This window comes from Sus scrofa, chromosome 10, assembly GCF_000003025.6.
Source record: "Sus scrofa isolate TJ Tabasco breed Duroc chromosome 10, Sscrofa11.1, whole genome shotgun sequence".
Classification (NCBI taxonomy): Eukaryota; Metazoa; Chordata; class Mammalia; order Artiodactyla; family Suidae; genus Sus; species Sus scrofa.
The window spans coordinates 33,579,648-33,651,736 of NC_010452.4; the positions used below are offsets into that span (position 1 = coordinate 33,579,648).

A 72,089-nucleotide genomic window follows, 5' to 3' on the forward strand; every position below is an offset into this window, starting at 1 on the left:
CTAATAATTAGTGATGTTGAACATTTTTTCGTGTGCCTACTGGACATTTGTATGTCTTCTTTGGAGAAGTGTCTTTTTAGGTCTTCTTCCCATTTTTCACTTGGGTTATTTGTTTTTTTGTTGTTGTTGAGTTGTATGAGTTGTTTGTATGTTTTAAAGATTAAGCCCTTGTTGGTTGTATCATTTGCAGCTATTTTCTCCCATTTAGTGGGTTGTCTTTTCATTTTTCTTAAGGTTTCTTTTGCTGTGTAAAATTTGTATGTTTGATTAGGCCCCATTTGTTTATTTTTGTCTTTATTTCTATTGCCTTGGGAGACTGACCTAAGAAAACATTTGTAACATTTATGTCAGAGAATGTTTTGCCCGTGTTCTTTTCTAGCAGTTTTTGGAGGGATCTTTTATAGAGTCTGGGAGGTTGGAGAGGGCCAAGGGTTTAGAGTCAGAAAATCAGAGTTCAAGTCCATGTGCTAGTCATTACTTATGTGACTTTGAGCAAAAGAAACCTCAAGAAAAACAAAAAAACTTTGAGCGAATCACTTAATCTTTGTATTTGTTTCCTCATCTATGAAATGGAAATGTGTCCTTATTCCACTTATCACATAGGGTTGCTAAAGAGCAAAGTGAGATACTTTCAAAGTCAAGGTGATAAGTTCTACATAAATGTTGGGCCCCAGTCTGTCTAGCTCCAAAGTCCATTTCTTTGAACATCCTGCCACCCAATGCTGCCTCTTAATATGGTGACAGAGCTAGGATTGAATCCTGTTCTCTGGGCTTTGATTCTAGTGCTCTTCCCACTATAATTTAGAGAAGACCCTAATTCTCTTGGGCTGGAGAGGTGTGCAAGACTAGTCCCAGAATTTATAAAGGTCCCCACTGAGGTTGATATCACTGTCTGGCCCCCCTTCGGAGGGATTATTTCTTTGGCTAATGGAGTCAGTCTCTATAGACCTTTCTGATTTTCGAATGGATCCTTTGGTTGCCTCAAGCAAATGGTTTATATCCATGGTTCTCAAACCTCTTATTAAGATGTACTGGGTGAGGCAATGAGTTCTGAGGAGCCATTAATTTATAATAGTTAAATTAATCTGGGGATTTCAGAATTGGCAGTCAGGACCTCTCTTAGAGCTTCAATGATGGGAAGAGGGCATGCAGTATATCCTGCATCAATCCTATTTCTGCATCAAGCAGTAAACTTTAACGAGTATATCCTGCCACACTGTGTATAGAACCCCATACTTTTTATTCTTATTTTACAAAGGCAGGATATGTGATGTCAAAGAGCTTAATGTCTATTACAGAGAGGAGAGATAACTATGTTAAAAGGATAACACACATGCACACAGACAACAATATCAGTGATCACCAACTAATCTGGTGACTTGAATCTAGGTTGACCCTTGATATGATGCAGATTGGGGGATAATCATCTTGTGGTTCCGTTCAGTGTGGAGTCCCATCCACGCTGAACCAGCAATAATTATAAACAAATTAAAGCATTCTTGCTGTCACTCTTGAAAATGCCACTGCAGAACATCTTAAAAATCCTAATTTTCCATCTCAAAGTATCCCCTCAGCACAGTAGCTGCTCCAAAGTCTCTCTTCTTCCCCATACAAGCTACTCCCTAAATCTTTACCCAACTTAACCCACATAAACTCACTTATCTTTTCATTCTAACTTCTTTTCTCAGTTTTCCATTATGTAGTCTTTTTGATGATTTAAATTTTCCTTCTTCCCTCACTGTCTTGGTTCCATACAATACACAAATATCTAGAAGCTGATCTAAAAGTTAACTTCCTACTTATATAGGGGTGGAAAGTGGTTTGGGGAAGACCCTGGGGCTACTTATACATTTTTGGGTCCTCTGTCAAATTAACTTTAAGTGCATCTCCTGTAGTAAATTCTAAACCTCAAATTCAGCTCATGCTCTAAGGTGTGAGTTCTTGCTCTTCCTTGTCACTTGGTGTGTATCTAGAAAATTGACTTAGTACATCTATGCATTATTCTAGAAACCACTATTAGAAAGGTCCAGTCACACTCCAAACCTATACAGTATATTTGAAACTAAAAGTCAGTTGTTTGGCATTGTCTGTTGTTTTGGGTTGTTGATGCTAATGTTTTCCTCCCCAGGATAGATAATAAAGCTTACTGACTGTGGGTTGCGGGGAAATTGTGTGTGTGGTGTGTGTGAGAGAGAGATGGTTCCTTGGAGCCTTTAATAAGAGAATGGAAAGGAGTTTGCAAGATCACCAAAGGATGATTCCAGAGAAACAAGGGCAGAGTGGGAAGAAGAATATTAATAGCTTTTTAATGGCTAGGAAACCGAATATTTTTCTTTATTTTGAAGGTGAAATATGCAGTGTATCAAAATTAAGGATTTTGACAATTCTGAAAGTCAAGTGACATGACTTTTAAATTGTATTGAATTTTTACATCTTTAGCTTTTATGTCTTCTTTTCGTTGTTGTTGTCTTTTTAGGGCTACGAGTGTGGCTTATGGAAGTTCCCAAGCTAAGGGTCAAATCAGAGCTGCAGCTGCTGGCCTGCACCACAACCACAGCAATGTGGGATCCAAGCCGTGTCTACGACCTGCACCACAGCTCACGGTAATGCTGGATTCTTAATCTACCAAGCCAGGCCAAGGATTGAACTCACATCCTCATGGATACTAGTTGGGTTTGTTGCCCCTGAGCCACAAAGGGAACTCCAGCTTTTGTGTCTCTTTAATTGAAATTCTTATTAAACCCACTGTGATCAACTTTGCTAATGAACACCATCATTTTATTGGTAGTCTTACTGTTGCTAATAACGAACAAGTAAGTATTAATTTTGTGTTGATTGCTATTGTTTTGTTTTGTTTTCACTGTAAAATATTTAAATCATATTTAAATCTCTGTTATTCTTTTTTTTTTCTTTCTTTTCTTTTACAGACAGAAAAGGTGTTTGGAGATTAAAAAAAATTGGATAGTAGATTTCAATCAGATCAAACAAGTTTTGTAATTGACCAGAATCAGAGTTTTATTTCCAAGCCCCTTACAACCCACATTTCCAAATATGGACTCGAAATTATTATTATTATTTTTTTTGGGGGGGGTATAACTGAGGCATGTGGAGGTTCCTAGGCTAGGGGTCGAATTGGTGCTGCAGCTCCCGGCCTACACCACAGCCATAGGAACACCAGATCTGAGCTGTGTCTGCGACCTCTACCATAGCCGATGGCAATGCTGGACACTTAACCCACTGAGCAGGGCCAGGGGTTGAACCTGAGTCCTCATAGATACTACTCAGGTTTGTTATCGCTGAGCTACAAGGTGAACTCCTTGAAATTATTTGCAATTGGAGTAATCAGGATCTGACAGCCTAGATTCATGCTATTTGGTCCTGATAGTCTACTGCCTGTGATTCATAGGCCAAACTCACATGAGGCTTCAAGAGAGTAGCACCAAGATTTAGAGAAAGATGGGAGTTGGGCCAGTATATTTAATTCACCTGCTGAGAAATGCTGACTGGTGGTAAAGATGGGTGAAAGATAGCACTTCTGTCACATGTCTTACTTTTGCAAGGACATTGTTGAAGGTTATAGATCTTGTTCTGTCTTTTTTATAGTAACACACTAAAAAAAAAAAATGGGAGAATGGACAAAAGATAAAATCTCCCTTTGGAGGCTGATGAAAATTGTCAGATTAGATGGTTTTTTTGGGAATCATTACATCTTATAATGCTCTGCATATACTCAGAGAACATAGGATATCACATATCAAGGTCACTCTGCTCAGCAGAAAATTTCCTTAATGCCACATAATAATGAGTGAAACGAATGCAAATAAGGCTTTGACCACCAGCCCACCTCATTAGGACTGTGTATGCTCCAGCTCCCCTTTTCCTACTTTTTGTGTCAGCTGTATCTTCAGTTCAAAGGCCCAGAGCTTTTGACAGTGATAGTGATGGTTGATAGTTTTCTGCCAAAATTCTGTCAGCTTAAGCATCCAGCCAGGTTCAGGGATGGGCCTACCCTGCCCTCCATTGTGCCTCCAGAAGGCAGACAGCTTTCCCTTTGGGATCACGGAAAACTGTTGTACTTAGAAAATTAATTGTGATGGCACTGCTGTTTGAGTCAAAAATTCTGTCTTGGTGTTCAGAATGATCATGTCCCCTAGTTATGGTTTGGAAAAATTAATATCAGCTTGCAATTTCACAGTTAATACTTTTAGACAAGTAAATAAAATAAATAAGCTCTTTCACAGAAACACAAGAAGTAGATAAGAGGGATTCACAGATAGTCCAAAAATTGTGATAATAGTATGAGCCTGGTGGTGTTTGGGAATCATCACAATTAGGAACAAAAAATGAACAAAAAATGTCAATGTCCCTCTCAACTTTGAGAGACAGGGAGTCTATGGTCACTTCTCAATAACCTGGAGACTGTGTTCAACAAATTGGAATCCCTAACTAAGCTCTGTCTGCCCCAGCCCATTCTTGGGTTACTAGATTCCACTGTTAGCTTGTATGAAATTAGGAATTCAAATTAATTTGAGCTTCAGCCTATCCAAAATCTAATCATGCACATGGATGTGATACAACAAAAGCAAAAGAAAAGGGTTTTTAGCTGGCCCAACTTTTGAGATTCCAAGGATCAGCTATTGTAAATAACCACATAAACTACATCCCTTTGCCAAGAAACTCTACTTCTGTTTATTTTTTACAATCTGTTTTAGGCAGTGGTGGCAAGTAAGCAAATTATTTGAAACCAGGTTCTAGACCCAGCTCTGTCACCAGTGAGGTTTGTGACCTTGAGGCCTGGTACTCAAGGGCCCTCTCCCTCTCTAGTGCTCTAGTGAACAAAGAGCCATAGGCAACAAGTCCCTCAGCATCTGCGAAGGGGAGTGACTGACAAAGAAGAATAGATGGGTTGTGTTTTTCTGGGGGAACTAGTCTGGCTTTAAGGGTGCAGGGGCTCAGCACAGGTTCCTCTGCTCAGTCAAGCAGGTACAGGTGGCAGCAGGAGCAGGGGAGCCTGAGGATCCAGGGACGATGTGTGTAGGCCTTAGAGGAAGATCCTAGATGGCAGAATCCTAGGCCCAGAGGCCCCCAGAGAGTCCACATCAGTAGGAGGCCTGTCCTGCTTGCTTCTCAGAAGTCTGCAGGGAGGAGCCCACGGTAACTAGAGACCCTAGACTGCTCTGAATGGCTCTACAACCCGGTAGCTATGGAAGGTGGCCCTGTTCTTTCTTTGTTTTTAAACAGAGCTAAGAATCTGAGTCGCATGGGCCTAGAGTAAATTATTTACTAGTTGTATGACTTTAAGCAAATGTGACCTTACTTGCTATCAGCTTCAGTCTCCTCAACTATAAAATCAAAATAATAATAGTACTTCCTGATAGGGTCACTGTGAGGATTAAGTGAAATAATACGGATAAAGCACAGTGACTGGCTCCATAATGTTAATTATTATTGTTATTAAGTGATAATGCTTATGTGGGATTAAGTCCTTTTCATTACTCAGTGATCTAGAATTAGTGTAGCCAGATATTTCATTTTAATCAACAGTGCCATAACATTATTTGAGTTTAATCTCAAGTTAATTTGGGCCCAAGTCCTTCCTCATAGTTTGGAAATATTGAGGGAAATTATGATGATTATAATATGGTCAAATTCCACCCTCGCCCAAGTTCTCCTTCTCTGCTCCATCTCACAACTGAGGAGTGGATGAACCAGGCCTCCCTTGCTCTGGGCCATGCCTCATCTCTTAGAAGATGAAGACCAGCCCCAGCTGATGACTCCCCCTTCCCCCCATATACAAATTGGCTTGCAGGCCCCTTCTTGTTGCCAGCCTGGATCTTCAGGGAGCATGGAGGGTTATTCATAGTGTCGGCTCTGACCATGGCGCCCGAGGACATGGATGTATTTTTAGTGTCTCCTCCCTAGGGTCTAGCTGAAAAGGTCCTGCCTATATTTTATGCCTAATGTCAACTTCTGAGTAAACAGGGTGGAGAATTCATTTCTGTTAATAGGGCCCAAGCAATGTCAGGGTATGGATTTCCCCCCTCCCTTTGGAATGTCATTTTGCTAATGACCTGTAAGGAAAGTGCTTTGTAAACCCCAAGGCAGTTTATAGGAGCTCTTATTAAAGACAGGAGAATGAGGAGCTGTGTCAGACTGCCTTGGAGAAGAGGAGTAGGTGCATTCAGGTAGCTTCAGGGGGCTGAACTAGGACCACTGAGAAGTTGATATGGGGCGGGGGGTTGTATTCCATGTTTTCTACCCATCAGAGTGAGCAGGAATGGAGTGGCACCATGACAAACAGTGAGCTTCACCCTTGTATGTATTTAGACCAAGTTACTGGAGTGCTGTGGGAGCAGGGCACTGGATGAGATAGGCTGGGAGTGCCTCTACTGCTAAGATCCAGTGATTCTAGTGTTTCATAGAAACACATGAAGTGGCGTGGGCTGTTCTGCATGTTGGTACTGGGCACTGAACGAAGTTGATACCAAAACAACAAGGTGCAGGATCCTTGCAATTATACCAATCTATGGCCACATTTTCCTGGGAGTGATTTTGTGTTTCAGGTTCTCCATGTCTTTTTCTTTTTCTTTTTTGGTGATGGTTATTGATTTGTTTAGGTTAAAATTTTTTTTCCTTTAGTCAATTTTGATGTGATATTTTTCTAAAAGTATCATTTTTTAACCTTTTAAAATTTTTTATTTTTTTGTTTATTTTTATTTTTAAAATTTATTTATTTGCTTTTTAGGGCTGCACCTGCGGCATTTGGAGATTCCCTGGCTAGGGGTCGAAATGGAGCTACAACTGCCCGCCTACACCACAGCCACAGCAACGGAGGATCCGAGCCATGTCTTCAACCTACACCACAGCTCACAGCAACACCAGATCCTTAACCCACTGAGCAAGGCCAGGGATCAAACCTGCAACCTCATGGTTCCTAGTTGGATTTGTTTTTGCTGCAACATGATGGGAACTGCTGAAAGTATCATTTTAAAATATGTTGACATAGGACTTCCTGTTGTGGCTTAGCGATTTAGTGTCTGTGAGGATGCAGGTTTGATCCCTGGCCCATCTCAGTAGGTTAAGGATCCAGTGTTGCCACAAGCTTTGGTGTAGGTAGCAGATGCAGCTTGCTCAGATCCAGTGTTGCTGTGGCTGTGGCTATGGTATAGACCAGCAGCTACAGCTCCAGTTGCCTCTAGTCTGGGAACTTCCATATGCCACATATGTGGCCATAAAAAGGAAAACATATTTATATTGGCATAAAGCTGTATATTTCTTATGATTTTTGATATCTAATTCCTCTTTTTCTTTCCTAGTAATTTTTTTTTCTTTTTCTTTTATTGATTCATGTATAATTGGCATGTAACATTATATTAATTTTAGCTGTACAACAGAATGATTTGGTACTTGTACACACTGCAAAATTATCACCGTTGTAAGTCTGGTTAATATCCACCACCTTACAGGAGTTCCTGTCATGGCTTAGTGGTAACAAACCTGACTAGTATCCATGGGGATGTGGGTTTGATCTCTGGCCTCACTCAGTGGATTAAGGATCTGGTGTTACTATGAGCTGTGGTGTAGGTTGCAGACGCGGGATCCCACGTTCTGTGGCTATGGTGTAGACTGGTATCTGCAGCTCTGATTCAACCCCTAGCATGGGAAACTCCATATGCTGCAGGTATGGCCCTAAAAAAGCAAAAAAAAAAAAAAAAAAAAAATCTACCACCTTATATAGTTACAAAAAATTGTTTTCTTGTGGTGAGAACTTTTAATATCTTCTCTTATCATTTTTCAAAAATGCGATATGGTATTATTCACTGTAGTCACCATGTTGTACATCACATTCCCATGACTTATTTTAAAATTTGAAGTTTGTACCTGTTGACCTTTTTCACCCATTCCCTCCCACCTCTCTCCCTAACCTCTGGCAACTACCAATCTGTTCTCTGTATCTATGAAATTATTTTGTGGTTGTTTATGTGCTTTAGATTCTGCCTATGAAAGCACATGGTATTTGCCCTTTTTTTGACTTATTTTACTTAGTACAATGTCCGTGAGGTCTCTCCAAGTTGTTGCATTGGCAAGATTTCAATCTTTTCTATGGCTGAAGAATATTTTCTTTATCCATTCATATCTTGATGGACACTTTGGTTGTTTCCATGTCTTGGCTATTATAAATAATGATGCCATCACCATGGGGAAGCCTCTATCTTTTTGAGTTAGTGTTTTTCATCTTCTTTGGATAAATACAAAGAAGTACAATTGCTGGATCATATGATAGTTCTATTTTTAGTTTTTTAAGGAATCTCCATACTGTTTTGCATAGTGATTGTCCCAATTTATATTGCCATCAATAGTATACAAGGGTTCCCTTTTGTCCACATCCCCACCAACCTTGTTATTTCTTTGCTTTTGTTATAGCTTTTCTAACAGGTGTGAGGTGATATCTCATTGTGGTTTTGATTTGCATTTCCCCACTGGTTAGTGATGTTGAACATCTTTTCATGTACCTGTTAGCCATCTGTGTGTCTTTTTTGGAAGACTGTCTATTCAGATCTCCTGTCCATTTTAAAATAGTTTTTTAAATATTGAATTGAATGAGTTTTTTAAAAGATATTTTGGATATTTACCCCATCAGATATATGAATTGCAAGTATTTTCTTCTATTCAGTAGGTTGCCTTTTCATTTTGATAGTTTCCTTTGCTAAGCAGTCTCCAAGCCTTTTTTTCTTTTTAGGGCTGCATCTGCAGCATATGGAGGTTCCCAGGCTAGGGGTTGAATCGGAGCTGTATCCACCAGCCTATGCCACAGCCACAGCAACGTCAGATCCAAGCCGCATCTGTGACCTACACCACAGCTCACGGCAACACTGGATCCTTAACGTGCTGAGTGAGGCCAGGGATCAAACTCGCAACCTCATGGTTCCTAGTTGGATTCATTTCTGCTGCGCCACGACGGGAACTTCCCCAGGTCTTTCTTAATCAGTGAATTTCATTTGTCTGCAATAATGGTTAAACCAAAAAGGCCTAAAATATATTTTCCATCTTCAACTGAATTTCAATAGGAATCATCTAGATTCATCCTGTTGGATCTTAACAGGTCAGATACCTTCTGGCACATGAGAAAACTGCAGTGGAGTGGTTAAGTGACTTGCTTAAATTGTACAGAGGGTAAATGGCAGAGCCCAGACACAAACTTCTGGCTTCTGATATGGTGCCTTGTCTGGTAAACCAGACGTTTCTGCTGTAGACATTGATAAAGCTGTGAAAACCAGGTGAGTAGCCTGGAGGGGTGTGTGTAGGGACCTTGTAGGCATAGATCCTTCATCTCAGATAAGTCTTCAACATGATAGCTGCTCATCAGATGTTCACTGACTTGAACAAAGCAGTCCTGTCAATGCTGGCACCCAGTTAGTGCTCCATAAATGGGCTTCATGGAACTGACTGCCAAAGATCAGGACACAGGAAAAGACCCATGGCTTTTGGGATGGTAGCGAGGCTGGGATGGTAGCGAGGCTTCCTGCATGCTCTTAGGCCTTCTCTCTGAACCTCCATTCTGGGCTTGAATCTTTCTGAGGGTACTTCCTACAAACAGGGTATTGAGTTCCACAGGAGCTTTGGGTCATCCAGGTTGCATCATTAGTGGACAACCAGCTACCCCCTCCTACCATGGCCAGGCAGCATCCCTGGTGCAGGAGCATCCAGTCTCCCTCTGTGATTAACCGGCTGGAGCCTGGCTATGATAAACAGAGCTCCTGGTCTGGGGGGTGGCCAGGTTCCAAATCCAGCTCCTTGGAAGTTCATAATTGGGCTCCACCTGTCAGGAGGTAATAAAGAGAGACTTGTTGGTATTTTGGAAGCACAACTTTGTACTTTTTGATAACTTGTCAGTAGCATATTGGAGTGTTCTCATTTTGCAACCTGGTCTACAAGAGACTTATGAAAGGTATTTATAAGTGTCCTAACTTTGACCTTACTCCTTACTTATTGCCAACTAGTCTTCCTCTGTTTTTGTCTCTGAATCACCCAGGAATTGGAGTCATTGTGCTTGGCTAGGAGAGGGGCTTCTGTCATCCTGAAAATTCCTGACTGCCTGGGGAGAAGATGGAATGATATTTATATTTTTTAAAATTCAGTGCCAGGAATGCTAAGAAAGGATTACAGGCATTGGGAATGAGCAGTTCTAGGAGGAGAGTAAGCAGTCACAACTAGGAGCTCCTCCAGCCTGTAAAGAGGCAGAGACATGTACATCTCTGCATCTCTCTGCAAGGGGAATCAGGATGCCTAGGACAGAATAGTTGTCAAAAGCCCTGGTTTTGCAGGTTGGGTAGTTCAGCTCAAATTGTACCCTGTTGGTTTGGGATATGCTGTAAAATTTGGTTGTGATGATCATTGTAAAAAAAAAAGGCCAACACTAAGGCATCAATACACACATTATACAACCATTAAAAAGCCATTAAACAACCATGAAAAAAATCGCACCCCTGTTACTTACTAGGTGGATGACATTAGAGAAAGCACATAACTTTTTTTTTGAAGCTTATTTTATTTTTTTATTTTATGATTTTTACTTTTTCCATTATAGTTATGATTTACAGTGTTCTGTCAATTTGTACAGCAAAGTGACCCAGTTTATATATATATATATATAACCCTATATATATATATATATATATTCTTATTTATTTATTTTTTTTTTTAATAGTTATTTCCCCAATACAATTTTTTCTACTGTACAGCATGGTGACCCAGTTACACATACATGTACACATTCTATTTTTACACATTATCATGCTCCATCATAAGTGACTAGACATAGTTTCCAGTGCTACCCAGCAGGATCTCATTGCTAATCCATTCCAAAGGCAATAGTTTGTATCTGTTAACCCCAAGCTCCCCAACCACTCCATTCCCTCCCCCTCCCCCTTGGCAAACACAAGTCCATGATTTTCATTTCTGTGGAAAGGTTCATTTGTGCCTTATATTACATTCCAGATATAAGTGATATCATATGGTATTTGTCTTTCTCTTTCTGACTTATTTCACTTAGTGTGAGAGTCTCTCGTTATATCCATGTTGCTTCAAATGGCATTGTTTTGTTCTTTTTATGGTTGAGTAGTATTCCATTTTGTGTGTGTGTGTGTATATATATACATACATACATACATACATACATACATACATATTCTTAATCCAATCATCTGTCAGTGGACATTTAGGTTGTTTTCATGTCTTGGCTATTGCGAATAGTGCTGCAGTGAACATAGGGGTGCACGTATCTTTTTCAGTGAAAGTTTTGTCTGGGTATATGCCCCAAAGTGGGATTGCTGGGTCATATGGTAGTTCTATATTTAGTTTTCTAAGGTACTTCCATACTGTTTTCCACAATGGTTGTACCAATTTACATTCCCACCAACAGTATAGGAGGGTTCCCCTTTTCTCCACACCCTCTTCAGCATTTGTTATTTGTTGACTTGTTACTGATGGCCATTCTGACAGGTGTGAGGTGGTACCTCATAGTTTTTGATTTTCATTTCTCTAATAATTAGTGATGTTGAGCATTTTTTCATGTGCTTGTTGGCCATCTGTATATCTTATTTGGAGATATGTCTACTCGGGTCTTTTGCCCATTTTTCAAATGGGTTGTTGGTTTTTTTGCTGTTGAGTTATATAGATTGTTTGTGTATTTTAGAGATAAGCCCTTTTCAGTTGCATCATTTGAAACTATTTTCTCCCATTCCATAGGTTGTATTTTGGGTTTGTTTTTTTTTTTAGTGGTTTTCTTTGCTGTGCAAAAGCTTGTCAGTTTGATTAGGTCCCACTGGTTTATTTTTGCTTTTATTTCTGCTGCCTTGGGAGACTGACCTAAGAAAACATTTGTAAGGTTGATGTCAGAGAATGTTTTGCCTATGTTCTCTTCTCGGAGTTTGATAGTATCTTGTCTTATGTTTAAGTCTTTAAGGCATTTTAAGTTTATTTTTGTGCGTGGTGTAAGGGTGTGTTCCAGTTTCATTGACTTACACGTGGCTGTCCAGTTTTCCCAGCACTACTTACAGAAAAGACTGCCTTTTCCCCATTTTATATTCTTGCCTCCTTTGTTGAATATTAATTGACTGTCGGTGTCTGGGTTTATTTATGGGTTCTCTGTTCTGTTCCATTGGTCTGAATGTCTGTTTCAGTACCAGTACCACACTGTCTTGATTACCGTGACTTTGTAATATTGCCTGAAGCCTAGGAGAGTTATTGTTTTTGTTCTTCAGGATTGCTTTGGCAATTCTGGGTCTTTTATGGTTCCATATAAATTTTTGGATTGTTTGTTCTAGTTCTGTGAAAAACGTCATGGGTAATCGGACAGGGATTACATTGAATCTGTAGATTGCTTTGAGTAGTATGGCCATTTTTGCAATATTAATTCTTCCAACCGAGGGGCATGGAATATCTTTCATTTCTTTGAATCCTCTTTAATTTCCTTGATTAATATTTTATTTTTATTTATTTATTTTTGTCTTGTCTCATCTTTTTAGGGCCATACCCATGGCATTTGTAGGTTCCCAGGATAGGGGTTGAATCAGAGCTGTAGCTGCTGGCCTACATCACAGCCACAGCAATGCAAGATAAGAGACTTGTCTGTGACCTACACCACAGCTCATGGCAATACTAGATCCTTAACCCACTGAGCAAGGCCAGGGGTTGAACCTGCATCCTCATGGATACTAGTCAGGTTTGTTAACCACTGAGATACAACAGGAACTCCTGATTAATGTTTTAGAGTTCTTAGCATATAAGCCTTTCACCTCCTTGGTCACGTTATAGCTAGGTATTTAATTTTGGGGGGTGTGATTTTAAAAAATATTGTGTTTTTATATTCCTTTTCTAATATTTCATTGTTAGTATACAGAAATGCAACTGATATCTGAATGTTAATTTTGTATCTTGCTACTTTGCTGAATTTGTTGATCAGTTCGAGTAGTTTTTGTGTGGAGTCCTTAGGGTTTTTTATGTATAGTATCATGTCATTTGCGTACAGTGACCATTTTACCTCTTCTTTTCCGGTTTGGATACCTTTTATTTCTTTTGTTTGTCTGATTGCTGTGGCTAGGACTTCCAATACTATGTTGAATAAAAGTGGTGAGAGTGGGCATTCTTGTCTTGATCCAGATTTTAGTGGGAAGGCTTTCAGCTTTTCTTCCAATGAGTATTATATTTGCTGATGGTTTGTCATAAATGGCTTTTGTTATGTTAAGGTATGTTCCCTTTTACCCACTTTGGTAAGAGTTTTTATCATGAATGGATGTTGGACTTTGTGAAATGCTTTTTCTGTGCCTATTGAGATGGTAATGTGGTTTTTTACTTTTCTCTTGTTAATGTGTGTATGATGTTGATTGCTTTGTGTATGTTGAACCATCCTTGTGAAAACTGGAAGAATCCCACTTGGTCATGGTGTATGATCTTTTTTATATGTTGCTAGATTCAGTTGGCTAAAATATTGTTGAGAATTTTTATGTCTATATTCATCAAAGATATTGACCTATGGTTTTCTTTTCTTGGTGGTTTCTTTGTCTGGTTTTGGAATTATGGTGGTGGTGGTGTCACAGAATGTCTTTGGGAATGTTCCTTCTTCAACCTTTTGAAAAAGTTTAAGGAGGATGGGTATAATTTCTTCTTTGTATGTTCGGTAGAATTTGCCTGTGAAGCCATCTGGTCCTGGACTTTTGTTTGTAGGGAGTATTTTTTATGACATATTCAATTTCATTTCTAGTGATCAGTCTGTTCAATTGATCTATTTCTTCTTGATTCAGTTTTGGTGGGCTGTAAGTATCTAGAAAGTTGTCCATTTCTTCTGGGTTGTCAAATTTGTTGGCATATAGTTGTTCATAGTACTCTTATGGTTTTTTTGTATTTCTGAAGTATCCATTGAGATTTCTCCTTTTTCATTTCTTATTTTGTTTATTTGCATTTTTTCTCTCCTCTTCTTGGTGAGCCTGGCCAGAGGTTTGTCAACTTTGTTTATCTTTTCAAAGAACCAGCTCTTGGTTTCATTGATTTTTTTTCTATTGTTTTTTGAATCTCTATTTTAGATTTCCTCTCTCATCTTTAGGGTTCTTTCTTTCTGCTGACTTTAAGTTTTGTTTGTTCTTCTTTTTCTAATTCATTTAGGTGGTGGGTTAAGTTGTCAATTTGAGGTTTTTCTTCTTTTTTGGTGGAGGCCTGTTTTGCTCTGAATTTTCCTCTAAGCACTGCTTTTGCAGCATCCCATAGATTTTGAATGGATTTTTTTTTTTTGTCTTTTTGACTTTTTAGGGCTGCACCTGCAGCATATGGAGGGAGGTTCTCAGAATAGGGGTCCAATCGGAGCTGTAGCTGCTGGCCTATGCCTCAGCCACAGCAACGCCAGATCTGAGCCACATCTGTGACTTACACTGCAGCTCGTGGCAATGCCAGATCCTTAACCCACTGAGTGAGGCTAGGGATCGAACCTACAACCTCGTGGTTCCTACTCAGATTGTTTCTGCTGCACCACAATGGGAATGCCAGACGTTTCTTCATTATCTTTTGTCTTGAGGTATTTTTTAATTTCCTTTTTGATTTCCTCATTGATCCATTGGTTTTTTTAGTAGCACGTTGTTTAGTCTCCATGTAGTCAGTTTTTTTCTCATGTCTTTTCCTGTGGTTGATTTCTAGTTTCATGCCATTGTTGTCAGAGAAGATACTTGAAATAATTTCTATACTCTTAAATTTGTTGTGGTTAGTTTTGTGCCCCAGTATATGGTCAATCCATGAGAATGTTCCATGTGCACTTGAAAAGAGTGTGTATTCTCATTTTTTGTGGATGTAATGTCCTGAAAATGTCAATGAAGTCTAATTTTTCTATTGTGTCATTTAGGATCTCTGTTGCCTTATTGATTTCCTGTCTAGAAGATCTGTCCATTGATGTGAGTGGGGTGTTAAAGTCTCCTACTATGATTGTATTCCCATCAATGTCTCCTTTTATGTCTGATAGTATTTGTTGTATGTATCTAAGTGCTCCTATATTAGGGGCATATATATTGATGTTTGTAATATCCTCCTCTTGAATGGATCCTTTTATCATTAAATAGTGTCCTTCTTTGTCTTTCTTTATGGCCTTCATTTTAAAGTCTATTTTGTCTAATATGTGTATTGCAACTCCTGGAAAGCATGTGACTTTTTTTTCCTTGCTTTTTAGGGCCACACCCATGGCATATTGAGGTTCCCAGGCTGGGGTCTAATCGTAGCTGTAGCTGCCAGCCTACCCCAGAGTCACAGCAACAAGGGATCCGAGCTGCATCTGTGAACTACACCACAGCTCACAGCAATGATACTTAACTCACTTAACCCAGGGATCAAACCCACATCCTCATGGATCCTAGGCGGGTTCCTTAAGCATTAACACCATTAACCGCTGAGCCATGAAGGGAACTCCCAAAGCAGATTAACTTTTGACCTTCAGTTTCTACATCTCTTTTATGGGAATGATGGTTTAAGTACCTCACTGTGTTGTATCACATTCTAAGTGTGTAAATGGTGGCAACATTACACACTCATGCTGTGCAAACTCAAGCAAGTTGCAACTTCTCTGGGCCTCAGTGTCCCCATTTGAAAGGCATTAGAGTAGGTGATTCTTTATGTCAGGGTCCAGACAGGAGATAGAAACCATGTCAGTTATTTCTACAGAGAAATTAATATAAACAATTCTTAACCAGATGTTAGAGAACTGGAAAGGCAAACAGGAAGCAGCTACTGTCCTTAGAGGGGGAACATTGAAACTGTTAAAACTTAGAAGGGGAAACATACCTCCCAGCAGGATCTGAGGTCTCTGGGGAAGGAAAGAAGAGTGATACTATGTGGCTGGTGCTGAGAAAATTGCAAACAGAATCTCCATGCTGTAGGAACAAGCCTAGCCTGTGAGGTGGCGTTAAAGAGGAAAAGTAGCTAGGGCTTTGTGGACCTAATGGGAAGCAAGCAGGAAGTAGCAGGCCCCCTCTCCCCTCTTTGGTCTCCTTCTAGTGCCCCATTCCCCATTGGGAAAGCCCCACAGGAAGCAGATGACAAAGGAGAAATGGGAGTGTGGAGGGTCCCATCTCTAGTATTACAAAGCTGAGTGTGGAAGAATGGGCTTGGGACTGAGAGGCAACAGCTTAGTAACTAGTATCATCTGTAAGGTTCCTTCCAGGTAAAATTAGGTTTTGAGGCCCATGCAGTGCTCTGTCCATGGCTCTGGAGAGTGAGCACATGTAGTATCATGAGCATGAGCTTTCTAGTCATGCAGAACAGGGTTAGAATCCTATCACTGACTCTTACCAACTATGGGACGTTCGGCAAGTTACTTTGAATTTCTCTGAGCCTTGTTTCCTCCCCTGTAAAATGTTCGTATCAGTACCTGTCTTACAGGGTTATTGTGATAACTAAACAGGAAGAATCTGTAAAATGCCAGGTACATAAATGGTAACTCATTATTGTTAAGGATTCTTGTTCTACAATTGCCTGCTGATTGGCTTGCTCCCTTTGTTGGTTGCACAAACTGATGTTGATTTTTTTTCTTCCATTCACATGCGGCACACTGGACTGTGATAAAGAGCCTGGGCAGAGGGTCAGCAGTATCCAGGGGGTCCCAGGCCACCTGGGGTACAGGGGACAGAAATTGTGAGGCTGCTCTTGGTTCTGCCAGGAAGCAATGGTCCACCCAGATGGGATCTAGTAGGCAGCTCTTGTTGTTTGTTTGTTTGTTTGTTTTTTCTTTTTACAGCCACAGCACTTGCAGCATATGGAAGTTCCTGGGCTAGGGGTTGAATCAGAGCTGCAGCTGCAGGCCTACACAACAGCCATGCCAACACCAGATCCCAGCCACATCTGCAACCTACACAGCAGCTTGCAACAATGCCAGATACTTAACCCACTGGGTGAGGCAGGGATGGAACCTGCATCCTCACAGGGACAAGTTGGGTTCTTAACCCGCTGTGGGAACTCTGCTCAGGTCTTTTAAGTAGCTAAAATGGATTTAGGATTAGAATCCAAGTCTGTTGGATTCTAAGCACATTCCTTTACTATTAAGGCCTATTACTATCAGGCCTTTCTCGGTGCTGATTAAAAGTAGTGCAAATTTAACTTAATGAATATCTGAACTTCTGAGTCACATGGTGATAGATTACTTAGTAGAGTACCTAGTCTGCTTTCTTCCAACTTCCCGTTAAAATAACAATTATAATGGTTTCATGCCATCTGTTTTAACAGCCCCGATGTATCTTTACTCAGCTTCGAGAAAATAGCTAAAAAACAAAGAAAAGGATACACACTCAGAACTCAATTGACAGTTTTTAGAATGATTTAAATCTTCTATGGTGACTATTGTATGTTGTAAACGGAATCTCCGGGCGGTAGGAACAAGCCTAGCTGCCAAGGTTGGGTTAAAGAGGAAAAGTGGCTTGGGCCAATTGTTGGGGATGAATTCTATTTAACTATTTAACTAAAAATATTCTCTTACCCCCAGCACAAGGCAGACAAGTTTTTATGTGAAACCATTCACCTAAATGGTACTTCTCTAACAAATTTTTCCCTTCAGATTTCTAAGCAATTTTGAGATTGTCTGCTCTAAGCATCCCAGGCATTGTGATTAAGTGGTGCTGTTTTTCAGAAATTTTGGCACTTATCATAACCATCCAACCCGTTCTAACAGGCCTGGTATAGGATTAGCTAGGACAGGTTTTGCTAAATCCTGCTTGATGTAAAAGAAGCTTCTGAAAATACAGATTTCCAAAAATTGTAGGAACAGTGAAGTTGGGTTGACAAGAACCATTCGTGGACCACCTTTGCTTCACTTCCTGTAAAAGCACAGGGCTACTTGTCTGAACTAGAAGGGAAGAGGGGAGAAGATCCCTTATTATTTCTTCATTGCCTGCTCTCTGCCTCAGAGCCTCAGGGCCATACTAAGAAAGCAATTCTCAATCTCATTTGGAAAAAAATCAACAAATGAGCATATCCAGGACTTTAAAAAAAAATAATTACAAGGGGAAGTATTTTCACTCTTCAATTAAAATTTTTTCTATTAAAAAGAATAGAAAATTAAAATAATTAAAAGAATGTGTTGCTGGAAAAAGACTTGGCAAGTAGATTTGGAGTAGAATAGCTAAGCTTGAAGTGGACAAAAGGGCATACATGAAATAAAATGCACAGCAAAACTCAAATATCAGTGAAGGAAGTGTAGGGGTCAAAATTTGCCACCCCAGAATGTTTCTTTGGCATGTGGATTATTTTTAGCTGAAAATGATCAAGGCCCAAAAGACCCAGAAAGAAACTTTAACTTTCCTCCTACCTGCCTGAAAGAATGTAGATAGAGGGAGGACCTGTTCCAGGAAGGAAGATATCACCACAGTTAAGTGTAGTGTGAGCCAGCTGTATGGACAGATACTAAGCAAAGCCTGTTTGTTAAAATTCCTTTCTGTGTCCCATTGTCTCTTCCTGGCCAGACAAAAATTTGTTTACCAAATGTTTGCTTTTCCATCTCCACGTAAATTGCCTTCCTTCTCTTTGAAATCATTAATTCTCTCCCCTCCAACATATTTTGTCTTTAAACAGAGATGGTATTTGCCATTTTGGAGAGTTACTCAGTTTTCCTGGGTCTCTGCCATGTATACATGTTATTAAACTTTTTTAAAATTTTCTCCTATTAATCTATCTCATGTCAACTTAGTTACTCAACCAACCAAAAGATTTTAGAAGGGTAGAGGAAAATTTCTTCCTCCCCAACAGAAGAAAAGATTATTCAATAAACTGTGCTGGAACAATAGATTAGTTGTGTGGGGAAAATTAAATTTTATCCCAAGTTAATTCTAGATGGTTTAAATAATCCATTGTGGAGTTCCCATATGGCTCAGTGGAAACAAATCTGACTAGCCTCCATGAGGACGTGGGTTTGATCCCTGGCCTTGATCCGTGGGTTAAGGATCCTGCCTTGCCATGAGTTGTGGTGTAGGTCGCAGACACGGCTCAGATCTGGTGTTCCTGTGGCTGTGGTGTAGGCCAGCGGCTACAGTTCCGATTGACCCCTAGGCTGGGAACCTTCATATGCCACGGGCGTGGCCCTAAAAAGACAAAAAAAAAAAAAAAAAAAAAATCCATTGTAAAAAGTAAAAGCGAAACAAATATTTAGAAAGGAGTTTACAAGTTTTGGATAAACTAAAAGCAATGAATAAACTTGAAAGGAAAATATTGATAGATTTGTCTGCATTTATAAGATGAAACTGTCTTACTCATTTGATCCTTGTAGGAAGATCCAATTAGATTAATAAGTATTAAAATGCTCTGCAGAGAGGTTCTCACTGTGGGAGAGTGGGTTAAGGATCTGTCACTGTCTCTGCTATGGTGCGAGTTTGATCCCTGGCCTGGTGCAGTGGGTTAAGGTCTGGTGTTGCTGCAGCTGTGGTGTAGGTCACAATTGCAGCTTGAATTTGATCCTAGCCTGGGAATTTCCATATGCTGCAGGTGTGGCCCAAAGAACCCCCCAAAAAACAAAAACCAAAAAAACTGAAAAAACCCTTACAGACTGCAAAGTGGAATATATTTGGAGTCACTCACAGGAGGATATAAGCTACTTGGTGATCCCGATTCAAATTCGTTTTCCCAATTTTCATGTGAGCATGCTAGGTTCATGTTTATTAGTGATGTTTTGTTTTAATAAAGCACTACTGGTAATTTATTCCCTACCATATTTTCACAGCAAAAGTATCCATCACCTTGCCAACTTAAAAAATACGCACAACCTCAAAGTTGGGAGTTAGGTTTTATTTGGGGCAAAATGAGGACTATAGCCCCAGAGTGAGCATTTCAGATACCTCTTTAAAAAACCACTCCAAAGAGGTAGGGAGGAAGGTCAGTATATATATGATTTTGGTGGAGAGGGGAGGTACATGCAAGCAAGCACACATTTTTACAGAAGGTTGCTGCTAATCTTGTGAAGGTTACTGCTAGTCAGAAGGAGCAGATGTTACCATGAAGGATTTTCGTGTTTTTTTGTTTTTGTCTTTTTAGGGCCACACCTGTGGCATATGGAACTTTCCAGGATAGGGGGCAAATCAGAGCTTCTTGCAGCTGCAGGCCTATACCAGAGCCACAGCAACATGTGACCTACACCACAGCTCAAGGCAACGCTGGATCCTTAACCCACTGAGCGAGGCCATGGAACCTGTGTCCTCATGGATACTAGTTGGGTTCATTACCCCTGAGCCACAATGGAAATTCCTCATGATTTTCTAGGAGATGCAAGAATTGGGCTCATAAAATCTTCTCCTGAAAATATCTAACTATCTGAAGACCTATTCTACCAATTTTCCCAGAGCAGAGGGATCTCCACCCTGAGCTTATTTCAGGGGGGCTTGAGGGTCAGCAGCTGCAGTTGCTCATGATTCATTCCATGAAGAGGCAGATGCAAGTGCCCGTCTCCAGTTCACAGCCATTTTAGAGAATGAAAGTAGCACCTAGCTAATATATATTCATCCATTGTTTTAAAGAGCTCCTACTTGAGGATCACAGAAATGCTTTGGCATAGATCCTTAGAAGTTGCAGTAAATTTAATGGGTCTCTGGGTTTTGGGAGAGACTTTAAGATTAGGGAGGGAATGGTGCAGAATAGTTATGGAGCAGAGATACAGAACCAGGGAAAGGGGCTGGGCTTAATTGTATTTTCTTAGGTGAAACAGCAGGGCCATTGGAATAGGCAGATACGGATTGAATCTTCATTTCTCAGTCACTAATGGATATCTCTGGGCAAGTTACTTCTTTGTCCTGTTCAAATAAAATAATAATAGTGCCTATCCTGGCTGGGTTCTTACTAGGATTAACCATCACTTGGGAGGCAGTGTGTAAAGCAAGGAGTCAGTGCCCTGCGGTAGTGCCCTTCTCCTTCCCTGCCTCCCTTTCTTGGACTTTGTTCAGCCATTCAGCCCCAGTTCTCTATCCAATTTATTCAACAACTTTATACCAAAAGCTTACTCTGGGAGTTCCCACCCTGGTGCAGTGGGGTAAGAATCCGACTGCAGTGGCTCAGATTGCAACTATGGCTTGGATTCAGTCCCTGGCCTGGGAACTTCCACATGCCGTGAGTGTGGTCATTAAAAAACAAAACAAAACAAAACAAAACAAAAAAACTTGCTCTAGATGGTACAGGGACCACACACAAGAAAAAGACGCAGTAGTTTCTCTCCTCACAGTATCTAGAGAACTGGATATAAAACCCAGATACCAAAATAAGGCATTAAAAGAGTTTATACAATTCTTTGGGACCTCTGAGAAGGCAGGGCATGTGAACCCGTGAAAACCATTTAGAAAATGTATGTACTAAAGTGGTGATCCCTGCCTCTGCCTCTTTACCTCTTACTCCTCTCAGGGGTTTGAAACTAGTAACTAAGACCCATCGGTAAGATTTTCTGTGAGAAGGACAACAGCATGTTAATACAGTTGGTAGTTGTTTCAGATTCCTAACCACCGCACCCCCCCCCCCGCAACTGAGTGTCCCACATTCTTGAGCAAATTGATGTGCCCATCAAACCAGCTTGTCTCAGAGGGACACTGCGTCAGCTTTGAGGAGGGAACACAGTTCCTATCTCACACAAATAAGAGTCTAAGTGGCTTTTCTTATTACAGTGATGGTAAGACTATGGCCACAAGGAGGATCAAGACATTCACTCTCCCCAGGGTGATCCATGGGGAAGTGAAGCAAGTAAGATAAGCAGAAGTATGAGGCTGGTGGCCTTGAGGAATGACCCGTGTTGGGAAGCCTGAGCTGCACACTTGTTTGTCTGCTTTTCTCAGGTGACCCCTTCATCCTATGGAACAGATTAGGAACCTTCATCTTGGAGAATGAACCATTGTTTTTGAATTCCTGCTTCTTGTTTCTCCATTGCCGTGGCTTTCAGGGTTGCGGTTTTGCAGAGCAACAGACTTTCTGTGGAGGTGCTTCTTGAATTGTCACACAGCTCTAAGTTAGCATTATCCTGAATACCAGTGGATCTTCTACACGTTGGTCCTCATGCTGAGTCTAAACTGTCCTTGGCTGCCCTGTCACCCATGGATGCTTTCTAGGCGTCATTTCTACTTCTTACTTCCAGCTACTTACCTCATTTGATGGGTAGGCATTACTGTTCGATTTTGCAGTGGAAGAAACTGGGATTCAGAGAGGTTTTTGTTTGTTTGTTTGTTTGTTTGTCTTTTTGCCTTTTCTAGGGCCGCTCCTCCGAAATATGGAGGTTCCCAGGCTAGGAATCTAATTGGAGCTATAGCTACCAGCCTACACCACAGCCACAGCGACTTGGGATCCGAGCCAAGTCTGCGACCCACATCATAGCTCATGGCAACACCATATCTCCAACCCACTGAGCAAGGCCAGGATCAAACCCGCAACCCCATGGTTCCTCGTCGGATTCGTTAACCACTGAGCCATGACGGGAACTCCCAGAGAAGTTTATCAACTTGCTTGAGGTCACAGAGCCACTAAGTATTTGTGCTCTTCTCTGACTCGACAGCCTATACTTTTATCATTACTCTATGCTATTTAATTTTTTTCTTTTCTTTATTGTGGTTAAAATATACACAGCATAAGATTTACCATTTTAACCTTTTTAAAGTGTGCAGTTCAGTGGCATTAAGTAGATTCACATTGTTGTGCGATCATCATCCATCTAATTTTTAGGCATTTAAAGACAGCAGGGACGTCCAAGTCTATTGGTAGTGGGCCACAAGATCATTAATTAAGATAATTAATTTACATTTGTGTGGGCCAGTGAATTTCTACTTGGTAACAATAGCTTGATGAACAATTATTTGGATGTGACTCAAATGTTCATCTGAATCTGGGAGCTTTATTTATATTTATCTTCTGTCAGGAACATCATAGTCTTCAGGAAATTAAACAAGAATATCTTATTATTATGTTGTTAATTATGTTCAGCTTTAATTGTAATTGCTGATTAATCCTAGCCTACCAGCTTAACAGCTGGGTGCAGCAGGCAGGCCCTGGTAGTGGTAGGCAGGTAAAAACACCAGAGAGCTCATGTGGGTTGCCTAATTAGATAAATTAGTGGTGCTAAAGACCTCGGTTGGTCCACTTTGGGGGAAGCAGCATGCTAGGTTTCTGGGAATGATGGGTATCAGGAGTTCTTTTTCTCTTTACCCGGCTGAATATTCTTGTTTTTTCCTCATAAAACGCAGGTTCCAATTGCTCTCCAGCCTGTTAACTAATATTTCTTTCCAATGTATCACCTGGAGTAGAACCCACCATGATCATGCCAGAACAGACAGAACACACCTCCCTAACTTTAGATAGCATGCTTCCACTCACGACACCCTGGAGAGAATCAGGCTTTGGTCACTGCGTTCATGTTGCTGGCTCACACTGAGATTGCAGTAAGTTCAAACTCCACATTATCTTCATGTATGTTATTGTGGCACCAGCCCTTCCTACCTATGTCCTTGCAAGATGGTCTTTTGAGCTCAAGGGCAAGATTCTGTTTCTGTCAAAGATGGAAAATAGGTACAATGCCCATCTTCTTGGACTTTGTTCACATCCGTTGACCTTGCTATTAGAACCTTTTCCACTGAGCCTGGATAGGCCTCAGAATCCTTCTCAACATAAGGCTTCACTTAATCATTACCAATAATCTTTAGTTGGCAGTACACAAGTACAAGCCTAATTGCCTTTCTTACTTTTCATTGATTCATATTTATGTATTTATTTATTTTTAGGACTGCACATATGGCATTTGGGGGTTCCCAGGCTAGGAGTCTAATTGGAGATGTAGCTCCTGGCCTAGACTAGAGCCACAGCAATGCAGAATCTGAGCTGCATCTGCAACCTACACTGCAGCTTGTGGCAATGCTGTATCCTTAACCCACTGAGCAAGGCCAGGGATGGAACCCGCTTCCTCATGGATACTAGTCAGATTCTTAACCTGCTGAGCCACAACTGGAACTCCTGTTTTATTTTATACTTAACCTCTCATGGCAAAGGATAAATCAGGGTACATTAAGGGCAAAAGACTAGGGCAATGATCAATTTAATAGAGCTTGATAGAATTAATATCACAGCAAAAGTCAAATGTTGCTTGCAGCAAAAGTGCAATAGTTTTATTATATTTAAAAAAGGATTCATTAAAAAACACATTTAAGACCTTATTTTTGTGAACAAGTTATGCTAGAAACTTACCTGTTTGCAGAAACCATGATTGCATTTCCCTTCAGTGATTCTGCTTCTTTCTATTCTCCACCACTCATCTCATCTGTGCCATATGCAGTTGACTTTAGGTTCAGAAGAGGTGGGGGAGGGGAGTGGGGGAGCAGGCACATTGCATTTTTCCTCTTTTTTCTTACTCCCAAGACTAATGGGGAAATATGTCAACCTTCATTTCCCTCTAAAGATTAAAAAAAAAAAAGTTAAGGAATGAACGGGGAGACATTGGGCTGGCAACAGTTTACATTGGTTAGGCGATACTGGGTTGGTTAAAGTTTACAGTTTTGCAAAATAGTCCTTATACTGAAACCAGTCTTTCAGATACAAAGTAGCCTGAAGTACCTGGCAGCCACAGGCTGTTGAATTCCCAATTCTTCACCTTTGCAAAAGGCTCTGTGTCTTGCCAGGATCAGTAAACCAAAGCATTACTGACTTGATGTGTATATAAAAAGCATATCATGGATTATGAAGCAGGGGAATAATGATCGTTCTTTGATTATGTCCTACTTCAGGTATTTTAAGTATTTCTTCTTGCCATCAGGAGGGGTTCCCTTATGTGTCTGTGACTTGGCAGCATCCTGATGTTGACAGTATTTTTCAGAACCTAGTTTCCAAGACTCTTAGTTATTAGATGTTCAGGGTGCTATTCACCTCTCCTTCACTTTCTGATCTGACCAATGGGAAAGACACATAAGGAATAATAGACAGTAAAGTACCGCTTTTTTCATAGCTAGACAAACCTCTGATACCCAAGGTAAACTTTGATAAAAGCTAGATTAATGAACCTGACTCTGGTGTGAAGTTGAAGTGCATGCTTCCACCACCTAGCCCAAATCTAAGGCATTAGAGTCACATACGCAGCCTAAGAGTAAGCATATGAGGAATGGGCCTGCAGAGTCCCATCCATATGACAGGACTACAGGCCTGCCACATCCAGCCAGTCATAGGTTGAACAAGTAGAACAGCAAGCATGTCTGCTCCCGCTTAGGAAGGACAGTCCAGGGGTCCTTACCATGTGGCGCAGAAATGGAAAGGGCAGTCTTTAGTACAGTGATGCTCCACCAGTAATTGCAACGCATTGAGTCTGAACTCTCACCCAAAACATGCCCCGCCCCCTCAGTGGAAAATGAATCATGGGTGGGAGAGGCCAGAACATCCTGTCCATCCTCCTAACAGAGGGGGGAGCGGGGCAAACGGCTTTTCATCCATTGTACAACAAGCATCAGTATTCTTCTCTTCACCAGTGTCAGTTTTGAAAAGTAATGCTCTATGCTGTCCCTTGGAGGATGTCTTGTTTGTGATCTAATCCAAGAAATGATGATTGGGGAAACAAGCTTTAGGCTGCAAAGATGGTAGGATTTTGATTGGAGAAAAATGTTATGCCTAGACAACTCCCCATGGATCATCTGCAAGTCAGTCCTTGGTTTATGCAAAATAGCACCTGTGCCTCTGTGCTGATGGTGCAGATGTAGTAATTAACCATGCGGAAAAGCCAGCTGCATGCCTGGGATTGGGGGTGAGCCTTTTCCCTGTCCAGGAGTGGGGGATTCCAATTTAAAGAGAAACAAACATATGAGAGGCTGGTGTGGAAAGTCTCAGAAAACTGACTACTTGGCTTGTGAAAATTGCTTTTCGTTTCCAAAACAACAATGTTTTTGAGAAAAATGAAACTTTTATCATGTGAGATTTCCTCTAAGGAAAAAATATTCATATATTATATTAGAATACAGTATGGCAATGTTAAAAAACTGTGAATGGATTTTGGAATTAGGGGAATTCAGGCTTAGCATCTGGGTCTCTTACATACGGGGAACCTTGGCCCAGTTACTTTGCCTCTCTGAGCCTCAGTTTCCTCATTCAGAGTGGAGATAATTATAGCTACAGGCAGGGTTTCTGTGTGGATTATAGATGTTGGATGTAAAGTGGCAGGCCCAGAATGAATTGTGATGATAATGTATGCTTTTTTTTTTCTAAATTCTTTATTCTGCATCATGATGGGTGGATTTGTAAGCTTTATTTGTGCCCAGCACTAAATCCTGGATGATTTTTGTCCTTTATATGTCAGAAAAACTAGGTCAGATTTTAAAGTGGGAATTAGGAGATCCTCTTCCAGAAAGATCCTTTCTGGTCTGTATTATTGGTTTTCCCAGAGAATTAGATCATCCAAACATTTGCAGATGCATTGGAGTTTGCAATGAAGTGCCAGATGCGGTTATTGGGACAGAATACTGCCCAAAGGGAAGCTTGATGGATATTCTGCTTAATGGTGACATTCCTCTCAACTGGGGTTTCCAATAAGATCCAGACATTTGAGTGCTAGGAAGCACAAATCCTACAACCAAACCCTCTTTCTATCAGCATTCCTAAGGATCTATTGCCATCTGAATGCATTATTTTGGAAGAAGATTTGTGTAATGTCTTGTGGCATGAATGGAACTGGGTAGGTCATGATACCTAGACAGGGATGCCTAGAGGAACAGGATTTTCAACCAGGCTCACCCACTGGTGCCCAGGGGAGACCTGCCTGGAGGTGCTGATAGAAAGTCCTGCATAGCATTTAGACTGTAGCTATAGGCAAATAGTAGGCACTTGCTAGGTCTAATAAGTTTATATAACACACACTATGCTGGACAATGAAGCTGACAAAAATAAACAAGAACTATTCCTGATGTTCAAGAACATCTTGGTTTGGTGGGACAGACAAATAAGCGAGTTACAGCAGAGTTGATAGAAGTCCTAGGGGAGTGTTAGGTGCATGGGAGTAGCATCTAGTTTAGACTGGGGATGGGAAATGGAAGGTTTCCCACTGGAGATGAGCTGAGGAAGGCAGAAGTTTGCCAGGGGAAGGGAAGAAGAGAGGTCCTTCCAACGAAGGTGTCAGAATGGTCCAATCTGGGATTGTAAATCAATTATGTACAGCCATAGCTTAGAGATGAGGGTGGAGGTGGGAGGTAGGAGTGTGAGAAATGAGACAGAAAGGTAAGTGGATGTTCCTGAAATGGGCCAAAGTAGGATGATAATTTGGTATTTGATAAAAATGGAATTTCAAGTAAGTGGGGATTGTTTGAATAGAAGATTCAGGACAACTGTCTAACCATTTGGCAAAAATAACATTAGATCCCTAGTTCTTACCTTTAACCAAAATTAATTGGGGGGCAGCTTTAAATTTTCAATATGAAAAATGAAACTTTAGAAGTACTAGAAGAAAAGAGATATGGCTATATAATACTACAATGAAAACTTAACAGGGATATGAGTATCCAGGAAAAATATTTCTAACATGCTCTGTAACCAAGTATAACTAACAAAAGAGTTCATGTTGATACTCAGACTAGTAGGTATTAGCAGTGTAAGTAGGAAGACAAATAACTTCTGGTCTGTAATTATAGATAAGTCTATGAACATCTAAATTTATTCATTCATTCGTTTTTCTTTTTGGCCATGCTGGCATCATGTGGAAGTTCCTGGGCCTGAGATTGAATCTGCATAATAGCAGTGACCCGAGCCACACCAGTGACAACACTGGATCCTTAACTCACTGTGCCACCAAGAAACTCCCTAAATTTACTTTTAAATGTGACACGTACAGGTGAATCAGATTTATTTGGAATAAATATTCATTTTTTCCCTCAATAATTATAACCCTGTAGCATTCATGTGGGTATAGCTGAGCTTACCTGAAGTCACACCTCCACTATCCCTACAAAGAGTGGCTCTGCATTTCACAGAGGAAGAGCAATCTGCGTGGATTTTTAATTTGCTGTGTAGGAAGGATTTCACATCAAAGTGACCTGCATGTCTTTTTGCAGTTATGCTATCATTTTGTTGATCACTAAAACGGAGTGACCCAGTCTTAGACTCTGTTGAACATATTTTCAAACGAACCACTGGGGAGTTGTATGCTTCTCCATTGCTTGGCAGTGCAGTGTGCCCTACTCTACTCTAGCAGAGAATGATATTGGGTCTGATTTTTTTATATATTTCTGAGAGAGACTAAGACATATATTACATTGTTTGTTTATCTGTCTATGTTTGAATAGCGTATATTTTTGTTTGAAGAAGTCCCCTATGTAAAGTCTTCCTGATTAGGGTGAGTTCCCCCGTCCAAATCTAGGCAGATTATAGGACAGCAGGACTAAAAATACTCTCACTGCATCTGGAACACTGGGATCCTTTGGGATTTGTTTCATTTGACCATATTCCAATCATAATGATGTTGAGTGTGGATTTTGTTCCCCAGGATGTGAATCCTTAAATAAATTCTTCTTACCCTTAGGTTTTTGTTTATTTTAAGTAGTTCCCTCCAGTTTATACATTCTAACAGATGACAAAAATTATGCATAGTTTCAATGGAGAGCAAAACCATCATTAAAAACATTTTCTATTAGAGAAATAGGAGGAGAGCGAAGATGGGGCATGGTTCTTTGAAATTATTTTTCACTTAATTATTTTGAAGGTAAAACCCTTGGGAGCTGTGTATGCTGACCAGTAGTTTCTTGTGCTCCTAAATGCAGTTCAACAGATAAGTCAGGGGAGGTGGGGGTTTCAGCCAGAACAATCAAACATTATCAACTGATCTTTGTACTTTTATTTTTTTAATTTTTTGTCTTTTTAGAGCTGTACCCATGGCATATGGAGGTTCTCAGCCTAGGGGTTGAATCAGAGCTATAGCTGCCAAGTTACGCCACAGCCACAGCAACACAGGATCCAAGCCTTGCCTGCGACCCACACCACAGGTCATGGCAACGCCGGATCCTTAACTCACTGAGTGAGGCCGGGGATTGAACCTGCAACCTCATGGTTATTAATCGGATTCATTTCCACTGAGCCACAATGGGAACTCCTGATCTTTGTACTTAAATAAATGCAAAGAGGAATAGAAGGAGAGATGCTAGCATACAATGAGAAAATCTGCCTCATCTCTCAGATCAGAGGAATCATGAAATGTTGATGGTAGTGGAGAATTTACTTTATACCAATAACTACACTATTTGGGTCCATACAATATTGCCATTTCCCCCACTCATCTGGCTATTACCCAATTTAACTAGTTACAGCTTTAATATATGATTAAGCAAATTAATTTTCAACAACAAATCACGCAGTTTAAGTGTAATCCCACATTAACTAAAACGAAGCAAAACAACAATGTGGCGGGGGACAGAGGCTGTGGGTTGAGGGGCACAGTAGGCAGTAAAGGGCCTGAGCAGCACCATTGGAGTCTGGGAGTGCTGGTATGACTGGATGTCTAGGAAGGGCCCTCTGGTGGAGAATCTTAAGTGTCAGGTTGGGAAAGTTACACTTGATCGGAAAAGAGTATTGACAGTTCTTGAATGGTGGGAATGATGTGGCAGAAAGAGGAGAGAGAGACAAGCAGTGGTGACAGAATTGAAATTTCTCTTCTTCATGGTTAATTAAAGCACTTAGTAAAGGCTCCAGAGTGGCTCACCTAAAGGAATGCCTGATGCATGGTGTATTTCTACATGATGTTTCACAGATAACTTGCTACACTTGCTAATTTGACCCTTTTGCCTCAGAGGGAGGCTAAGGGGTTGAATCAACCATCTCAGCTTGTCCCTTTGGGGGCATCCACAGCTAAAGCTAGTAGGTGGAAGTCACCCTATAGATTGTTTATTTGTGCTATTTCATTTTCATATGTGGCAGTTGAGATATAGAGATTGACAGAGCTGTTCAAGGCTCCAGCTCACTTCCTTACTCCTATTCAGTTCTCTAGTAGAAGGACACCAATTCAGTCCTGGGATCTCTGTTTTTCTCTCTTCAATACTACTTCTTTTGTCATTTTGGGTAACTTCAGTTATGAGGACAATGTGTCCAATACTTGTCAGGCCCTTGACCTCCATCTTCTCCCATGAACTTGTCTCCTCACCTCACCTTAGATTCCTTGGTCCATCATGGATATAAATTCATCTGCTTAAACTCTCTTCTGTTGTCTTATCACAAACTGACAAGTTATATGTGATTTGTGGATTTCTATCTCTGCCTCTGGACTACAAACACCTTGAGGACAGGGCCCTTTTTTTTTTTCTTTGCTCCCTGCTGTGTCCTGAGTGCCTAAGGCATGGTTGGCACATGGGAGGTGCTCAGGAAATAACAGCTGAGTAAATGAATAAATAAATCAGTGAAAACAAAAGTTGCTTTCAGAGTGGTTAAATTATATTTTGCTCTAGAGAGTTTGGCACATGGATCTGTTTGGCTTATTTTTAATACTAAATGTTTTTTTACTTTTCTTCATTTCTCCCCTCCCACAGAACAAAGAGCCCCATTCTGTGGAGCATTCCTTGTATCTCCTTCTTGAGAAGCTGATTTCAGGGAATCCTGAGATCTCTGTTCTTGCTCCTGAGTATGCAGAGGTAAGGGGGTGAGGAGGAAAGGGAACCTGGTGAGTGCTAACTTGGAAGCCATCACATTGACCAAGCAGAAGCTCATGTCATGTCCTTGAAAGAGATATATCAACAAGAGAAAACTGTGCCTCAAGTAACAACTTCTGAGCATTTTTCTGGCTTTTTGAAATCCGCCTCCAGGTGGATATGACCCAGTAAACAACTGGAATAGGTGTCAGGAACTTGGAATAGAGACTTGGAGTAGAGATGGAAACAGAACTTTGAAGGCCATCATTATCTATGCTATAATGTCGCCAATAGATGGGGATGAGGCCTCCTTGGTAGAAGACGTGGAGAGAGGAAAAGAGAGAGGGCAGAACCGTGATGGAAGCCCAGCATTCCTGCGGAGCTCTGGTGCCATAAAAACAGAATGACCAAATGACACATACGGTGATGAAAACAAAGCAAGCATGTCTGTGCGTGGCATGCCTCACCCACAGATACAGCTGTGGGGCCGTATTACCATCATTTTGGGATTTAGCCATGCAAAGGGGCTTATGATAATCTGTATAATTCATAAGAATTAATTTACTAAAACATGAAATGAGAATTGTGACTTTGAAAGGGTTAGGTGCAGTTCACAGGGCAGTGGTGGAATTGAAAGGACCAGTCAGTGATGTTACAGAATCCATTGATCTAGCCCCAGCCGTGGTATTAACTCCCCTTATGAGCTTAAGTCCCCAGGCCTCTGGATCGAGCATCCCTGGGCTTTAGTTCCCTTATCTTTAAAATGAAAAAAGAATATTACAGCAGTGATTCCAAGGGGGCAGAAACAGGTTGCATATCAGAATTGGGGTTGGTCCCCTAAAGGACCGTGTATCTTATGTGATCTTTTTTTCAAAAAAAAAAAAGTTTTATTGAAGTATAGCTGATTTAGAAGATTGTGATAATTTATGCTGTACAACAAAGTGATTCAGTTAAATATACACACACACACACACATCCATTCTCTTTCAGATTCCTCTCCCATATACACCACCACAGAATATTGAGTAGAGCTCCCTTGGCGGTCATTCCACATACCACAGTTTGCACACGCCAACCTCAAACTCCCAATCTATGTCTCACCCTGTCCCCTTTGGTAACCCTAAGTTTGTTTTCAAAGTCTGTGAGTCTGTTTCTATTCTACAAATACCTTCATTTGTATCCTTTTTAAATTTTATCTTTGCTTTTTAGGGCGGCAGCCTTGGCATATGGAGATTCCCAGGCTAGGGGTCAAATCAGAGCTATAGTTGCCTGCCTACACCACAGCCACCGCAACGCTGGATCTGAGCCGTGTCTGCAACCTACATCACAGCTCACTGCAACACCGGGTCCTTAACCCACTGAGTGAGGCCAGGGATCCAACCTGCAACCTCATGGTCCCGACCTGCAGCCTCAGGGTTCCTAGTTAGATCCCTTTCTATATCGCCACAGCGGGAACTCCTGTATCCTTTTTTTTAGATCCCACATATAAGTGATGTCATATGATGTTTATCTAAGGTGCTCTTGTAATGGGAGGTGGGGGAGGGGGAGAGGGAGGGCACAAATCTCTTATCGCGCGGGGCTGGATGTTATCCAGCACGGCTGTTATCGCGAGACCACTAGCGCACGACCATTTAGCGCGTGACTCTTATAGCGCTGCTTTAGTATCAGAGGGGAGGGATCTTTTCTTGGGCTACTGTGAGTTTTGCAGGGGTCCTCGTGTTAGACGGTGGTGAGAAGTGGTTCTGTGCCTTCTCCACAGCGCCCTGCAGGCCCTCTGGCCTCGGTTGGCAGGTGAGCTGAGGAACTGGAGGCAGAGGGCTGTGTCCTGCAGGGCTCCAGATTGTTCGCCGTTGCCGCTGGCTGAGCCCAGGCCCCACCTCCGTGGCCGAAGGGCTGCTGCAGTGTCTCTGGGTTGCAATCCCCGGAACTGCTGTCCTTTGGGGAGCCTGAGAAGCGTGAGGGCTGGCTGAGTCCTAGGTTCCTTGCTGGGCGGGGTGTGGGGACCTAGCCTGGAGAGTGCCACCCGCTAACATCTGCCTCTTCAGCCAGGCCTGGGCACTGATGGGAGAACCCAGACTGGGTGCTGGAAGAAGGCCCCTGCGCAGGGTGCTGGTCATGCAGGGCCTCCCTCTTCTTAGCCAGGCCTAGACCTTAGAGGGCAAAAGTTGATGCTTGGGACCTTGAACAAGTGAAACGGAGGATGGTGATATTGCTTTACTTATGAGATTTCTTAAGTGTTAAAAGCTGCAGGGAGGCACGGAGGCAGATTTTAATGCTTCTGTTACCTTTCTTGTACATTACATCTTTAGATGAGAAGTTGCAGAACAGAGAGAAACATTTGTTTTGATGGAGGTTTACAGGTACGTGGTGACCTGACCTACGAGATAGCTGCAAGAAGGAAGGATTCAACACCAAGAAGTTCATAACTAACCATGCCCCTCCCTCACCTTTCCTTTAAAAGGACTTTACTGAAAGCCTTGGAGGAGTTTGGGTTTCTTAAAGCGAGAGCCACCTGTCTCCTTGCATGGCCTTACAATAAACCTGTTCCAGCTCCAAACTCAATGTTTTGGTATTGTTTGGCCTCAGTGTGTGTCAGGCACATGGACTTGCATTTGGTAACAGTCTGAGAAAGCATATTGTGTTTTATTGTCCAATTTTATATTTGTAAAGTGAACACAGATCCCACATACTGATTTAGCAGTTGAAACTACCGAATATAAAGCTCAACCAAATCCTCCTGGCAGTGGGGTTAAGGTTAAAAAAGACAGAGAAACCAGGGAATAAATGATTCCAAGTTGTTCATTTCTGCAATTCTTTTCAGGATATCAGTAAGCCAGTGCATGACTGTTGGTCTTGATCACTACAGCTGATTTAGGAGGTGCAGGATAAACAATCCATCTTAAAGACCACCATTTGAAGAAGTAAAGATTTTATGCAAGATGAATCCCAGCAAAATTGTCCGGTGGATGTGATGATGTTACTGGTAAGCTTGGGTGTCTTTAGTCCTTACTAACTGCACCCATTCAGGTATATGGACTTAGCAGAGCATTTGGAGTAAGACTCTGTGATGCACCCCCTCATTGCTGGCTTGCTTACTGCTTCCCAGGGGAATGATCATTTCAAGGCAAGGACCCCTATGGAAATCCCCCTGCCTTCTAGGAGCTTTCAGAAACAGTCAGAAAATAATATACAGGGAACAAAATGTTCCCATGAAATAATTTCTCTTTGTGATGAATGCTTAGATGGAGAAGTACAGGAAACACCTAGAAGAACTTGAGGCAGAAAGGACCCAAGACCAAGGGCATGAAAAACAAAAAACCGACCTCCTGCTCTTTAGTAATTAATGCCTTATTGAAGCATGATGCCACTAATAATAAAAGGCCAATTTAGTTAGTTCTTGCATTTCTGTTTGACTTGTTATTCTGGAGTATGCTTTTTGGAGAGCTAATTGCTGTAGCCATGGAAATAACAATTTTATGTCTTTGTTTTAAAATTTTGTGCTCTGATTGCATGAATTTTTAAGTCAGTTCTCCTTTGCACTAGAATTTTGATAACTCTTGAGTCCCTTTAACAGAAGTCAGTGTGTGTCAGGGGTTGAAGGTAGAAGACAAATCTTTTCCTGCAATGCCAAGGAAAGGATTTGATGTCAGCCCTCAATTTTGGACAGCTATGCTTAAATCCGGGAAGGAAGGGCCCAGCTTAGGGGGAGGTAGAGCTGGGGGAGCAGCCCTCCTAGGAAACTGCAGGGGGAGGTGTTCAGGCAAGTAGAGGACTCCTGCCTCAGCAGCAGAGTGTGATGTAGGTATGCTGTAGACATGGTTTAGAGCTTAGGCTCTAGAGTGAGCCAGAGCTGAGTTAGTGTTCCAGCTCTGTCTTTTTCTAGCCTTATATTCCTAGCCTTATATTCCTTGGGCTCACTTTATGAGCCTCAGCTTCTTTATCCCATGAAATAAAGGATGAAAAGCTCTACCTACTTCATTGAAGCATCATATGAAATAAGTTAATTAAATAAATGAGTTAATGCATGTAATGCTCTTAGCAGTGCCTGGTACAATGAAGAATGCAGTAGATACTATGATGATGATGGTAATGATGATGATGTGAAAGGACCGTTGTCTTTGTTTGAAGGATCTGATGAGTCAGTGAAGCAAATAAGCAGTTGGTACCTAGCAAAGAGGGTGACCATTATATCCCCAGGCTTAGGTGCCTAGGCAAGGTTCACCAGCATCCCCACAGATTGTTCCCATTATCTCAAAGACCAAAGTTTTATGTCCTCTGCCCTGTTGGGTGGGCTAGGGTTGCCCAGTATGTGTCAGGCATGGAGGTTCCTCATGTGTTTATTGAAGAAGGTCTGGTTTCCCTTCACAAGGTACTTCCTAATCCTGGCTGCACATTATAATCCCTGGGACTTTTGCAGTAAACTCACATTTGGACCCCACCTTTTGGACATTCTGCTGTAATTATTCAGGGGGGAAATGCAGGCATTAGTATTTTAAAAGCTCACTGGTAGATGCTAATGTGCATCCCTGCTTGGAAAACTACTGACTAGCAATTCAACAAGTAAACTAAGCATTATTTTAGTGCAATGGAATCAGTAAACATCTAGCGGCAAGATAATTGCTACAACTGTAATTCTTTAATAACCAATTGAAATAACTGGTTTTTCTGTTTGACCACTTGCCTGCATTGACACCTCTCACTCCTCCCTTCTTTCTGAAGCGTTCTCTTCCCTGGATTTCTCTGCTACCTCTATCCTCTTCATCTCCTGCTACCTAGCAGGCTTCCTCATGGTCTTATCAGCAACTCTACATCCATCAAGCACACCTTGAATGTTGACAGTTTCCTGGGGTCCCTCTTTCACATGCTTTTTACTGGTTCATATCCTCTCTGATTTAGCTCCTGCTCTCAGCTTCCAGCGCTACCTATATGTCGTGATTTCTGAACCTGGAATTTAAATTTTCCACCTATCTTGAGATGCAGGTGGGTAAGTTCCAGCCATTGACCAGGATGTTCTGGGCCACACAGACCACAGCTGTGTGGTAGTCTTTCTATTTAACCCCAGTTGCCTCAATGGCAATTCCTAACCTTTACTGCTTTCCTTACATTCGTTTAGTCTCATTTGTCCTTACTGTCAATGGCTCACCTTAGGATCCCTCCTTCCTAATTATAGATTCTAACATGTGAAACTGACCAGTGTTCCCCACTTCCAGGTAACACCAAACTTACCAAATAAAGGCCTATCTTTACTCTGTTTCTCTTCTTCTCAGAGGGAGGGCTGTGCCTTTTGCTTTCCAAGGCCAAGCTCTCTGCTTGGGTTCTGGATCCCATCTTACTGCCTCCTTTCATTTAGTCTTTGAACCAGTACTTATGTACTATGTACTGGCATTGTATTAGATGGGCAGTGGAGTAATATACGAGACAGACTGATTCTCTGCTCATGTGGAGCTCAGCATCTAGCGAAGTAAGGTAGAAAATGTATAGACTAACAAATAGTTATATAATCTATCAGGAGGTGAAAAATGCTAGGAGAAATATAAAGCCGTGTAAGGAGTGAGAGAGTGACAGGGGCTGCTGTTTTCTGTGGTGTGGTCAGAACCCTGAATGAAGGGAGGGACATCTGGGGGTAGCAGCCAGGAGGTACACAGCTGGGAATGACTTGGAGTTGGAGGGACAGCAAGGGGGTCAGTGGAGAGAAGTAGAAGATAAAGTGAAAACTAAAAGAGGCAGCAGGGGCAAGTTTAGGGATGAGCTCTCTGGTCCCTCAGTGTTGAGGTTGGGGGAGGGGGAGGACACGCCAGGAAAGGAGACTGAAAAGGAGCAGCTGGAATCAAGACCAGATGAAGTTTCAGAAGCCAAGGGAGGAAGGTGTCTTCCATAGGAGGGAGTGAGCAATAGTGCTGTTTGCTGCTGCTGGTCAAGTAAGATGAGGTTGGTTTTTTCTTTTTACAGCCACTCCTGTGGCATATGGAAGTTCCCAGGCCAGGTGTCAAATCAGAGCTGGAGCTGACGGCCTACATCACAGACGTGGCAACACCAGATCCAAGCTGCATCTGCCATAGCTTGCCGCAACGCCGGATCCTTAACTCTCTAAGGCCAGGGATCAGACCCACATCCTCGCAGAGACAATATCAGGTCCCTAACCCACTGAGCCACAATGGGAGCTCCAAGATGAGGTTGATTCTTTCTTTTGTTTTTTAAATGATTTTTATTTTTTCCATTATAGTTGGTTTACAGTGTTCTGTCAGTGTTCTACTATACAGCAAAGTGACCCAGTCTCTCACACATACACACACTCACAAACACATACATTCTTTTTCTCATGTTATGAGGTTGATTCTTAAATCAGCCACTGGATGTGGCAATGCAGAGGTCCCTGGTGGCCTTAACAAGAGCAGTTTTGATGAAATGTGGTGGAGAAAAAGCCCTCTTTGGAGAGTATTCAGGGGACTATAAGGCAAGAGGAAGTGGATATAGCAAGTACAGGCCTCTTTGAACCTTTAAATAATCCAAACAAGGCTTGTGTGAAAATGGAGTGAGATAGTGAACATGAGGAACCTAGTGCCAGGTCCTTGATGGGAGGGAGTGCCGCAATTGTTAGTTCTCCAAAAAAAGAGCAAGCTAAGGGTGGGAGGTAGTGATTAGGGGTTGGGGGTGGTTTAATGTGAGCTTCCTTATCCTGAAGTAAATTTGTTTTCTGTCCTCTAAAGAACTTGTTGAAAAGTAATATATGCTCAGTGATTTCCTTTTACCTCTTATTTGTGCCCCCACCCAGTGCATTATGGCTCCCACTCTCATCATTCTACAGGAATTGCCCTCACCAAGGCCATGACTCATATGAGGGGGTATTTGACAATCCTCACCCTAGTTGATGTCTCTCAAAATTTGAGAAGTTGATCACATTTGCCTCTTTGTCCCTTGGCTTCTGGGATACTGTGCACTTTTTTTTTTCTCTTCCCATCTTCTCTGACTCAAGGAAGGTCTAAGACATATGGATTCAAACCATGGCATATGGGTATCCTAGAAAGGCCAAAATTTGTCCTTTCCAAGGTATTTTATTTGAATGTTGACTAGATTTAGTCCCTGATTTTAAATCTTGGCTTTTTCACTCTTCCTATCTGTAAAATGGGGATCTTAATATCTGCATTACTGAGATGTTGGGAGGATTCAGGGATTAGTGCATGTAAAGTGTCTAGACCAGTGCCTGAAGCCAGGTAAGTGTTAGTGATGCTGTTAATGATGATCATGACAATGGTGGTTATGGTGATGGTGATGCTGAGAAGGGGCTGGGCATAACAAGGTAGGTTTGACAGCTTCCAGGTTTCTACACTCCACCCCACACCCCACCCAGTTCAACTTTGACCCTCAACTGGCAAACTCTACTCAACAAAACCAAAACTGCTGTGGTTAAACATGATCTTCCTTAGAAGGCCCGTGGGGTACTCTCTTTTATTTTGCAGCATGTTCTTTAGGGCTCTGACTCTCCTTCCAGGTGGGTTATCTAAGTTTTCCATTTCAATTATATGTATGGTAAACTGCTCTTGAGGAGTTTTGGTGAACACAGGTTTCTCTGGCTTGTTGCATTTGCATTGTTATCTTATTAACCAGTGGTGAATGATGTTGTCCTCAATGACCAACCCCTGACAGTCCTTCTCAATTCTGATGATACCACTGTTTCCTTCAGTGGCTCTTCTTCCCTTAAATGCTTTTCATCTATAAATATTGATGTTTACCAGAATGTTACAGTTGGCTCTCCTCTGCTTATCTAAATTTGAGGTCCTCCACAGTTCAGGTCTGGGCTTCAGGTAGTCCCCGAAATCCTAATTGCATGCAAAATGGGTGCATTTTCTAGGAGACAGCCCGTGCTTTCATCCATATTCTGCAAGGGGGCTCAAGAATGAATAATAAAGCTAATCTGAGTGGTTTACTTATCAACCCATGGGTCACTTGACTGTCTTGCTCCATAGACATAAAGGATTCATTCTCTTCCTTTCCCTGGGATGAGTTACTTTCCAAATCTACCTGAAATGACCCCTCCCCCCACCTTGGGGCAGAGACATGCCAGTACTTCCTGTGTAACCCTTTAAACCTTCTCCTGGCCAGTGGAAGCCAGGGTTTTATATTCACCTAGCCCACATGTGTGATGAATTGTATGCATTTCTGTTTATCTAAGAGGATTATGTGTTACTTGTGTGTGGGGACTGAATTTTATTCATTTTTGTGTTGCCAGTGCCTGGGTCATGGTAGCTGCTCTGTAAATACTGGTTGGAAGCCTGACTACGTTTTGTATTCCTCAGTTAACTACAAATACAAGAAATAGGAATATAGCCAGATCATGATGCATTTATAAGTATTTAGCTTATTACCAGAGTAGATATGAATATGTATATCAAAAATGGCCTATTAAGACAGAAACTCCTGAGGGAAATATAGAAATAACACACTATTTCTTTCACTGAAAAAATACAAAATTTGGTTTTCCTACTATTATTAGACTCCAATAAATATTCATCCTTTATCCCTCCAGGGGGGTCCCAAGCTTCCTGCAAGTGAAATGAGCAATAAATGTGCCCAGTAAATCACTCTGATGGTTTTTACCCTCTAGCCAGAATGGAGATCTTAGTCAGTTTGCTTCTTCCAACAGCCTGAAAATTCAAGTAACATTAGATTTTTTTTTTAATCCCCAAGACTAGAGGAGGCAAGTACAATTGTTCATGTATCACCAGACTGTTAGGTTTGCCAAGGGAGGAACGCGCAAGGCCTAGTTGGTAAAGCAAAAGATGATTTATGAAGGCAGAGGGGCACGGGCTGAGCTCAAGATGGTGCCAGCACTGACTGTGAGGAGGTGCTAAGCTTATAAAGGATCTGTGGCAGGAATCTGTGGCTGGAGTTCATGGCAGAAACGTGTGGCAGGAACGAAGAAGGAGGAGGGGAAGGCCAAGGGAGGGGTAGGTGGTCGAGTCCTGTGACAGAGGGAAGTTTATCCTTGTAGGAGGTTAATCTATGCTCCACACTCCAGGAAAGGGTGTAGATCTTGTGCTGGGCTGTACCCATGTCCTGTAGCAGGTCTTCAAGGTGAACAGCCACATTTGGGGGATGGAGGTGGGGGTCCGTCTCCATCCTCCTGGGAACCTATCACAGACTTCCCATGAAGAAGGTAATAGCCTGCTCTTGGGAACAGAAATTTACACGAAACCCCCCAAAGTTCAAAGTCCCAGAGCTTTCTAACAATACTCACTCCTTGTACCAACTAAATTGCAAATCTCTGCAAGGTAGCAGCTGGGCCTGCTTCACTCACCCTGAGAGGTCCTGGTTCCCATGATAGTACCTCCAGTACAGAGAGGCATCAATCTCAATGACCAGAGTGCTCTGCCTGTAAAGCCCAGTGTGAATGGGATTACCCACAGAGGTTCCATTCCTCCAATTACGTCTCCCTGTTTCCCTGCCCCTGACATCAGCCATGACCCCACTCTACCCTGGCCCCTGGAGAGCTGGGTTAGGGAAGTTTCTGGGCTTGGTACAAATCCATTACAGCCAGACAAACAATGCAAACAATACCCTACTACTGGGGTGTGGAGGACAGAGCAATTGAGAATGTCAGTGGCGACAAATCATGCTACAAACATGAGGATTGGGCCCTGCATGTCCTTTTCTTTGAGGACAGTTGACTGTTCTAATTCAGACCTAGAAACAGGCAGGTTACCAAAATAAGTTGGGGATGACCTAACGGGAGGCTGACCTTGACAGCTAAGCATAGAGTTACTTGAGTGCATCCTTCTTTTTTAGGTAAATTAACATAAGTGGAGTTAGGATTTCAACTAAAAAAATCAGAGAGATGAAGCAATCTACAACATTATACAACTTGTGCATGACCGTTAGTAGCTGTCGGGTACAGAACATCTGCAAAAGAAGAAAGTGAAGGCGTTTGAGTAAAGTGGCAGTAAATCTGCCACTTAGGCATATTGTTTGTTAATAAGATATGTTGGTGTGATTTGGTTAACTCCCTCCTCCCCCACCACTTTATTTTTTAATTTAAATCAATTTCTCAGAGCTAAAAGGCACCCAGCTTAGCAAAAACAGTAGGAAATTGCTCTAGAGAGGTATACTTCTTCATCTTAGGGAATGTGTTTTAAAGAAGTAAATAGGCCATATCGTTCTTCCCTTCCGTAGCAAAGGATACAGTGGGCACAGGAGTGCTGAGGCAGACCCGAGGTCACCTTGCCTGGGGGCAAGTTTGAAAGTTCAGACAAAAACCTATAAATTGAAGTCATAAGCTGTGAGCTTGAAACATTCTAAACAGTTTGCACAAGGGCAGTTTGCTGCTGGCACTCAAAGCAGTCAGTCCCAATCTGGGGGTCAAGGGACTTGCCTGGTTTTACTGATGGAGAAAGTGAGCCCAGGGTTTAAATGCACACTCAGAGTGCTGCTCTCGCACTGATGGAGAGTCTCTCCTAGGGTAGCGGGGAAGGCAGACAAGCCTCTTCCCAGCAAAGACTCTAGTGTATACCCAAATAGTTTATCTGAAGAAATGAAAGCCCCCCCTAACAATCCAGAAATAAAAGATCTGGAATGTAGGTAGGAATCAAGATGACTGGCAAGCAACCTGGGACTTCTCTAAATGAGCTTTGCACAGCCATCTCAATCTATGTAAATCTCCTGTTATATAAACCCACTCACTTGATTGGCAGAAACAGGGCAAGGCCAGATGTTAGGGGATAGAGTTCTCATCAAACCAGCTGCCTAGCTTTGAATATATCAGTAGAGTCTAAGACAAAGCTAAGTAAAACAAAAACAAACTCCCCCAAAACCTTAAACCCAAAATCAAGCAGCAAAAACCAACCAAGCATATGAAACAACTGAGAATAATTTCTAAAGCAATTAACTGGTCCATCAGTCCTGCTGTCCCTGGCTTAGAATTCTGAGAGCTTAAAAAAATTGTGCTGAACAAGGAGGTACCATTGCTTAATCAGGTCTTACCAAATTTTTTGCCTGATTTAACTTTTTTTTCTACCTCACCGCCCCTTGGCAGTGACATCGTGGGCTTTCCTCAGCTTTCCAGTGCCAGCATGCCAAATCAGGTAGTGGACTTCTTGAACAGGCTGTACATCACCTGTGATGAAATTATAGGTCATTTTTATGTCTACAAAAATGGAGACAGTCAGAAATGCATGTGAGTGGATATGGATGAACAGTCCCTAAGACATGGAATGATATTGCATTGCTTGGGGAACAAAACTAGGAATGAATGGAAGCAAATAATTTATATAAAATTTCTAACTCTCCTAAATCATAAGCTCTCAGGAAGCACATTTTTCTTAGTAGCCTTCACTTGCTCATGGCTTTCCTCATAGTGAGATCCCAGAAAATGTCTATTGATTTAATTTGAGAACCATTTTTATTCCATAATAAGGGAAAAAACTGGTTTTATGCTTTTATTTTTGTGGTCAGACTCTTGGACACTTAGCTCAGTGAGCTCTCACTGCCCATGTATTCTCATTGCTCTTTTCCCTTTCCTCATGTGGGGGAAGGTTATGAATCTTGAAAGATGAGGTGGCAAATATGGACCAATAATTAGATAAAATATTATCAATAGTGATTATAATTTTGAACTTCAACTTTAATTGCACAAATTGAGAAGGAAACAATGAAATGTTTCATTAGCCATTGGGAAAACTGAAGATAGATTTAGAAAATATTAAAATTCATCTACTCAATGCATAATTATTGAGAATCCAGTACGTGCCAGCACTGTGTTAGGACTGGAACGCTGGAGGTGATAAGGCTGAAAGGGAGAGACAGGATCTCTACTTGCAGGGAACTTAGGATCTAGTGATAAATGGAAGGACTAGACCAATAACCACGTTAAGAGGAAATAATGCTTCTCCTGTTTCTCCTTCATTACCTGACCTTGCTCGTGCAGGTCATCGCATGCTTCGCTGCAACTGTGTGATTCCTTTCCTTTATGTTCATTACTGAAAAATACTGCATCAGGAGGTTAACGCTGATCAAACCGTGTGTGCTTATAATCCGTGGGTTTCCATTCATTACTGGAAAACACTGAATTATGAAATTAAAGTTGCCGTCATACACCACCAGTGAATTGACCACATTTGCTTTGCATTCCACTTTTTTTTTTTTTTTTTTTTGCTATTTCTTGGGCCGCTCCCGCGGGATATGGAAATTCCCAGGCTAGGGGTCCAATCGGAGCTGTAGCCGCCGGCCTACACCAGAGCTACAGCAACACGGGATCCGAGCCGCGTCTGCAACCTACACCACAGCTCACGGCAACGCCGGATCGTTAACCCACTGAGCAAGAGCAGGGACCGAATCCGCAACCTCATGGTTCCTAGTCGGATTCGTTAACCACTGCGCCACGACAGGAACTCCTGCATTCCACTTTTTAGTCTCTGTTTGGGCTTTTCTTCCCTGTGCCTCTATTTCAGAATCAGTGAACAGGTGTTTAGACCCAAATATGTTGATTTTTAATTGATCTCAGTTAATGGGTAAATACAGGACACTAGATACATAGTAAGCAGGGATGCTTATTTTCCATAATCCCTGGATTTTAAAGGCTTTTCCTTCATTCACCAGGAGTAAGCTCTTATACAGCAATGTGGATGAAGTCATAATACTGTCACTGATGGCCACTGTAGGAAAAAAAAAAAAAGAAAGGAAAACTGAAATAATTCTCTGGCTAAATTTGAAGTAAATTTTACTTGGAGTTGACAAAAAATGGATTAAATATTTAGGCCTCTAGGACTTGATTGTAACTAAGGTTCTGGATTGTTATACTTCAGGGAAGTGCTGATTCATTTGTGTTTTAGTCAAGGTCTAGTGTGATGCTGAATCTTCATTTTAGAATATTATCTGTTTTGTTGTTGCACAATTTGGTTATATGTCAATGTGGACTTGTATGTTTGTTGTACGTTTTGCTACAGCACTGGACAGCAGTAAATGCCACACAATAGAATGCACATGGTACATCTGCATAAGGGTAGCTAAAAATGTTAGTTTCTCTTATATTTTTGTTAATTAGGATTGATAAATTATTCATTTACATTTGGGTTTGGCCAATGGAATTATTTGCAATGGGAGTTTCAGGGCTAACAATTTGGCATTATAGCATGTTATAGCTGGAATACTCACAATAAAACCATCATGTATTGAATGCTTAGCCATATGCCAGGTATTGCACCAGTGGCTTCACATGGATTATTCCATTATGGTAAATATCCCCGCAAGATCCCTATGACCTAGATGCTGTAATCACCATTTCCAAGATGAGAATGTCGAGGCTTAGTTATTTGCCCAAGGCCACATAGTAAATGCAGAACCAGGACCCAAACCTATCTGATAACAAGAGTCCATGCTACTGGCTGCTCATTCTGCTGCTTCTCAGAGCTGGCAGAGCATTTAGGGATTAGTCTAACTGAAAAACTGGAGGCCCAGAGAAAGTTCAGTGACTTAGCCCAGCTCCCTTTGTTAGTAGCAGATTTGGACTTGGGCTCATGTCCTTTCTGCTCATGGTGAAATAGAAGAATTGGGCCTTAGGGGCATCCACATCTCCTTTATCAATGTGCTAAACCCTGGAGTCATCCTTTACTCTTCCTGACCTTCTTCTCTTACATCCTGTTGGCCCACAAATATTGTTGATGCTTTTACCACAGCATCCTACATGTGGTTAAGCTCATGTGATAGAATGGTTATGAGCCAGGCTCCGCTGTCAGATTCCAGTTGGGTTCAAGTCTCAGCTCAGCCTGCTGGGTGATTTGGGGCAAATTCATCTCTCTGTGCTTCCATGTTTTTCATCTGTATAATGGTAATAACTTGGCTCACCTTATAAGGTTGTTTTGAGGATTAAAAGCATATGGAGAGAAGCCAGGCCCTGCCTCAGCCAGCACAAGAAGCTTAGCTCTAGTCCCTAAATCTTTCTCATTAAAAACAAAATATCTTTGTGTGTTGAACAAAGGGATTTCAAATGATTGATTGGAACTGTTTAGTTCTAAAGTGTAGGATATTCTTTCAGCCTGTCAGCCCTCTTTTTTATGCCATTCTGATTCCTGATGTTTGCATATTTTCCAAGTATGTGTGTGTGTGACCAAATGAAAATAAATCAGGGACTATGAACATTTAAAATAGTTATAAAACAAAGAAGTACACACATACATACATATGTATACACAAAGTGTATGGAGTACTTATAGATGCCTGGTGTAGCATAGGTCCTCCTAAACAGTCTTCACTAGACAGCCTTACTTCCCATGGCTCTTCTATAGGATATCACTTGCTAAATAAGGCAATATCCAAACCATCCCATGCAATGTTTTTGTTACCCGTAGTATTTTTTCTTTTACTTCTAGGATTTGAGGCTCAGCTCAAGTCTCATTTGCCCCCTAAAAAGTTTTATTTGTTTGTCCCAAGCTTTTCTAATCACCTACTTATCTAACTAGTTGAATATGTGCCTTCTGTGACCCTGTGGCCTCTATTTATATACTTCCTCAAGCCTTATATCTCTCTGTTGCCTAAGTGTCCACCACAAAGTATTGCTCAGAAAATCCTTATTAATGATGATAATTTTACGAGTGTCTAAAGAATTCAAACAAGCTATGTTGAAATGATTTGTTTCCCTTTGATTGTAAATCAAGCACCTTTGTTAGCTCTATTTTTTTTCCCTTTTTTTCTTTTTTTAAAAAAATTTTTATTTTCCCACTGTACAGCAAGGGGATCAAGTTACCCTTACATGTATACATTACAATTACATTTTTTCCCCCACCCTTTCTTCTGTTGCAACATGAGTATCTAGACAAAGTTCTCAATGCTATTCAGCAGGATCTCTTTGTAAATCTATTCTAAGTTGTGTCTGATAAGCCCAAGCTCCCGATCCCTCCCACTCCCTCCCCCTCCCATCAGGCAGCCACAAGTCTTTTCTCCAAGTCCATGATTCTCTTTTCTGAGGAGATGTTCATTTGTGCTGGATATTAGATTCCAGTTATAAGTGATATCATATGGTATTTGTCTTTGTCTTTCTGGCTCATTTCACTCAGGATGAGATTCTCTAGCTCCATCCATGTTGCTGCAAATGGCATTATGTCATTCTTTTTTATGGCTGAGTAGTATTCCATTGTGTATATATACCACCTCTTCCGAATCCAATCCTCTGTCAATGGACATTTGGGTTGTCTCCATGTCCTGGCTATTGTGAATAGTGCTGCAATGAACATGCGGGTGCATGTGTCTCTTTTAAGTAGAGCTTTGTCCGGATAGATGCCCAAGAGTGGGATTGCGGGGTCATATGGAAGTTCTATGTATAGATTTCTAAGGTATCTCCAAACTGTTCTCCATAGTGGCTGTACCAGTTTCCATTCCCACCAACAGTGCAGGAGGGTTCCCTTTTCTCCACAGCCCCTCCAGCACTTGTTATTTGTGGATTTATTAATGATGGCCATTCTGACTGGTGTGAGGTGGTATCTCATGGTAGTTTTGATTCGCACTTCTCTTATAATCAGCGATGTTGAGCATTTTTTCATGTGCCTTTTGGCCATCTGTATATCTTCTTTGGAGAAATGTCTATTCAGGTCTTTTGCCCATTTTTCCATTGATTGATTGGTTTTTTTGCTGTTGAGTTGTATAAGTTGCTTATATATTCTAGAGATTAAGCCCTTGTCAGTTGCATCATTTGAAACTATTTTCTCCCATTCTGAAAGTTGTCTTTTTGTTTTCTTTTTGGTTTCCTTTGCTGTGCAAAAGCTTTTCAGTTTGATGAGGTCCCATGGGTTTATTTTTGCTCTAATTTCTATTGCTTTGGGAGACTGACCTGAGAAAATATTCATGATGTTGATGTCAGAGAGTGTTTTGCCTATGTTTTCTTCTAGGAGTTTGATGGTGTCCTGTCGTAAATTTAAGTCTTTCAGCCATTTGGAGTTTATTTTTGTGCATGGTGTGAGGGTGTGTTCTAGTTTCATTGCTTTGCATGTTGCTGTCCAGGTTTCCCAGCAATGCTTGCTGAATAGACTTTCTTTTTCCCATTTTATGTTCTTGCCTCCCTTGTCAAAGCTTAATTGACCATAGGTGTCAGGGTTTATTTCCAGGTTCCCTATTCTGTTCCATTGGTCTGTCTGCCTGTTTTGATACCAGTACCACACTGTTTTGATGACTGTGGCTTTGTAGTATTTCTTGAAGTCTGGGAGAGTGATGCCTCCTGCTTGGTTTTTGTTTCTCAGGATTGCTTTGGTGATTCTGGGTCTTTTGTTGTTCCATATAAATGTTTGGATTGTTTATTCTAGTTCTGTGAAAAATGTCATGGGTAATTTGATATGGATTGCATTGAATCTGTAGATTGCTTTGGGTAGTATGGCCATTTTCACAATATTGATTTTTCCAGTCCAGGAACATGGAATATCTTTCCATTTCTTTACATCTTCTTTGATTTCTTTGATTAAAGTTTTATAGTTCTCGGCATATAGGTCCTTTACCTCTTTGGTCAGGTGTATTCCGAGGTATTTGATTTTTTGAGGTATAATTTTAAAAGGTATCGTATTTTTGTATTCCTTTTCTAATATTTCATTGCTGGTATACAGAAATGCAACTGACTTCTGAATGTTAATCTTATATCCTGCTACTTTGCTGAATGGATTAATCAATCAGTTCAAGGAGTTTTGGGGTTGAGTCCTTAGGGTTTTCTATGTATAGTATCATGTCATCTGCATACAGTGATAGTTTGATCTCTTCTCTTCCTATATGGATGCCTTTTATTTCTTTTGTTTGTCTAATTGCTGTGGCTAGGACTTCCAAAACTATGTTGAAGAGCAGTGGTGAGAGTGGGCATCCCTGTCTTGTTCCAGATTTGAGTGAGAAGGCTTTCAGTTTTTCCCCATTGAGTACGATATTTGCTGTGGGTTTATGATAAATGGCTTTGATTATATTCAGGAATGTTCTCTCTATACCCACTTTGGCGAGGGTCTTGATCATGAATGAATGGATGTTGGACTTTGTCAGATGCTTTTTCTGCGTCTATTGAGATGATCATATGATTTTTGACTTTTTTTTTGTTAATGTGGTGTATGACGTTGATTGATTTGCGTATGTTGAACCATCCTTGTGAACCTGGGATGAACCCAACCTGGTCATGGTGTATAATTTTTTTGGTATGTTGTTGGATTCGGTTGGCTAAGATTTTGTTGAGAATTTTTGCATCTATATTCATCAATGATATTGGGCGATAGTTTTCTTTTTTGGTGGTATCTCTTTCTGGTTTTGGAATGAGGGTGATGGTGGCATCATAGAATGTCTTTGAGAGTATTCCTTCTTCTTCAACCTTTTGAAAGAGTTTAAGGAGGATGGGCACCAATTCCTCTTTATATGTTTGATAGAATTCACCTGTTAGCTCTATTTACTCTTTTGAATTACTTGGGCTCTAATTTATATAAGTTGCTACCTGAGTCATTAGATCCCCAAGACAATCACATTCAAACTGAGCTTCAGAATGTTTGCAAGTGAAAAGAGATAGTGAATTGACATCTGTGCACCTTAATATTTTCCCCAAAACACAATGAGCCAAGTGAGCCAAAATGTTTCCCAGAAACCAGAACTTTGTATTGGATGGTTTGTGCAGTTAGTATTATTTATTTATTTTTTTTACTGTGAGTCTAGTTCCTGTGGCTCCTGGTGGGTTGCTACCTAGAAGAGATGGGCAAACCCCATCCAGAGAGCTCTTTTGAAAAGTAATTGATGCCTTAAATACCAAAGTTTTAATTTCCTTCCTTCCTTCCTTCTTTCCTTCCTTCCTTCCTTCCTTCTTTCCAGGGCCACACGTGTGGCATATGGAAGTTACCAGGCTAGGGGCTGAATTGGAACCACAGCTACTGACCTACACCACAGCCACAGCAACACCAGATCTGAGACATTTCTGTGACCTACATCACAGCTCACGGCAGCGCTGGATACTTAACCCACTGAGTGAGGCCAGGAATTGAACCCGCAACCTTATGAATCCTAGTCGGGTTTGTTAATCGCTGAGCCACAAAAGGAATTCCCCAAAGCTTTAATTTTAGTATCCTAAGATCCCAGGATTCAGCACTTAGGTGGGAGCATTGTCTGCAATGTAGACAGACGGGTTTTTGTTGCTGCTGGGTAGATAAACAAGTGAAAAATATATTTACCAACATATCTGAATTACTGGCTTCATTCAGATATGGCTTTGATGTGGTTTTTTTGTTTTTTGTTTTTTTTGTGGGGTTTTTTTTTGGGTATTTTTGTCTTTTTAGGGCCACACTCGTGGCATGTGGAGGTTCCCAGGTTTAGAGTCGAATCAGAGCTGTAGCTGCCAGCCTATGCCAGAGCCACAGCAATGTGGGATCTGAGCTGCATCTGCAACCTACACCATAGCTCACAGCAATGCTGGATCCTTAACCCACTGAACAAGGCCAGGGATCAAGCCCGCGTCCTCATGGATGCTAGTCGGGTTCGCTCACCACTGAGCCACGACAGGAACTCCTTGATGTGTATTTTATATCGACTGTGCCTCAACTGTCATGACATTAATGTGTGTGTGTGTCTGTCTGTCTTCCTGCCTGCTGGATGGTGTCTGGGAGCAGCACCTTCAGCATTCAGGCAGGAATGGAGTGGGGGTGCAGAGCAGAGAGTATCTCCCTACCCATTTGAACAACGATGTCAGAAAAGATTGAAATATCATACAGCAGCACCTCTTTGTTTAAAATCCCGATCAGCTGCTATCTCCAGCAGAATGGAGCAAGCATATGTTTAAAATCAGTGTTTTAAGTTCTCATTCTATATTGTATCACTGACCAAAACCATTCAATCACGTTCAGATTCTGCTGACCCTGCTGTGTCAACCTTCTTCCCTTCAGCTTTTCCAGCCTCATCTCATTCAGGAACCTCCAGCATTCTGGATTGCCACTCTGGGGAGCCATTTGCAGATTATACTATTTCAAGGTTCTGAGATTTTGTCAGGTGTCTCTAAAGTAAGTCAGCTTTTTAAAGACAGGTCATTCCTCTTTGAGCCAGGAAATCCATTTTGTTTACATTGAACTAAACACTTGATCTTTATGAGTTTTCCATATTTTTGGAAGCCTCACTGACTCTTCTAAGCTACTGGGCTGCTACCCCATAAGTACCCTTCTCACTGCATAAATTGTCTTGTGGATCAAAGAATTAACATTTGGTATATCATTTCATTATTTCTGGCTACCCTCAATGGCCTTGACTCATAGTCCCTACTCTTGGTGCGAAAGGCACATATGAGAAAATGACTCAAACACGGTTGGTTGCCCCAGACTGTTTGTCTTGTCTGTCTTGAAACTGAGAATGAGAGAATAAGGCTATTTCAGAAAAACAAAGAAAGCAATGCTACTTGAGTGTAAGAAGCATTGACCAATAACTGCCAAGAGGCAATCTGTTCACATTGTCTAAATAACTTAAGCTTGGTGATTTTTGCTCTCAAAGACCCATTCCTGGAAGTTTTTTTGGACGTCATGCCCTACATGAACTTTTTAAAATGCAAGGGAAAGTTTAGGTAAAGATTCAGAGGGCAGGGTTCTGCCAGCGGCTTTAAAAAATCAGTCTGCTTCAGTTCACTCAGGTTTGCCACTGTTTTCAGACATGGTGGTATCTGGGATGCCCAAGGCCCATGGGATCCTCCACTCTTGGGTAAGAGCAAGCACAGCCCTGTACCTGGTGGCCACGTGCAAGACCTGTGAGATTCTACACAAGCCCAGATTCCAGTGGAAAATCTATGCTGGGATCCACTCAGGTGAGGCAAGTCAGGTTAGGCCAGGAGCCTCCCCCCATAGCCCACTATGCATCATTTTTCAGGGGAGACAGTGTGCTCCATCTATGTAGACACAAAAGAGTGATGATTTAAACTCCATGATTGTAATGTTAACTTTTTGCCACACAGTTGCCTTGGAAATGAAAGCAAAGAAAAGAAATGAACATTTATTCGCACCATTTATTACGTGCCAGGTATAATGCCAGGCAGTCATACATATGCTCTCATTTGATCCAAGATTAAAGATTTTTACTATTATTTGCTTTTACTTTTTTAAAAAATTGAGGTAAATATATATCTGGTAAAATTCACTAACCGTAATTGCACAGTCTGATGAATTCTCATCTACGGATACACTCGTGGAACCAGTACTCAGATGAAGATGGAGTTCCAGCATACTAAGACTCAGTCACACTCCTCCCCCATCCTGATTCCCTGAGCTGTCAATACCATTGACCCCTGCTCCAGGTAACTACTCATTTGACTTTTATCTCTGTAGATGAGTTTTGCCTGTATTTGAATTTATGTATTCTTTTGTTCTAAATGCATGTATTTCCCTTCTCCTGTGCGTTGTTGCATGTAGTTGTTAAAGGTTGTTTTTTAAAGAAAATTAAACATCCTTAAGGCCATAGGGACACATTTTATATTATCAGAGTGATTTGGTAGATCTTGTCTTCTGGGGAAATCAAACAGATATATCGCTTAGAGGAAGCCAAATAGTGCTTGTGTGTTTACATATATAATACATAAAAAGACACAGAGTGTTGCATGCGAAGTTATATAAATCTTGGTCACTCAAGCTGTAATTATATTCATTTATTCCAGGTTCTAGTTATTTAGAGAGGTGAGGCTTCCTGGACTCTAATTTTAAAAATGTAATACATGGATTTGGAACAAAATTTAAAGGATACAACACAAAGGCTTGTATGCACGTATTAACAACAACATTATTCATAATAGCCTCAAACTGGAAACCACCCAAATGTCCATCACCTGATGAATGGATAAATGAATTGTGCTATATCCATGTTATGAGTTATTACTCAGCAATAAAAAGGAATGCAGTATTAATACATGCAATAATGTGGATGAATTTTAAACATATAACTAAACATAAAGGTCAAATGCTACATACTGTATAATTTCATTTTCATGACATTCTAGGAAATAGCAAACAGTCATGACAGAGTGTGGGTGAGTAGTTGACTAGGGCCCTGGTAGAGGAGGGGGTTGACCGAAAGAGCAAAACAGAATTTTTAGGATGCTAGAACTGTTGGATATCTTGATTGAGGGTTACATGATTACAGTATTATATACACTACCCAAGTTTATGCACTTAAAAATGGGTGAATTTTCAGTGTCTGAGATCTGTGGGTCAATATCATATTTTCTGACATTCATGTAATTGAATCTTGTAAAGAAATGAGAGATTTGAGCATAAGATTTTTTTTTTTTTTTTGACTTTTCTAGGGCTGCACTCTTGGCATATGGAGGTTTCCAGGCTAGGGGTCTAATCAGAGCTGTAGCCGCCAGCCTACACCACAGCCACAGCAACTCGGGATCTGAGCCATGTCTGCGACCTACACCACAGCTCATGGCAACACTGGATCCTTAACCCAGGGATGGAACCTGCAACCTCATGGTTCCTAGTCAGATTCATTTCCGCTGCACCAGGATGGGAACTCCAAAAATGGGTGAATTTTATTGTGTGTAAATTATACATCAATAAAGTTGAAAAAAATTCCAAGTGCACAAAAGGATATAAACAGTGAGAAGAAATTCTTCCTTCCTCACCTTTTTAGCTGCTTTGTCCCCTAGTCTATGTGTTCTTTCCCCAACCTTATTTAGCTTTTTGTAGATTTACATAGTGGGCCCTTTAATAGTTTGAAAATTGGGCTAATAATCTTGGAATTCAGGTGTCAGATTTTGAAAACAGATATCATAAAAACATTCCCAATATTATTTGGCCATATGCTCAGCAGAGTTGTCTGTTTCTTGGTGCCCCTTACTGAATGCTTGCTATGAACCAGCTACTTTGCAAGGCTTCTCTTTCTATTCTGACAACTCTCTGAAATGTATATGAATAGCCTTTTGTTGATAAATGAGGAAACCGAAACTTACCAATATTAGGTAACAAGGTTAACAGCTAGTAAGTCCACAGGTCACCCAGTTAGTAAGTGACAGAGCTAGGGTTCAAATCTAGGTTTGTCTCAGGCAGACACAAATTCCAGGCATGATCCATACTGCACTGAGCTATGCTGTCTTGATTTGGGAGGGAGGGGCGGAGGGAAGACCACTGGGTCAGCAGAGCAGCCAGTGTGATCTCCCTTCTGAGTCCTATAGTTGTTTTAGCCCCAAACTCAGCACAGTCTGCCTCCTCTACCTTGACTCCACACCCCTTCAAAGTCTTTGATTAATACTATTTCTCAAAATAGGAATATTCTTAACTGAGGCACTTTGCTATACAGCAGAAATTAACACAACACTGTGAATCACCTATACTTCAATAACTTCTTTTTTAAACGCAAAACAACAACAACAACAACAAAACCCCCAAAACAACCCTAGGAATATTTTTATTGTGTGAAATTTCGTGGGGCTTCATCTGTTTTCATCTTTGCTCTTATTCAATGGAAAGTAATTCTACTGTGGGAGATAAAGGTCTTCCTTATGTGTGAAATATATTTTTCAGTTCACATTAAAACTTTATCAAATATATTTTCCCCATTGCTCTGCAGCAGAAATAGGAGAAGGCTTAGTAGTGAAAAAGCCCTTCTGTTCCAAAGAGCACCTTCACCTTAAAATAGTAACCTCAAGGGACACAGGTAGGCAGACACGCTTATATTGGCCAAATGATCAGCAGCAAGAGTTTTTATCAAAACGAATACATCTTCTGAGCCCTACAGGTCATACCTGCTCTATTATAGTCTCTCTTCAGTTGAGTTTGGCAAAGACAAGATCAGGTATCAGCCCAGTATTGGAAATGACTTCAACTTGGAAAAGGAAGGCAGGCAATGAAACTGCTATTGCTCAAAACATTCCAGTGCTCTTTGAATTTCGTTTGTTTTGTGCTAAGCCATGCTCCCCCCTATCCTCTTCAGGCAGTGGTCTGGCCTGACTCCTAAAGCAATGTGCTACAATACAGTGTCAAACTCCAAGGAACTCATGTCATAATTTCTATAGCTAGTTGAGCATCCATTCGGAATGTGTTTTTGTTCGTCAGTGGGTGTGTGGGATAAGCAGACAGCTGGAATATTTTCTAAATGCAGAGTTAAATCTGTGCTGTCAAAGGGTCCCGGCAGCCCCATATTGTTGAGATTAGTTCCGCCAGCCTCTCCAGCTTCCACACTCTGTGAGCAGGGACAGTGGCACAATTACTGTCGTATCCTCAGTGCCTGAACTCTCTGCCCTGCACAGAGAAGGCACTCAACAATAAAGCAAGGCTGGAACAGACTGTAGAGCCATCTAATCCACCTTGGTGCCAGAGTGGAAGAACCCCCCTATACTGGCTGGGCAGGAATGGAAAATGGCTGAGTGAGGCTAGGAAAGTCTGGAGGGTGTTTGCCCCTTTCCAATGAGGCTGCGGCCACTTGGCTCATCTGATACATGCCATGTGGTCCCAGTGTTTCCAGATTTCAAGTTTTCAAGATTTTCTGAAGTCTAGATTTTTATGTGGAATTTCTAAATTTTAGAACACCATTTAGACAAAGTATTTGTCTGCCAACGATTAGACCTACAGGCTGCCAGTTTGGACCCCTTTTCTAAACATTTAAAGGACCTAAAAATTTATTTTGGTAAAGAACCAAAACTTAGTTTCATGAAATAACTTAAAAATAAATTTTAATCACATTTTCCTCAAATGGTAGTGCTCTGACTAAAATTGCATGGTACTAATAACTTACAAACTGGTGTGGCCCCAGCTGTCTAACGAATGCATTTTTCTCAGTGTCCTTCTCTTTCTTATCCTCAATTACTCTGGGGTGCTGTGAGACCCTTGGCTCTAGTTCCACCCTGGAGAGGTGATTGGCAGCCTAGGATCTATCTCAGGCCCAGTATGGCCCACATTAGATCTTTGTCCTGCTCTGTCAACCTCCCTTTCTCTACTGGCTCCTCCTTATCAGCATTTAAATATGCTCATGTCTCTCTAAACTTAAGGCCCTCTGCAATGCTCCCCATTTCTCTCCAGTTACTGTCCAATCTCTCTGCACCTGTTCACCATCAACCTTCTTGAACGATTGCCTGAACCTGCTGCCTCCACATCCTTCCTCTGCTGGCCCCTGAAATTTGGCATCCTTCACCATCACAGCTCTGAAATGAATTTTGCTAAAGTCATTGGAGACTGCCAATAATATTTCCCAACCCTCCTTGTCTTAATCTTTCAGCAGTATTTAACTTTTTTGACTGATTCTTCCTTCTTGAAACAGTTTTCTCTTGAGTTTCATGATTCCTCATTTACCTGGTTTTCCTTTGACTTCTCCTACTGCTCCTTCTTAGCCTCCCACAGATGCTTTTTCTTCTGGGGGCTGAGAGTTAGTTCTACCTGAAGCCCCTCCTCTTCTAACTCTGCACACCTCCACGGGTGATCTCAGCTCTCCTTATGGCTTATGCTGTGGCCAACGTGCTATAGACTCCGAAGGCTTTAGCACCAGCTCAGGATTCTCTCCTGAATCCCAGGGAGATTGTCCCACTCACTCAGGCACCTTTATCTCAACTTGTCCAGTCATGAAGTTCATATTCTTTATCCTCCAGCACTGCTCTTTCTCCTCTGGTTTTCAGTATTTCAGAGAATGCTACCCCTATCACATGGTGGCCTAGCAAGACTCCTGAATATCGTTCTTGACTCTCCTTCTCCCTAACACCCCACTCTAGGCACTTGGTCCTGCAGCTCTGTCTCCCAACCATCTTTGAGATCTGTCCCTTATACTCCATCCAGACAAGACTCTGGGCCAGGTCATCTTGACCTCTTGCCCAGATTATAGTAACAGCCTCTAAGTAGGTTCCCTGCCTCTGGTTTGTCTATCCCTCACCACCCCTCCTACCATGAGTTAAATTGTTGGTCTTTTCATTTTTTTCCCCCTTGCATATATCCTTACTTGCTAGGCTGGAAGCTTCCTGGGGTTAGGGCCCCATCCCTGTAGTTCACCACCAAATCCCTAATGTCTAGCAGAGCCTGGCATGTAGGCATTCAGTGAGGCCTAGAGGAATTAATAATAGATAAGGAATTGCTTCTGATCCCACTTTCTTCCTCTGGGACTTTGTTTCATTGATTTTTTTCTTTCTAGGATCTTTAGATTTTCTTCACTGATCCTTTTTCTCAGTTCGAAACCATACTCCAAACCTTCTCATCCCAAATCAAACACGTATAGAAAACCTTTTTTGGCATTCCGCTTTACTTAATATTAATCCTGTTTTCCTTCTACAAAGAGAGGCAGTTTAGCTTGAGGATTAGAAAGTTGGGGTCTTAAACCAGATTGCTTGGGGTTCGAATCCTGATGTTGCTACCCACTAGATTTGAGATCTTGGGTAAATTCCTTCACTTCTTTGTGCCTCAGTTTCCTCATCCATCAAATGGATGTGATAACACTATTTTCCTCAAGGAGTTGCTAGGGGGCTTAAGTGAGGTACCACTGTAAATGGTGCCTGGTTCTAGTAAGCACTCTATAAATATGAATCATTATTATTACAACACTGGATTCCTTAAAGTCATCTCCATTGATTGTTTCCACCATCTCCAACTTTCTGGAACCCCTTAATCCATTATAGCGTCTCCCTTGCAGCATTGTCTAATTCTCGCTCCACTTGATCTAGTTGAGGCAGAGGATTCTATTGACCATGTCCTCCATCCTACCCTTTCACAGCTCACTGTTCTCTTTTTCTTCCCATCTTTCTGGCACCCCTTCCCCAGGTCTCCTTCACTTATTCCTTCTCCTCTCTTGGCCCTAGAACTTTGTCCTCAGCCTTCTTCTCTTCTCACTCTTTCCATTGTCCCTGGGCAGTTTCATCCACTTCCATGGTTTACAAACAAGTCTTTGTTGACAAAAATTCTAAAATCATTATATTTACCCTAGACCTTTCTTCTGTACTACAGACCAGTATTGACAAGTGGCCATGAGACACATCCATCTGAAGGGTCAACAATGTTCAGTATCTGTAACTTCTAAGCACTCATTTCTCCTTCCTTATCTTGTAAGAGAATATGCAGTCCCTACATCACTACAAGCACAGATCCATTGCCAGTAGAGAAAGGGTAGGTTAACCAAAAGTGTCAAGGAAAAATTGCACCAGACACAATTAGGCAGGGAAGACTTTATTCAAGACTATTGCAATAGGAGAGAGAGACTAAACTCAACCCCACTGAAACAAATGGGGATAGTTTTTAAGTGCTGGGTTGAGCAGGTGGAAGAGTTCTGAAGATGTTGGAGGGAGGTTGGTCAATGCAGGTAGGCCATCAGTGTTTGCTAATTGGTGCTTAAGGAAGTTAGGCTCCCTCCCTTTCACAAAGATGGTAGATGAGGGTGTTATCTTTTTAGACAATTACATTTCAAAGGGATGGCTCCCAGATCCTTGAGAAAGACTTTCCTGAGTTGTAAAGTAGGCAAGAGACTGGGAGAAGATTTGTATGTCAAAGGCACAGAGGAAGAATGTGCAGTATAAGTTTTCTAAAGTAAATGCTCTTTGGAAAGGGAAGTCAGGGTCCTCTAGTTATAAGACCTGTCTAAAATTTACTCAATCTGAGGGGAATAATAAGGCCAACTTGGTCAAAAGCCAAACATCAACTGGAAAGTTTCCAGTTGGAGTGTTATGATGTGTTACCATCCAAGTTTGTTACAGTTTCTTAAAAAACAAAAACCAGTGATACTCAGGGTCTATGCCCTTTTCCAAACCACTTTCCTTTATTATAGAGGCTCTTTAACCAAAAGTAAAAAACCTGGTAGCAAAAGACTAGGATTCTACTAAAAGCCCTCTGTCCGATCCTCTCCTGGGTTAGTGAAACACTAAAGTCTCCCTTTTAGGAAAATGTGTTCTTTGCTCTATACAGGCAGTAGTATTTAAACTCACCCATTTTCTGCTTCCCATGACTTATCTTTATGGTGTGTGTGTGTGGGGGGGGGCTCATGGTGGCGTGAAGTTTAAGATTTAGGGTAATATTATTTTTTTCTCTTTTATTTTTATTTTGGCTGCACCCATGGCATATGGAAATTCCTGGGCTAAGGATGTAGTTAGAGCTGCAGCTGCGAGCTATGCCACAGTTGTGGCAATGCCAGATCCTTAACCCACAGTGCTGGGCTGAAGATCAAGCCTGTGCTGCTGCAGAGACAATGCCAGGTCCTTATACTGTGCCTAGGGTGGTATTATTGCAATGTTTAAAGGCATTAGTATCTCATGGTAGTTTTGATTTGCATTTCTCTAATAATCAGTGATGTTGAGCATTTTTTCATGTGCTTGTTGGCCATCTGTATATCTTCCTTGGAGAAATGTCTATTCAGATCTTTTGCCCATTTTTCAATTAGGTTGTTGGCTTTTTTGCTGTTGAGCTGTATAAGTTGTTTGTATATTCTAGAGATTAAGCCCTTGTCAGTTGCATCATTTGAAACTATTTTTTTCCCATTCTGTAAGTTATCTCTTTGTTTTCTTTTTGGTTTCCTTTGCTGTGCAAAAGTGTGTCAATTTGATTACGTCCCATTGGTTTATTTTTGCTTTGATTTCTGTTGCTTTGGGAGACTGACCTGAATGTCTATTGACAGATGATTTGATTAGGAAGACGTGGTATATATACACAATGGAATACTACTCAGCCATAAAAAGAACGACATAATGCCATTTGCAGCAACATGAATGGAACTAGAGACTCTCATCCTGAGTGAAGTAAGTCAGAAAGAGAAAGGCAAATACCATATGATATCACTTATACCTGGAATCTAATATATGGAACAAATGAACCTTTCCACAGAAGAGAAACTCATGGACTTGGAGAATAGACTTGTGGTTGCCAATGGGGAGGGGGAGGGAGTGGGATGGATTGGGAGCTCAGGGTTAATAGATGCAGACTGTTGCCTTTGGAATGGATTAGCAATGAGATCCTGCTGTGTAGCACTGAGAACTATGTCTGGTCACTTATGAGGGAGCATGATAATGTGAGAAAAAAGAATGTATACATGTATGTGTAACTGGGTCACCATGCTGTACAGTAGAAAATTGACAGAACACTGTAAACTAGCTATAATGAAAAAAAATAAAAATCATTATATATATAAAAATAAAGGCATTGGCTCTGATATCCTGGCTTTGCGAAGCTGTGTTTTTTGAGGCATGTATTTAACCTTTCTGCCTCAGTTACCTAATCTATAAAATGAAAGGATGGCTATTTACTTCCTAGGGATGCTATTAAAATCCTAGCACAGTACCTGGCACATAGCAAGTGCCAACAAATAATAATTAATATGATGAAAAGTTATTATGTGGCTTCAAAAGAAAATTTTGATGTAAAAATAAAGACGTGCCATTTCAAGTTTACTTTCTGCTTCATGGAAGGTAATACATTTTTCATTATATTTGTTCATTTGTGATTGGGTGGTACAATTAACATAATTATTTGGAGACCAGTTTTTCTGGTTGGTATTATCCAAATTTTACTTCTCTTCCAACTTAAGGAAACTTAATCAGGTGGACAGGCTAATAAAAATACAAGTTAAGGTCATTCTATATTGTCACTTGTTATCAAGGTTTAAGGTTGACTGTGTCTGAGGAGAACAATGACATTCAGATCCTGCTTACTGAGCAGAAACATTTCTGAGTCAGGAGGATTCCTTTGCCTCATAGCTCAAGGCTTAGATGAGATGAGGTGAAGGCATGGGAGGCTCTTCCTTTACCCCTTTTCACATCAGCCCAGGATTCTAGGGCTCTGGATAAGGGTAAGACTCTTATGGAGAACAGAACCCCTTTATTATTAAGGCCCAGAACAGTCTGGCATCAGCTGTCCTCTCCACGCCTCCTCTAGGTATCCCCTGGCTTTGTTTGTTTTTGAGGACCATGAGTATGGGGGCCCTGGTAAGTGAGGCAGCCTCTGACTTATCCGACCAGGATAGGTGAGATGGGAGTGAGCAGGAGTGATCTGAAGGAGATTTAGAAAAGGGGCCACTTTACCTCGAGGCTTAATCCCTTTGGTTTAAACGTCTTGAGTTCTGACCTCTACAGATTGCTTGCTGTGGCCCAGTTTGGGGCACTTGAGGATGGGTGAGAGCTCTTCCTTGATGGTATGTGTGTGGAAGGTGGCATGCGTGTGTGTGTGTGTGTGTGTGTGTGTGTGCCTGTGTGTATGGGCATGAATGTGTGTGTAGAGGTATGGGGGAGGGTGCTTGGCCTTTCTCTAGAGCCCCTCACCTCCAAGTGTGGGGCCACACGACCAGGTAATTTTAGGTGGTCAAGGGACAAGGGTTTAAACATCATTAGATCACATCATGAGAAAGTAATTTACTTTTCAGTTCTCTTGCAGCCTTTCTGATTAGGTCAAGAAAAAAGGGAACTCATTTTGATATGAGGATGCTTTTGTAAGCCTTGCTAGTCTTCATTAAAAAAATAGAGTTCATGTGAAGAAAGATGTTAACTCAGTGACAGTACAGGTTATGACAAAATTCATCATGCTGGAAGCACACAGCCAGGTAGGTTCCTACCAATTTGGCTGTAAGGAATGGTTAAATGAGAATGCAAGGTTTTCAGAGAGTTTTATATCTTTATGTTTGCTCTGATCACTCTTAGCTCCAGTAGGCAAAAGCTGGCTGCCAGGGGAGGTATATGATAAGAAAATAGCAGCCATTCCTGGAAAACTGTCCAAACAGAGGAGACCTCAACCTTTCTCTAGAATATGCAAGGTTTTCCCATGTTGGCAGCCCCTGCCACCTGACTGCTATGGAAAAGCTAATCAGGGGTAGGATATAATGTGAAGCACTTTGGGAAGTTTGCTGGGATGTGTTCTAAGGTACCTCTTCACCGGATGAGATTCTTGGAGTTGAATTTCCTTGCTCTTGCTTTAGAGTTGCCTGGTTTTTCAGGGCAAGGCAAAAGCAAGGGATATTGACTCGACTTATGTAACTCTGTTCCTTCCTCTTCTGTCCTTCAGCTCTGGAAAATCCAGTGTAGTTCAGGTGCATACCAACTCCTGGAGCAAATACATAGTGGAGATACACTATAGAGACTACATAGTGGCTGTGGTGGGAATTTACAAGCCAGGGAAGCTGTTGGCTACGTGTTTCTCTGGAGGTGTGCATGTGAGAGAAGCACCACAAGGAAACTAGCCATTGAGGTCCTGTGGGTTGCTGCTCTCAGTAATCTCACTGGTAGAATTCGCAGCATTGCCTGTGCTGTCCATACTACAGGGGGAAAAGTCCCAAACAAATTTGGAAATCCTTTGACTTTTGATTAGGGTATTAGCCTCTGTCAGGTTTTGAATTATGCCTCTGGTTAAGAACAGTGTATCTTTATTTTGGCTCATGCAGTGGATGTTTTCTTTGTTCCTGAATCATGAACAGATCTGACCTTTCTTGGGACACTCCTTCTTTGGGGTTAAATTGGGAAGGGCCAGCAATCCTTCATCAAAACTGTGAAATAGACAAAGTATGCCTGGTTTTTCCCACATAGCCTTTCCAGATCTTTTCCCCCAATTTTAGCATCCTTTTATTTCCCAACCACTGGGTTCAGTCCTCTCCCTTTACTTGGTATTCCTCCCATAATAGAGGTCTATTCATGAACTCATTCCGCTGAGGTACTCCCAGGACACTCCCCTTCTAAGGAATGTTTTAAGAGAGGATCGATCTCATGAATAAGGCAATGGAATTCAGTGTATTCAAATAAAATGAGTTTAAACATGGTTACATCTGGGACAGAGGTGGGACTCACTTAAGGTGAGAGAGGTTTTCAGCCCCCCAGTCCTTGACTCCATCCATGGCGGAGATGACCCTGGGAAAGGGGTACAGCTGTCTCTCCTTCCTCCAGAGCCTGCTTCTTCCTGTACTCACGCTAGCTCGGGTATAACCCGAGACACTTCACTCCACTCCAGCTCTTTCAGATGAAGAAATTAGGAATAATGATTGTATGACTTAGTAAAACACTGAATAAATGAGTTCTACTTGAAGTCAATTTAACCGGCTATGAAATAATGTGAGATGCAAGTGCATTACTTGTGGGTGGTTTCCTCCAGACATTGTTCAAATAGTTTCTGTGGTATTTTTGTGTATTTAAAATACGAAATATATTCAGAGGGAGGACCATGGTAACCCACAAATAAAACCCCAAGAAAAAGCAACTCACTCCTGTAGCTTAACTCTGAAATTCGTTTTGCAAGGCCCTGCCGGTGAGAGTGTTTCTCTGTTGAAATGAATCATGCTTAGTTCAGTTGGATTGGATTAGCAAATACAAGCAGATAATGTTTCTTTTGCAGAGTGTATCAAAGTGAATTTAGATCAAAAGCTAAGCTTCCAAAGGCCAGTCTCCTTGTAAATGACAGGCCAAGACTCTGACCCCTGGGCTGGGAGGGTGTTATTGATCCATGGGCACTGATTTTTTTTCATGTGGGGATACTGCCTGCTTAGTAACTGTTCTAAAAAGAAGATGTCAGTCCTCAGACTTACTGGGTCATCATCCTCTTTTAGCTCTGCCAGAAGGGCCAAGTAGCTGCAGAGCCCAAGTCTGTCTGACCCTCCTGGGTGGGTAGCACATGTGGGATTTGTTAGCTGTGGCAGTATCAGGCGGTGTATGCGGGTGACTATGACTCATTAGTCAGCCAGCGTGTCATGGTGCCCGTGAAGCAGTCATCTCTGCCCCAAATGCTGGGCGAGCGTTCAGCCATGTAGGGGAGCCAATTAAAGAACTGTCTCCTGGGGTTGCCGGCCCCAAGGGACCCCAGGGTTTCCTGAGCAGGTTACGGATGTGCTCTGTTGTGTCCAATGAGTTGGCCAGTCTGTCACTGGATGACTTCCTTTCTGGCTGAGTTGGCTATTTCTTCCCTAATTAAATACTTCTGGTTTTTCTCTCCAGGGGAGAGGGGGAATGGTCACCTACCTATTGGCCAGAAGGAGAGTGGTTTGCTACATTCCCAATGAGGTCTGTGGCACTGCTATGCCCATTCAAGGACCAGAGAGAAACTTTTTTTTGCCTTTTTTTTTTAGGGCCACACCCACAGCCTGCAGAGGTTCCCAGGCTAGGGGTCCAATCAGAGCTACAGCTGCTGGCCTACACCACAGCCACAGCAATGCCAGACCTGAGCCATGTCTGCGACCTACACCACAGCTCATGGCAACACCAGATCCTTAACCCAATGAGCAAGGCCAGGGATTGAACCCATAACCTCATGGTTCCTAGTTGGATTCATTTCTGCTGCTCCACGACGGGAACTCCCAGAGAGAAACTCTTTTAATTTCATTCCTGGAGTTATTAACAACAAACCTCTTTGTAACTCATCTTAAAGTAATTTCTTTGTTCTACATTTGGTTTTTGACTTTTCCTAGCCATGTAGCCTGTCACAGTCTTCCCATGAGACATAGAGGAGCCTAGAGTTTTGAATTTTTTTCAGGATTTTAATTTTTTCCATTATACTTGGTTTACAGTGTTCTGTCAGTTTCTACTGTACGGTAAAGCAACCCAGTCATACATTTATATATGTATAGATATATTCTTTTTCTCACATTATCCTCCATCATGCTCCATTACAAGTGACTAGATATAGTTCTCTGTGCTATACAGCAGGATTTCATTTCTTATCCACTCCAAATGCTATAATTTGCATCTATTAACCCCAGACTCCTTGTCCATCCCACTTCCTCCCCTTCCCCCTTGGCAACCAGTCTGTCCTCAAAGTCCATGAGTTTCTTTTCTGTGGAAAGGTTCATTTGTTCCGTATATTAGATTCCAGATATAAGTGATATCATTATGGTATTTGTCTTTTTCTTTCTTTTTTTTTTTGTCTTTTCTAGGGCTGCACTTGTGACATATGGAGGTTCCCAGGCTAGGGGTCTAATCAGAGCTGTATCCTCCAGCCTACACCACAGCCACAGCAACACAGAATCCGTGCCACATCTGCGACCTACACCACAGCTCATGGCAACACTGGATCCTTAACCCACTGAGCGAGGCCAGGGATCAAACACGCAACCTCATGGTTCCTAGTCAGATTTGTTAACTCTGTCTTTCTCTTTCTGACTTATCTCACTTAGTATGAGAGTCTCTAGTCCCATCCATGTTTCTGCCAATGGTGTTATTTTGTTCTTTTTTATGGCTGAGTAGTATTCCACATCTTCTTAATCCATTCATCTATCAATGGACATTTAGGTTGTTTCCTAGAGTTTTGAAAATTTTTTTCTTTTTCTTTTTGCCTTTTCTAGGGCTACTCCCATGGCATATGGAGGTTCCCAGACTAGAGGTCTAATTGGAGCTACAGTTGCCGGCCTACGCCAGAGCCACAGCAACATGGGATCTGAGCCACATCTGTGAGCCACATCACAGCTCATGGCAACGCTGGATGCTTAACCCACTGATGGAGGTCAGGGATCGAACCCGCAACCTCATGGTTCCTAGTCAGATTCGTTAATCACTGAGCGAGGATGGGAACTCCTGAGTTTTGAAATTTTAGTGACATGTTAGGCCAATGGGAAGGGAGACATCTATTCCCTTCAAATCAGTATTAAAACTGTAAGTTGTTAGTTGTTTTTTCTCTCACGCTTTCTTGATCTCACACTCTCTTGCTATCATTCTTTCTCTTTTTCCTATTTCTAGGGAAATGGGTGAGTAGAGGTCCCTGGCAGAGGTGTATGTGCATCCAGAAGGAGAGAGCAGGGAGGACACAGGCTGTGGTATTTAGGTGGCAGATGTAGACTTCATTAAACATGCTAGGGCTGGTTTTCAACAAGGTTTTAAGATTGGCAAATGCATTCCCCAAGCCTTTTGCTCCTCTTTTCACATCCGCTTCCTTCTTTAATGTGGTCCCTGTCCTCACCCCCTCCCCACCATGTGCTTTCCTTTGCCTCCATGCATGGCCCTTCTGTCATCCAGAGTTCTAGATCGGGTCCTCCAGCCTCCTAGTCAAACCCAGATGTCCTGTGGGGTCCCAGTAGTGACTGGCTTATCATTTATTGTTTTTTTCTTTTAATTGGCATTTCTTTTACTTATAATGGCTTTTAAAAAATGTTGTGCTAATTTCTGCTATATGTCTTTTGTTTTTTGTTTTGTTTTTTGTCTTTTCTAGGGCCACACCCACGACATATGGAGGTTCCCAGGCTAGGGGTTGAATCCGCCTACGCCAGAGCCACAGCAACACCAGATCCGAGCTGCCTCTGCGACCTACACCACAGCTCATGGCAATGCCGGATCCTTAACCCACTGAGTAAGGCCAGGGATCGAATCTGCAACCTCGTGGTTCCTAGTTGGATTTGTTAACCACTAAGCCATGACGAGAACTCCCTGTATGTCTTATTGTTAATTGAATAAGTTATCTTGTTTAGATATTACATTTGCATGGGGAAAAGTAATCTTTTGCCTTTTAATGGGGATTGAAATTGTTTTATCACCTGGAAGTAAGATACACAGTGAAAACTTGGTCTGAAGGTGAGCCAATAAAAGGGGATTTTTAGCAGTCCTCTGAAGAGGAAAGTGTCTGTTCTCTTAAAAAACTGTGTGTCCTTTTTGGAGTTCCCGTCGTGGTGCAGTGGTTAACGAATCCGACTAGGAACCACAAGGTTGCGGGTTCGGTCCCTGCCCTTGCTCAGTGGGTTAACGATCCGGCGTTGCCGTGAGCTGTGGTGTAGATTGCAGACGCGGCTCGGATCCTGCATTGCTGAGGCTCTGGCGTAGGCCGGAGGCTACAGCTCCGATTCGACCCCTAGCCTGGGAACCTCCATATGCCGCGGGAGCGGCCCAAGAAATAGCAAAAAAGACAAAAAAAACAAAACAAAACAAAAAAAACAAAAAACAAAAAACTGTGTGTCCTTTTAAACGATACTCTTAATTTCTTTTCAGTCTTAGTTCAGGCTACTGAATGAACACTGGAAGATTTTTAGAGGTCACTTTTCCTTTTGCTGTATCAAGGGTTTCTTTTCATCCTTTGGTTCAGGCTGGTGAAAACTTCTTGGCCACAGTATTAAACCCTTTTCAGTTTCCTCTATATTTTAACCAGGTGGTTTGGATGAGGAGGTGGACCCTAAGGGAAAGCAGCTGTCCACATGCTCTGGGTCCCTCAGAACCACCCGCATTTTCTTCAGTGCCTCTTTCCTAGCCTGGTGCCTGTTACTTGCACTGAGTTCATTCTGTAGCCCACCCCTCCTCCTCATTTAATCCCTTATAGCTTGCCAGACATATCGTCTTAGCATCTAGTACTTATTACCTCCCAGCTCAGAAAAGCTTCCCTGGCTTTCTGTCCAAAGTGAGTGCAGACACTTGATTATGGCCTCTCAGATCCTCCTGAATGCAGACAGGTGTAATGTTGGCACCTGTCACTCACGCTGCATTTGCTATGTGCCACATGTTGTTCTAAGCTCTTTACATACACTAATCCATTTCATTCTCATAACCCTATGAGGCAGGTGCTATTATTTACCCCATATTACAGCTGAAGAAACTGAGGTACAGAGACATTACACTTAAGGTTACATCTGGTGAGAGGCAAAGTGAGGATCTGAGCCCATGCAGTGTGGTGCTGGGAGTGCATGCTCGCTATTTATTTATTTATTTATTTATTCTAGTTTCATTTTAAAAATTTGAAGTATTGTTGCTTTACAGTGTTGTGTTACTTTCTGCTGCATAGCAAAGTGATTCAGTTATATATATATGTATGTGTATCTGTTTATATGTTCTTTTTTAAATACTCTTTTCTATTATGGTTTATCATAGGACATTGAATACAGTTCTCTGTGCTATATGTAGGACCTTATTGTTTATCCCATCCATGTATAATAGCTAACATCTGCTAATCCCAACCTCCCACTCTATCCCTCTCCCTACCCCTTCCCCCTTGGCAACCACAAGTCTGTTCTCTATGTCTGTGAGTTTTGTAGATAGGTTCATTTGTGTCATGTTTTAAATTCTGCATATAAGTGCTATCATATGGTATCTGTATTTTCTTTTGACTTACTTCACTTAATGTGAGAATCTCTAGTTGTATCCATGTTGCTGCAGTGGCATTATTTTGTTCTTTTTTATGGCCGAGTAGTATTCCATTGTGTATATGTACTACATCTTCTTAATCCATTCATCTGTTGATGGACATTTAGGTTGTTTCCATGTCTTGGCTATTGTGAATAGTGCTACATGAACATAGGGGTGCATATATCTTTTTGAATTCCAGTTTTGTCTGTATATATGCCCAGGGGTGGTATTGCTGGATCATAAGGTAATTCTACATTTAGTTTTCTGGGGACCCTCCATATGTTTTCCTTAGTGACTTTACCAATTTACATTCTCACCAGCATTGTAGCATGGTTCCCTTTTCTCCACATCCTCTCCAGCATTTGTTACTTGTAGACTTTCAAAAAAAAATTATTGAAGTATAGTTGATTTACAATGCTGTGTTAACTTCTGCTGTATAGCAAAGTGATTCAGCTCTCTGTAACACATATCCATTCCCATATAGGTTATCACAGAACACTGAGTAGATTCCCTGTGCTTTACAGCAGGTACCCCCATTGATCATTCATTTCATATATGAAAGTGTGCATTTGCCATTCCCAAAGCCCTAATACATCCCTCTGCCTCTCACCCTTCCCCTTTGGTAACCATACTTTGTTTTCAAATTCTGTTTGAAGCAGAGTTTGTTTCTGTTTTGTAAGTAAGTTCATTTGTATCATTTTTTAAAATTCCACATATAAGTTATATGATATTTGTCTGACTTACTTCACTTAGTATGATAATCTCTAGATCCATCCATGTTGCTGTAAGTGGCATTATTTCAGCAATGATATATTATTTGTAGACTTTTTAATGATGGCTATTCTGACTGGTGTGAGGTGATACCTCGTTGTAGTTTTAACTTGCATTTCTCTAATCATTAGTGATGATGAGAATTTTTTTATGTGCCTATTGGCCATCTGTATGTCTTTCTGCAAAAAATGTCTATTTAGATCTTTTGCCCATTTTTCATTGGGTTCTTTGTTTTTTGTTGTTGTTGATTATGCATGAGCTGTTTGTATATTTTGGAAATTAAGCCCTTTTCGGTTGCTTCATTTGCGGATATTTTTTTCCCATTCTATAGGTTGTCTTTTCATTTTGTTTATGGTTTCTTTTGCTGTATAAAAGGTTGTAACTTTGATTAGGTCTCAGTTGTTTATTTTCATTTTTATTTCTATTCCCTTAAGAAAGTGACCTAAGAAAACATTGGTACGGGTGAGGCCAGAGAATGTTTTAGGGCGTGCTCTTTAATGCCACAGCTCCAGCTTCTCTAAAGTAGGCCCTGCATTCCTCTCTCCACCTCCCTTTTCCCATGCTTGCTCCTTGTGCATCCCAGGGAACTGAATGGCTCATTGTTTCCAGAACGCCTCACTTGCTTCCTGGGATTCATGCCCTTGCCTTTACTCTTTTCTTTGCTCACAGTGCTCTCCACAGAAGAATTCCCCAAACACTAACTCCTCCATGAAACCTGATGAAACACTCCCATTAGGTCACCTCACCAGGTGGTCATTTGGGTACTTACCTGTTTTTTTTTTTTAAATCAAGAATTATGTCTTAATCATCTGTATGTGTCCAGTGCCTTGTGGTCTTTCAAAAGATGATTTTTGTATTGAACATATATTTACTAAGACAATTTTGAACTGTGTAATTTGTGACTGGCAATTACCCTGGGTAATTATTTTGTCTGTTTGTGAAGTGTGTTATGTTCTTTTATGTGTGCTGTGGTATTTGTCTTTCCACATTGAAGTGCACATTAGTTCACCTTATTTCTTGGTGTTGGACAACTTCTAGGTGCTACTGATTTGTCTTTCACGTAATGGAACAGGCAGAAGTAGATGTCCTGAACTCCTGTTTTAGCTTTTGTCCAGAAGTCTGGTAGCAGAGGTAGGTGGCTGAGGTGCTGCAGTTTGGAGTGCTGACATGGTCGGGGTGGAGGTCTGGCAGTGCCAGCAGTGCCAGCTGGTAACACCAGCAACCAAAGGGCAGGCTGTAGAGGAGTCAGGTCAGTTCTACCCAGTGCCCGGCCAGGTCATACAAGAGCTGGGATGGTTGTGCTGCTTACGAAGCTGATGTTGAGAAGAATCAGCAAATAAAATGGCTGGAAGTGATCAAGGCCAGTGATATGATACCATCTCTGGACTTCTGTCAAGGAATCAGTGAATTATTTTTTCTGAAAAAAAACTGTCCCTATAAAACGGTACTTATTCAATATGCTTAATACGTTCCCTAATCTTTTATTAATCAAAAGTCTTGCGTAGCTGCCAACTAGAGGCTCCGATTAGCAGAGGCATATTCCATTACCTCATGGAATTGGGATCACCCCAACAATGGCAAAGGCACTTTAATTAGCCAATGCGGATTTTTTGAAAGTACCGTTTTTGTCAAGTTTTGTGACATAATGAAATAGCTCTAACCCACTCACTTATTGTCCACTGCTAAAGTCTGGGAGGCCTGCCCAAATCAAAATCAAATGGACTTCTTGCTATGTTCTGCCTTCACCAAGGTTTATGCTTTGTCTGTTTAAATGTGTCAGTATTGGAGGGCTGTCATCTGGCAGATGTTCTGGGGTCTATATATAAGTATATAGGCAGGACCTAAGTAAACTCCTAAAGGGGAACTAAGTAGAATTCTTAGTAGATTGAGAGCACCGTGCAGCTGCCCCTGTGAGAGGAGGTGAGTTGATCCTCTGTCAGGGGTAATCAGCTGACATCTGAGAATGGCAGGCAGCCTACAGGTTGGTGTCTTGTGTGAGGCTGGTGAAGGACCTTGTGACTGCACCATTTGCTGACTGAGTATTAGCCACTGGAGAAAAACGAAGGTGTCAGAAGCAGGAACTCATAGCTGACTGTCCTAGGCTGGGATCCTTAAGATTCTGAGACAGGGGAAGGGAGGGCGGGGATCATGCATTAGGAATCTTGATAAAAGTTTTGGAATTCTTTCTAGCGGAAAAGATGCATGTATGTATGAACACACACACACACACACACACACACACACACACACACACACACATTTTTATGGAGTTTGGTCATGAATTCTAGTTTAAGAACCCTTTATTTAGGATATACTTTCAATGGTTATATATGTTCTTGTTAGCTTTTAGAGAGCAGAAATATTTTGTAATATTTTCTATGAGCTAAAATTAGTAATTTCTTTTTCCTTTTAAATAGACTTTATTTTTTTCAAACTCTATGTCACAATTTTATTTTTAAGAAAAAAAATTAAATTTAACATATACTAAAGTAACATATATGGTAGATGTTTTCACATAAATGCTTAAACTTTTAGAGCAGTAGAGTTTTCTTTTTGAAATAAAAACTTTAAGGGCATACTTTTCTTCGGAAATTTAAGAAACATTTAACCTGTTTTTAAATTTAATTCCAATAGATATTAATCACACCTCTTCAATATAGAAGTAGAATATAATTTCTGGCAAAGAGTGTTTATTTATCATATGACAAGAAGGTGTCATATCACTCAGCTTTGAAAAAGTTTTTTAGGGAGTTTTCTGGTTGTTTAGCAATTAGGACTGATGCTTTCACTGCTATGGCCCAGGTTCAATCCTTGGTCTAGGAATTGAGATTCTCCCATCAAGCCTCTGCACACTGTGACCAAAAACTTTTTTTTTTAATTTATTGGAGTATGGTTGACTTAAAATATCATATTAGTTTCAGGTGTCAATCAGTTACACATATGCATGTATCCATTCCTTTTCATATTCTTTTCCCATGCAGGTCACTACAGAGTGTTGAGTAGATTTCCTTGTTACTCCTCCATTCCATATATAGTAGTGCATATATGTCAATCCCAACCTCCCATTTTATCTCTCCCTCTTTTCCCTTTAGTAACCATAAGTTTGCTTTTGAAATCTTTGAGTCTGTTTCTCTTTTGAGAATAAATTCTTTCATATCACCTCTATTAGATTCCATGTATTAATGATATTGCATGATATTTATATTTCTCTGTCCATGATAACTTCTAGGTCCATCCATGTTGCTGCAAATGGCATTATTTTGTTCTTTTTTTATGGCTGAGTAGATATTCCATTGTATATATGTACCACACCATCTTTATCCATTCCTCTGTTGATGGACATTTAGGTTGCTTACATGACTTGGCTATTGTATATAGTTCTTCAGTGAACATTGAGGTGCATGTATGTTTTTGAATTATGGTCTTCTCTAGATATGTACCCAGGAATGGGGTTGCTAGATCTTATGGTGGTTCCATATATGGTTTTAAAAAGAAACCTCCTTACTTTTCTCCATATTGCCTGCACCAATGTACATTCCCACCCTCAGTCTAGGAGGGTTCCCTTTTTTTCCACATCCTCTCTAGCATTTACTGTTTGTAGATTTTTTGATGATGGCCATTCTGACTGAGGTGATACCTCATTGTTTTGATTTGCATTTCTCTAATAATTACTGATTTTGAGCATCTTTTCATATGCTTTTTGGCCATCTGTCGGCTTTGGAGAAATGGAAATAGACTGTATTTTTTTAGGGAAGTTTTAGGATCACAGCAAGATTGAGTAGAAGATAGAGAAATTTCCCATATACCTCCTTCCCCTCATATGTAAACATTATTCCTATTTTCACATCCCCCCATCAGAGTGGTATGTCTGTTATCATTGATGAATGTGCATTGACACAGTATTATCACCCAGAATCCATAGTTTACCATAGGGTTTACACTTACTATTGTATATTTTATGGATCATATATTGTATATTATATATTGCTGGGTTGTATGGAGTATGTTTAATTTTGTAGGAAATCTTCAAACTGTCTTCCAAAGAGGCTGTTCCATTTTGTATTCCCACCAGCAAAGAAGGAGAGTTTCTTTTGCTCCACATGCTTGTCAGTATTTTGTGTTGCTCTTCTAATAGGTGTGTAGTGGGATCTTTTAATTTGCAGTCCTCTGATGACGTATGATGTGGAGCATCTTTTCATATGGTTATTTGCCATCTGTACATCTTCTTTGGCGAAGTATCTTTTAAGGTCTTTGGCCCATTTTAAGGATATTAAAAAAGCATTTCTCAAGCTTTATTGAGATGTAATTGACATAACATTGTGTAGGTTTAAGGTGTAGAACATGACACAGTTCCAACTGTGGTGGAGTAGGATCGGTGGTGTTTCTGCAGAACCAGGATGCAGGTTCTATCCCTGGCCCAGGACAGTGGGCTAAAGGATCTGGCATTGCCACAGCTTCAGTGTAGGTTTCAACTATGGCTGAGATCCCCAGCCCAGGAACACCATATGCCATGGGGTGGCCAAACAAAAGAAAAGTGTACAACATGGGGAAGATATGTGTTGTGAAATGATTACCACAGTGAGTTTAGTTAACATATCTATTATCTGTTTTTCTCCTGTTGATGCAGTGGATTATATTAATTGAATTTGAATGTTGAACCATCTGTATATACCTAGGATAAATCCTATTTGGTTGTGATTTGTAACTCCTTTTTTGTACATTGTTAGAGAAGATCTGTTAGTATTTTATTGAGTATGTTTGTATCTATGTTCATGAGAAATACTGGTCTACAGTCTTCTTTA

General features: G+C 41.2%; 1 long non-coding RNA gene across 1 annotated transcript; it reads left to right on the plus strand.

Moving 5' to 3' along the window:
* On the plus strand, positions 29,028-58,186 carry LOC106505137. Its single transcript, XR_001299249.2, has 5 exons — positions 29,028-30,608; positions 33,427-33,588; positions 49,469-50,370; positions 50,718-50,856; positions 58,134-58,186. It is a non-coding gene; the product is annotated as an uncharacterized LOC106505137 (long non-coding RNA).